Source organism: Bufo bufo, chromosome 3, assembly GCF_905171765.1.
Source record: "Bufo bufo chromosome 3, aBufBuf1.1, whole genome shotgun sequence".
Lineage (NCBI taxonomy): Eukaryota > Metazoa > Chordata > Amphibia > Anura > Bufonidae > Bufo > Bufo bufo.
In genome coordinates, this window is record NC_053391.1 from 694,280,873 (window position 1) to 694,352,961 (window position 72,089).

Genomic DNA, 72,089 nt, shown 5'->3' on the forward strand with positions numbered 1-72,089 from the left:
TATTTTAGCAGCTACTTTCATTAGTAATTTACTTACAGTTCCGCAGGATTTTTCAGATGTTGGTTTGTTGTGCGGTTCTTCTATCATTACCACTAGATAAGGGATCAGCAACCTCCGGCGCTCCAGCCGTTCTGAAACTACAACTCCCAGAATACTACTTTCACTTCCATGAGAGTTACAAGAACAGCCAAGAAAGTTTGCATGCTGGGAGTGGTAGTGTCACAGCAGCTGGAGTGCCGAAGGTTGCTGATCCCTGCACTAGAGGCTTAAGAACAAATTTCTAGTAGTCTGAAATAAAGGTCCACCTGGGTGTTACCAGATGGGGATGTGTCCCGGCCCAGTCCACCACTGATTGGACAGTGTCAGGCCGCGCAGGGACACCCAGATGGACCTTTATTGCAGACTAGATACAAGTAGTTACTACAGGATGCATGCAGGAGAGGCGATGGCTCCCCTTTAATTCTGAGGGCTTATGGGAGGGACAAAGGAAGAGTAACAGTAAAATGTGTGACTGGGAGGTTTGCAGCCCTGGGGATGGGATTATGTGGATTTCCCCTTTAAGGCTTTCCCTCAGCCCTTCTAATAATCATCTCCGGTCGCACTATTTGAAGACCACAGAAGACACAGTTTTATTATTTTTATTTTTTATTGTCAAAACACACGAGGATTAATGAGTAACGTCCGGTCGTTAGTGCGGCGCTGACAACATGGCAGCTGTTTAGTCATAACCGGGGACGAGCCTCACTTCCCTTTTTCTGAGGCTCGATACCAATGTCAAGCACCGGGGGGCGCTGTGGTGACACACAGGACTCCAGTCACTAGAAGCAGCACCACCAGCATACACTGCCCCCTGTTGTCCGTGAGGTCTCATTACATGACCCAGGCTGCCCATGTAGGGTAGGGCTGGCAGTGACGTGCCCGTCATTGGCAGCGGAGGTTACCATGGATAAGTGATGTCACTATTCACCTGCAGCATAAGCTCTATGACATAGAAGAACACGCCTCCATTGTATAAGCCCCTCCCACATCACACTTGCCCCTCCTACTATCATATAGTCAACCGCTCTGTGCAAGCTTTGCTTATTGGGTGCTGATCTTCAGTCACGTCTTCTACTCCTGTCGCATCCAAAGCTGCATTGACAACTCTGACAGCAGCTCCCCGACCGGTTTTGTACCGAACTCCGTAATTCACCCAACTATTCCACAATTCCTATAAGCAAATTCTGAACCTCCCAAAATGCAAGGCAGCAGAGTGCTCAGTCCAGACACCGTGCCAGCAGAGGGCAGTGTAGACGTGTGAGGCAGCTACAAGGATAGCGGCTGTAGACTGTGAACGCAGCTTTGGTGGTGACCAGAGTAGCAGATGTGATGAAATGGGAAAATGGTAAATGCAGCTCTGGAAGTGACTGGAGTAGAAGACACAGGATCTCTACATGGTTAAGTAAAAAGAAAATGACTTGGAAAGTGATTCCTAAGTTTACGGAGGCTGAACTCATTGCCCAGTGACCCTCATATGTCCGGAGAACTGCGGCGGTAGGTGCGTCAGATGTGGGGGTTAATTTCGACCCCCACGCCCCAGTCCAGGAGGGTGAATGCGCCCCTCCGTCCGCTCTACGGTCATTAGTTCCCATTTCTTCCTGAGTACACACAGTCCAGCAGGGGTCAGCGGTCCACAGTCCCTGCCGCGGGGGTAGATGCATCGATCCGCCATGACACCCGCAGAAGTACAGACCAATCGCTTCTTCATGTCCAGCAAACGGACACGTGATTGGCCCATAAACCCCGATTCCCTTTTGTATCAGCAGTCGTCACCTCCCCGGATAACACATGTTATAAGGCACCAATGCATAATAACAGCAGACAAGATGGCGGCCACGAGATACTGTCCGGGACCGGCGCGGCGGCCATTTTGGTCTAACATTGAAATGTGAAAACATATTAAATATATAGAAAAGGTAACAATATAAAAAGTCGGCCGCTGCGAGGAGCGCGCGCGATATTAGTAACTAGAAGAATACGGACACGTCAAATCTATAGAAATGTATGTGGGGGGGCGGGCGGCGCCGTTGTCCAGCAACACAGCATGAGCGCCGACAGGAATATCCTGCGTGAGGCCTCAGTGACGATGTGGCCCTGGGGACGGGGTCGGGGCCAGATAAGGTGCAGCATTGTAAACGCGCGGGGGGCGGGGACCCTACTTCCTGAGCTGCAGGTTGTCCAATATGATCTTCTTGTGTGCGGCGTCCAGCACGCCCGCCTCCTCCAGATCTTCCTCCACAATGTCGCTGCAAGACACAAGGTGAAGAGATGAGCACAACCCATACATATTCACACTGAACCATCCTGCAGCCTAAGCCACTAGGATGGCTCGTTCTTAACCTGAAATTCATTTCCTGTCTGCTCTCTTACTCCCATGCTTTACCCTGCAGCTTGGCTCCATTATCAAACAGCTACAATTAATTGTCTATTGGACACTTATTCATTAGGCTCTGTCCCCCTTTCTTTACGCTGCAGCTCTGCTTGCTCAGATTGACTCCTGTGTATAAAGCTGGAGCGGTGATTACATCAAAGTCAGAAGATTATTATAACCTGCAGGAAACTGAAGGGAGGAGCCTCGATAAGGGGGAGTATATACTGCTATATGCGCCCCCCATGTTGGGTCTTATAATTAGGCCATCCCAGGCAGCCATGATGGGGGGGTCTCATCTGGGGGCCCCCTCTTGTGAACACTGCATGAGTCATCCTTACCTGCTCCCACTGTGTTCTGTTGCCATCTAGTGGTGAGGACGCTAACTACCATCGAAGTACATATCAATAAGTGAGGAAAGTATGTGAACCCCTGAGCTTGCTGGACGTCCATGGCGGATAGTAGTAGATACACATGCTCCTACCTGAGGAATTCCAGGTCGTCCCAGCCATTGTGGAGGAGCCCCGCCTCATATCTCTCCAGCCCGATGGCCCGGAGCCACTCGCCGACACTGGAACCCTGCAGAGAGTGACGACCCCCCTGGTACACAGCCTGTAAGGGAGAAGATGGGAGTCACCCGGGGAGCGAGGATGACACACATAGGCCGATATGGTATTCAGGGGCCCAGGAAAGCTGGGTGACGGAGAGCTGTGACAGTGGCTCGGTTAGTTGTCACCCAGCTTTCCCAGGAGCTGATATAACCAAGGACGAGAGTGAACGGGCTCCTACCTCCTCGGCCAGGTCCTCCTGGATGCTCTCGCGGATGCAGTGCGGTGGGAAGACCAGCGGGCGGCTGAAGTCCATGCTGCGGGGAGGAAGCTCCATCTTGCCTTTCCCGGACAGGAGGTGGGCGGAGCGGCCCTGAGGCTCCGCCTTGCTCCCCGAATAGTCCACCTCGCTAAGAGTGCGCGCCATCTGCAGCACGGAGCAGGAGCGGTCATCCTGGTGCGCGGCGTGAGCGTCCGCCATATACGAGGGCTGAGGGGTGGGTATAGGAGGCCGGGACGTGGTTTTGGGGTGATACTTGGTTTCAGGGAAGTCGCTGAAGGTGACGCCCACCCGGACCTTGCGCTGATCGGCCTCCTCAGACGGTCTGGGGTGCAGCTCGCTGGACGTCATGTAAAAAGGATTATCCAGCATCTCAAACTCGGCTGATTTTGGGAGAGGGGGAGGTGGGAAATCGGGGGGCGGCAGATTCAGGGTGCCGACATCTTCGTCGGAGGAAGTCTCCTCGCTCCGGGAGCTCTGCTGAAATGGACGCTGCTGCTGCGCCGGAACCGTGATCTGGACTTTGTTTTTGGGGGCTGCAGAGGAAGCAGCTGCCTGCCCATCGGGGGTTAACATCTGATGGGGCACGCCCTCCAGGACGTAGTAGGCGGGGTTATTGAAGCTGTTCTTTGAGCCGAGTCCATCGCCTTCCGCCTGCGCCTCCATCTTACACCTGGGAAGGGAAAGCACACAGCGATCAAGGTCTGCGTCCTGCCCCGGAGACCCTGCCAGCGGCAGCTCCCCCAAATATGTGGGGTGCACTGTGTCCTGCAGCTGCTGATGGACGCAACTACCCCCCAAATCCTAAAGGGATCCAAGGAGGTTATAATTACTTTGTAAATCCATTGCTTTTCTTATACTCCAGTCACTTCCAAAGCTGCACTCACAACTGTACGTTGAGGTCTTATACTCTAGTCACATGAGAGCTGCAGCGAGACGTTTACTAGCGCTGTGCAGACAGAAGCAGCTGAGATCCCATAATGTTCAGAGTCTGCACTACAACTCCCATAATGCACCTCAGCAGAGGAGGACGCATGGGAACATAAAGCGGCGGTCTGTGAATGCAGCTCTGGAGATGACTGGAGCAGAAGATGTGAAGCGACAAGGTAAGTAAAGGATTTACAAGTCTGATGGTCGGGCTGCAGATGGCGTCACTACTACACCCACCGTGCCAGTGCCGGGTCCTCCTTGAGGGTGGTGGGCAGTGGAGCAGGCGGGCGGCCGGTCATGTGAGCTGGTCCTTTCTCGGGCCCCTCAAACAACTTTCCGGGGGCGGGGGCCTCGGCTGCTGGATGCTTCCTGCTGCTGGATCTACGACCAGAGAGAAACGTAAACGGATCAATGACATCATCAAAGCACGTGTGGGAGGAGGGGGGGGGGGAGGAGGGGGGGGGGGGAGGAGGAGGGGGGGAGGAGGAGGGGGGGGGGGAGGAGGGGGGGGGGGGGGGCGGGGAAGCGGTATTACTTGGTATACTCGTGGTTGGGGCGGGACATGGACGGCGGTTTCCCTTTCACCGCTCCGGTCTCGTCTTTGTCAATACTGATCCATTCTGGAGGAAGAGAAGAAGTCAGGTCATGTGACCGCGGTTTCCGAAGCTCCTCCCCCTCAGCCCGTGCCGTTTCTTTATCTTACCGTAAAGCCGCTCTCTGGTTCCCATGCGCTCGGCCGGCACCCGCACCTTCATGTTGCCCCGGATGTTCCCCGTCTCCTCTCCCCGGTGAGACAGGTAGGTGAGAAACTGCTGCGCCGTGCTGCCAATCATCGACTTCAGCGCAATGACGCACTCGCCTGCAGGGGGAGACACGTGACGTGCTTACGGTGCAGACATCGGATAATCCAGCATCGCTCCGGGGCTTGAGCAGTGGACGTGCCGGAGAATCAGCATCTGATACCCCGACAGCTTCACCATTGTCCTGCCACTTTCTGATGGACTTTATGCTTTAATTCTTTGCTATTTTCAAGATCTCTGCTTGCTGTCAGTCAACAGGCTAAAACCTGCATCAGACTGTCCCGTTAGGACAACTTCTCTATACATCTACACACACATGTATCTCATGTCCCCATCTTCTCTACCCGTCTGATACTCCAGGACCTACGTGACAGTACTCCTAGGTGCCCGCGGGCGCAGGAGCCACCCCACCGGGAGTGATCACTAGTGGCAGAGGGTGGGGGGTTCTCTATGGCACAACTGGCAGCTGGGACCCAACGCAACGGGAACAGAGCTGCGGACTGTGGACAGGTAAGGAGTAAAGTCAGCTCCAAGGCTGGACAACCCCTTTAAGGGGTTAAAGGATTTTCCCCGTGCTATAGTCCCTGGCAGAATCACGTCCTCGCTGTGTGATCTACATGGAGGCACCCGAGGCGTCACGTTACCACGTCCTCACCGTACGACTCGTATCCGTCCATGGACTTCACCGTCAGCAGTAAGTGCTGGTCCTGGAGGTACTCGATCTCGGAGAGGATGGGCCGCAACTGGAAGAGCAGGACAGAGACGGGATGTAGCACGAAATACACAGAGGGCAGCGCCACCTGGTGGTAGGGGTGCAATAATCTGCAGCCTGTATGAATGTGTGTGTCAGGACTGAGCAATGTTCTGCAGGTGTCTAGAGAGGTCAGTGGTGTAATAATCTGCAGAATATATCACTGTGTATCTGTCAGGAGGTAGAGAGGACAGAGCGATGTTCTGCAGATCTCTAGAGAGGTCAGTGGTGTAATAATCTGCAGAATATATCACTGTGTATCTGTCAGGAGGTAGAGAGGACAGAGCGATGTTCTGCAGATCTCTAGAGAGGTCAGTGGTGTAATAATCTGCAGGATAGATCACTGTGTATCTGTCAGGAGGTAGAGAGGACAGAGCGATGTTCTGCAGATCTCTAGAGAGGTCAGTGGTGTAATAATCTGCAGGATATATCACTATATATCTATCAGGAGGTAGAGAGGACAGAGCGATGTTCTGTAGATCTCTAGAGAGGTCAGAGGTGTAATAATCTGCAGGATATATCACTATATATCTATCAGGAGGTAGAGAGGACAGAGCGATGTTCTGTAGATCTCTAGAGAGTTCAGTGGTGTAATAATCTGCAGGATATATCACTATATATCAGGAGGTGGAGAGGACAGAACGATGTTCTGTAGATCTCTAGAGAGGTCAGAGGTGTAATAATCTGCAGGAGATATCACGAGGAGGTAGAGGGGCGATGCTCTGCAGCAGGTCACTCACAGTTGGCAGCTGTCTCGACGACCACTGGACCTTCAGGAAGTTGACGTTGTCGATGCTCTGACTGTCGTTCTCGCTGCTCTTCTTATATTCTGTTGGAAGACAAGATGCCCTCTTAAAGGGGTTGTTCGGGATTGGGGACTGTGGTTGAGGCGGACCCCAGACACCTGAACAGTCCATACCTGCCTGTCCTACCTGTATAGACACCTGAACAGTCCATACCCGCCTGTCCTACCTTCATAGACACCTGAACAGTCCATACCCGCCTGTCCTACCTGTATAGACACCTGAACAGTCCATACCCGCCTGTCCTACCTGTATAGACACCTGAACAGTCCATACCCGCCTGTCCTACCTTCATAGACACCTGAACAGTCCATACCTGCCTGTCCTACCTGTATAGACACCTGAACAGTCCATACCCGCCTGTCCTACCTGTATAGACACCTGAACAGTCCATACGTGCCTGTCCTACCTTCATAGACACCTGAACAGTCCATACCCGCCTGTCCTACCTTCATAGACACCTGAACAGTCCATACCTGCCTGTCCTACCTGTATAGACACCTGAACAGTCCATACCCGCCTGTCCTACCTGTATAGACACCTGAACAGTCCATAACAGCCTGTCCTACCTTCATAGACACCTGAACAGTCCATACCCGCCTGTCCTACCTGTATAGACACCTGAACAGTCCATACCCGCCTGTCCTACCTGTATAGACACCTGAACAGTCCATACCCGCCTGTCCTACCTGTATAGACACCTGAACAGTCCATACCCACCTGTCCTACCTGTACAGACACCTGAACAGTCCATACCCGCCTGTCCTACCTGTATAGACACCTGAACAGTCCATACCCGCCTGTCCTACCTGTATAGACACCTGAACAGTCCATACCCGCCTGTCCTACCTGTATAGACACCTGAACAGTCCATACCCGCCTGTCCTACCTGTATAGACACCTGAACAGTCCATACCTGCCTGTCCTACCTGTACAGACACCTGAACAGTCCATACCTGCCTGTCCTACCTTCATAGACACCTGAACAGTCCATACCTGCCTGTCCTACCTGTATAGACACCTGAACAGTCCATACCTGCCTGTCCTACCTGTATAGACACCTGAACAGTCCATACGTGCCTGTCCTACCTGTATAGACACCTGAACAGTCCATACCCGCCTGTCCTACCTGTATAGACACCTGAACAGTCCATACCTGCCTGTCCTACCTTCATAGACACCTGAACAGTCCATACCTGCCTGTCCTACCTGTATAGACACCTGAACAGACCATACGTGCCTGTCCTACCTGTATAGACACCTGAACAGTCCATACGTGCCTGTCCTACCTGTATAGACACCTGAACAGTCCATACACCGGCACAGAAGCTAATTATGCAGAGCACATTGAGTGCGTGTTAGAAGGGAGGGACTGAGCGCACAGGGGCAAGATCAGGCGGGTTTAGGTGGGGATATGTGCGGCGGGAGGCGGAATGTCAATGAGGGGGGCGGGTGCACAGAGGAGGTGTTAGTAATATGATGGACAGCTCAAACAACGCCACACACGTAACATACATGTAATCAATCATTGGGGGAACGTCGGAGCCCTGGAGAAGTGGTAAAAATACATAAAACCATCATGGGGGGCCTTGAATCAGCTATATATGGTGAGATAACATGTTTTAAAAAAAAAAAAAATTGATCACAGACAACCCCTTTAACCCCTTCAGGACTCAGCCTTATTTCACCTTCAGGACTCAGCCTTATTTGCAAATCTGACCAGTGTCACTTTATGTGGTGATAACTTTAAAACACTTTGACTTATCCAGGCCATTCTGAGATTGTTTTTTCGTCACATATTGTACTTTATGACACTGGTAAAATGAAGTTAAAAAAAATTCATTTTTATTTACAAAAAAAATACAAAATCTACCAAAAATTTGGAAAAATTAGCAAATTTCTAACTTTCAATTTGTCTACTTCAACGATACATAGTAATAACTCCCAAAAAAAATTAATTTACATTCCCCATATGTCTACTTCATGTTTGGATCATTTGGGCAATGCGATTTTATTTTTTGGGGACGTTACAAGGCTTAGAAGCAAATCTTCGAAATTTTCAAAAACACAATTTTTTAGGGACCAGTTCAGGTCTGAAGTCACTTTGCGAGGCTTACATAATAGAAGCCACCCAAAAATGACCCCATTCTATAGACTACACCCCTCAAGGTATTCAAAACTGATCTCACAAACTATGTTAACCCTTTGGGTGCTCCACAAGAGTTATTGGCAAATAGGGATGAAATTTGAGAATTTATTTATTTTTGCCAATTTTTCCATTTTAACCCATTTTTTCCACTAACAAATCAAGGGTTAACAGTCAAACAAGACTATCTTTATTGCCCTGACTCTGCCGTTTACAGAAACACCCCATATGTGGTCGTACACTACTGTACAGCCACACGGCGGGGCGTAGAGGGAAAGGAGCGCCGTGCGGGTTTTGGAAGGCAGATTTTTATGGACCGGTTTATTTACACCGTGTCCTGTTTCAACCCCCCTGATGCACCCCTGGAGTAGAAACTCCCTAAAAGTGACCCCATTATGGAAACTACGGGATAAGGTGGCATTTGTTTTTTGGGGACTATTTTTAGGGTACATATGATTTTTTGTTTGCTCTATATTACATTTTTGTGAGGTAAGGTTACCAAAAATTTAAATTCTGAAATTTCATCTCCATTTGCCATTAACTATTGTGGAACACATAAAAGGTTAATAAAGTTAGTAAAATCAGTTTTGAATACCTTGAGGGGTGTAGTTTCTTAGATGGGGTCACTTTTAGGGAGTTTTTACTCTAGGGGGGCATCAGGGGGGCTTCAAATGGGACATGGTGTAAATAAAAAAAAAAGGCCATCAAAATCGGCCTTCCAGAAACCATGTCGGTCCTTTCCTTTTGCGGCCTCCCTTTTACTGATACAGCAGTTTACGACCACAAATGTGGCGTTTCTGTAAACTGCAGTATCAGGGTAATAAATATAAAGTTTTGTTTGGCTGTTAACCCTTGGTTTTTACTGGAAACGACGGATTGAAATGGAAAAGTGCCAAAAATAGCTGTTTTGGCACCATAAAAAAATAAAATAAATTGGGACCGTGTTAATCTGGGCGGTTGGGTCATAGGGTATTTTTAGAGAGGAGATTCTTACGGATGCGGCGATACCTAATAAGTCAATTTTTTTACAATTATTTAGGTTTTAGACTATATTATCTTTTTCGCTACAAAAAAATTAATTTTTTGTATCTCTAGTCTAAGAGTCTGTGGAGAAACCAACCTCGCCACTGGGTTTTGGAGCGGCCTGTTTACCAGCCTCTTGCCCTACGACTATGGCCCCGGGACATATTACCCTTCAAGAACAGTGTAACAGAACTGTGCCGCATGTCTGGACTGTTGATAGGACCGTACGCGGTCAGCGGTGTATACTAAAGATTCTGTGGAACTAAAATCGGATGCGCAAATACACGAACACCGCTGACCCTTACCTTCTTCCATACGGAACTTTCAGCTCCAGAGACTAAGTCCCGTTCGAAGATGGGACTTGGTCGTTTTTCTGCATGAAATTGACCGACCGCACAGCCCAAATCTATGGAACTGTTTTGGGCAGGAGATTGTGCTTGCGGTCGGTGATAAAGGACTTCCACTGAACTTTTGATCCGCTGGAGGGATTTGTGTGATTTTTGGAAGTGTTTATGTTTGATGTATGCTGAGTTTAAATATGTAATTTTTATGGAGATGGAATGTATGGTTTTAAAGTTATAGAGTATGTTTAAAAACTGTATTTTTACTGTCTGTGATAGTTATATTAATCCATAATTATATCCCAGACAGAAGGGAGGATTTTGTGTGTTTGGGTGGTGATTCCTGTCCTGTTGTTCTCACATGTGTATTGGCGATTTCCCTTTGTCCTGAGAGATCATTGGATTACTCCCCGGTTGTCTCCAGGACAGAGAGGAGGAAACCATGATGCATTGTGGGGATGTGTTGTGTCTGTATCCTGAATTGCTACATATCTGTCCTGTGTCGCAGTCTCCCTTCTGGTCCCCTAGGGGCGTGAACGATTGGTTGCTGTACGTACATTGTATGTGTTGTAATATATTGATTGGTTGTATTTCAAAACCCTGTGGGCAGTACTATGTTTGTGGATAGTGAATAAAAGAGGCTGTACGTGAAGTACAGTCAGTTCCTGTTTTATACCTTCATGAAGTCTTGGCTCATGTTTGGGGGATGGAATAACTACACTCTTGTGGATTGCTATATCACAATACTCCCCTGAGTATAAGCTCTTGTAAGAGCTTGCTCCTGGTTCCTGTCTCTGGATTTAGGAGAGGTTCACCCACTGGAGCCTGGAGCCTTGTCGTAGGTCCAGGGTGGGTAGGAGACGGCGAGACCTCCACCAAGCTTCGGCGGTTCGTGGGGTCTGCAGCGCTGACGGTGTCAAGTGGAGTGCTTGGAGTCCTCTGGAAGCACTAGGAGCCACTATCGACGGAGGTACCCGGTCGGGGTGCTAGGCGTTCCGTTACAGAGTCATTTTTTAAAAGTTTTTTAGCCGATTGTATTAGGTAGGGGCTCATTTTTTGCGGGATGAGGGGACGGTTTTATTGGCACTATTTTGGGGGCTATATGACTTTTTGATCGCTTGCTATTACACTTTTTGCACCATTTATTTATTTTTATTTTTTTGTTTTACCGTGTTCATCTGGGGGGGTTAGGGGTATATTTACAGAGGAGATTACCACCGACGCTGCGCTACCTAGTAAGTCTACATTTTTTTTTTTTTAGTTCTACAAAAAAAATTATTTGGGTGTCTCAAGTCTGAGAACCATAGTTTTTTTGAATAGTCAGTGGCTAAGTTGGGGAAGGGGATTATAAATTTAGTACTCCATGGAAGTGTGGTACTCCCTGAAGCAATCGATAACGCAGAGGCCCGGATGATCAGGGCACGTGTCACATTGAGTTGTGGTGTCCTTCCGTATCCCCCTCCTGCGACACACTCTGCACCTTTTTTGGGGTTCGTCCCTTCTTTCCAGTATGGGGGACCACACCTGGAAAGTGTTGGCCAGGGATGATCCGGGCGCCTCCAATTCCCGAGGTACTCCGGCCTGCTCTTTCCCGGTTTGAAAAGATCATGTCTTTGAGGACTGCCTCATAGAACTGGAGGAATGTCCCTGTGCTGCCAGCGCTTCGGGACAGCACAAAAGAGTTGTACAAGGCAACCTGCACCAAGTAGACCGCAACTTTTATGTACCATGCCCGGGTTTTGCGCATGGCGTTATATGGCTTGAGGACTTGATCAGAGAGATCAACTCCTCCCATATACCGATTGTAGGCGACGATACAATCGGGCTTGAGGACCGTTGCCGCGGTACCTCGCACAGGGACAGGGGTGGTGCCGTTACCGTGGATTGTGGACAGTACAAGGACATCCCTCTTGTGCTTATATCTGACCAGCAACAGGTTTCCAGTGGTAAGGGCACGGGTCTCACCCCTGGGGATAGGTACCTGGAGGGGGTGGGTAGGGAGGCCGCGTTGATTTTTCCCGCACGGTCCCACAAGCGAACGTGGATCTGGCGGCGAGGGACTGGAACAAGGGGATACTAGTATAAAAGTTATCCACGTAAAGGTGGTAACCCTTATCTAGCAGTGGGTGCATAAGGTCCCACACAAGTTTCCCGCTAACACCCAGAGTGGGGGGACATTCTGGGGGTGGAATCCGGGAATCTCGCCCCTCGTACACACAAAACTTGTAAGTGTACCCTGAGGTACTCTCACAAATTTTGTACAGCTTCACGCCATACCTCGCCCGCTTAGAGGGAACATACTGGTGGAAAATGAGTCTCCCCTTGAACGCAATGAGAGACTCCTCAACCGCGACCTCCCTTCCAGGTACATAGGCCTGTACAAATTTGGCCCCAAAGTGATCAATGACAGGCCTGATTTTGTACTGGCGGTCATAGGCAGGATCACCTCGGGGGGCAAGCTGCATTATCTGCATAATGCAGGCATTTCCGGATGGCCTCAAACCGGGAGCGTGTCATGGCCGTACTGTAAAGTGGGGTCTGGTAGAGGACGTCCCCACTCCAGTAATGCCTGGCACTGGGTTTCTTGACCAGGCCCATATGCAGCACGAGGCCCCAAAATGTCCTCATTGCGGCTGCACTGACCGGGGTCCAGCCACTGGGCCAGGCCAAAAAGGAGCCCGGGTGTTGAGCAACGAACTGTTGGGCGTACAGATTCGTCTGCTCCACCATCAGATTTACCAGTGGGTCACTGAAAAAAAGACTAAAAAAGTCGTATTCAGTGAAGCCCAGTGTGGGAATCTGGATTCCTGTTTGGCCTTCAAAATCAGGAATCACGGGCTCGTATCGCTCTGGGCTACACCAGACAAGTTCACCGGTAGGGGGCTCCGATGGATTTAACTGGTGGGCCGGGAAACCAGTACGAGCCCCAGAGCTGCTCGTACTAGGCTGGGCCACAGGGTCCCTAACATGGTGGTCCCCTTACTCCGCCTTGGGGGCTCATCATCATCGCTAGATGATGAGGAGGACGCGGATGACAACAGGAAAGTGGGGTCATTCTCGTCCTCACTGGGACTCTCGGACTCGGAGGCAAGATGGGCGTATGCCTCCTCGGCCGAGAACATCTGGCGGGCCATAGGGGAGTGTGTGTCTGCGTGTGTATGTGCGTGCGTGTAAATCTTTATTAGGTGTGCGTGTGTGTGGTGCTTGGGTGTTCACGCACTTACCCTATAACTATATTAAAAAAAAAAAAAAAAAAAAGATCCCTAACTAAAAAAATAATAAAAAAAAAATAAATAAATAAATAAATAAAAATAAAATACAAATGCGCTGTGGGGCGGGGTGGGCGATGCGCTAACAGTGGCCGGACGCAAAGAGTGCCGGCCACAGATAGCGCATGCAAAGAAAAAAAGAAAAACTTGCACCCCCAAAAAGAGTGTGTGTGTGTGTGTGTGTGTGTAGGGGGGGGGGGGGTCCAGGGTCACACAGCTAAGATTTATTTATATATTTTTACCTAATCTAACCCTAAACTTGCCCTAACTACCCCTGCCTACACCACTACCTGCCTGCCTGCCCGCCCCTGCCTCCTAAGGTGCCTGTTGGCACCAAACACTCACAAGATGGTGGGCAGCACGATCTCCTGCTGCTCTCCCCGCTCCACGGACCGGAATGAGGGAGGAGAGCAGCGGCGGAGATTCAAACTTGCCGCGCTCCGCCCACATGCCGCATGGGGACCAATCGCAGGCGATCCTGAGAGGTGACGAGATCGCCACCTCACAGGATCGCAGGACGGTGATTGGTGGTGTATAATCACACCACCGATCACCGTCCTTTCCGGGTTACCGGGTCATCAAAGACCTGAATAACCCGGAAACGCAGAAAACCGCAGGTCTGAATTGACCTGCGGTTTTCTGCGATCGCCGACATCGGGGGGTGACAAGACCCCCTTGGGAATTGGTACAGAGTGCCTGCCGAATGATTTCGGCAGGCATTTGGTTCCGTGATAGAAAATTCTCAGGACGTACCGGTACGCCCTATGTCCTGAAGAGGTTAAAGACACACTCACCTAACACACCCTGTTCTAGGTATGGCAGGGCCCCTGGAATGAGCACGTGGCCCCTGTTGGTGGGGTGGTACGTCTTATGTTCTGTGCTCTCATGATCCACTCACCCTCTAAACATCCAGAATAAAACTCGATGAAGAACTTAGTCCTGCTCGCCGTCTTCACTATGGCCTCGATGTTCTCGAACTCTATGTAGGCCTGCTCCGATGGCTTCAGCAAACCTGGACATAAGACGGATTGTCAGCTCAAGGGACAAGAGCTGAGCAGTCAAAAAAACTTTATGTATAAAACACAGACCTTTCTTCGAGACAAACTGTGATGTCACTCCGACCTCGAAAGATGCGAAGACTGGAGAGTGATCACTAGTCATGATGTCATCAGAGCAGCCTGAGGAAGACAAGCAGGAGATGACATCACAGGTGCACACAGGACCCACAACCCCCGACTGCCCAAGTGTCATAACCGGAGCTCACCGTAAGAGTTACATATGATGTGGGTTTCCGGGTAGGATTTCCACAAGATCCTGTCACACCAGGAGGGGACATTAGTCCGTACCTGGAAAAAGCCAAGAAGAAGAAGCTCAATTACTACATCAGAGGCACGAGGCATGGCACACCTCACTCATGTGACTACTCACCCCCGTGGGTTTGTGCTTGTGCCACACATATGTGTCCCGGGAGCCCCTCTCATAGCGATATGTGGGGGGGAACGTGATCTCCTCCTCACCTGTAACAAAGTGATGGGCGAGGAATACAGAGGTGATGATGAGGAGAGTAGTGCGATAGGATGATGGGGGGATAATCTGAGGGGGAAGTAGAGCGATGGGGGTTATGTTGGGGATCGGGACTTACTGAATCGTAGGAAGATCTTGTTCTTCTCCTTTTCCAGGTTGAGTTGGTCGACTTTCAGAAGAGGCTCAAACTCCTTGCGGCTGATGAAATTCAGGATCTCCTGTAATCCGGGAATATCACATGAGAACAGCGCGGAGGAGCACCCAGGAGACTGGCACCAGGAGGCGCCCACAATGTGCCGAGCCACACGGCTGCCATGTTATGTGGATCTATAGGTGACTCACCTGCACATCCATGTCCAGGCGGTAGTTCAGGTCTCCGAACCAGAAGAGGTGAGTGAAGCGGAGGGAAATGTCAAAGGAGTTCAGCTGCTTATCCCCCAGAGAGAGGAGCCGCAGGATGTCCAGGTAATTCTGATTGCGCCTGAGAGCAAGAGACGAGAAAGACGGTGAGATGTGAGACCGGCACCTGAAAGGTGTCACATGGAAGGCAGCGACCCCCCTCCTGGCAGGACAACAAAACCCCACATCCGGCAGGACAGCGACCCCCCCACCTCTCGGCAGGACAGCGACCCCCCCCACCTCTCGGCAGGACAGCGACCCCCTTCCCCCCCCCCCACCTCTCGGCAGGACAGCGACCCCCCCCCCCCCACCTCTCGGCAGGACAGCGACCCCCCCCCCCAGCAGGACAGCGACCCCCCCCCACCTCTCAGCAGGACAGCGACTCCCCCCCCCCCCACCTCTTCAGCAGGACAGCGACCCACCACCTCTCGGCAGGACAGCGACCCACCACCTCTCGGCAGGACAGCGACCCACCACCTCTCGGCAGGACAGCGACCCACCACCTCTCGGCAGGACAGCGACCCACCACCTCTCGGCAGGACAGCGACCCCCCCACCTCTCGGCAGGACAGCGACCCCCCCACCTCTCGGCAGGACAGCGACCCCCCCACCTCTCGGCAGGACAGCGACCCCCCCCACCTCTCGGCAGGACAGCGACCCCCCCACCTCTCGGCAGGACAGCGACCCCCCCACCTCTCGGCAGGACAGCGACCCCCCCACCTCTCGGCAGGACAGTGCCACTGCCAAATGCTGTGACTGTATAGCATTTTCATATGCATAGCACAGGCAGTGGCGGGACACTCAGGACTGCAATCTAAAGACCATGAATTACCTGGCGGTTTTCTCGTTCCCTGACGTCAGATGACAGTTCACAAACCCGAACGAGGTGCCATTAAACATGAAGGATATTCCCACCGCGCCTTTATTCCCTGCATGAAGATGAGACAGCGTTACAGTTGCCATCTTGTCTTCCGCCACTGTTATACGCCATGCTGTAACCTGCGCTCTTCCTCACCCAGGGTGTTGGCGATTCCGGTCTTGACGCTGGACGTGCTTATATGCGTGATCCGGTTCTCGTGCTCCAGACGAACCAAGACGACAATCTTAATATTCCACAAGGACTGCATGGCGACCTGCAGGGGGCAACACCAGAATCACAGTAAAGCTCAACTAGATCAGACAATGGCTTGCCTGGCAATTCCCTAACAGAATGTCACGATGGGGACGTACCGGCCGATAGTCCAGCTCTGTGCACTCCTTCAGCATAACCCTCAGAAAATCCACCCACTCTTTATCACCCACAGAATTCTCTTGCGTTCCGAACACATAGATATCGTGAGGTATGGTGACCGCCATCTCATCTAGCGTCTTCCCTAATCCTTTGGAGCCCATCCAGGAGGTGATGTTTTTCTGCGGTGGAACACTTCCTGTGTAGGAGATGACAACACAAAAGTTTTGCAGCAGGCAGTAATACGAGATCTGCTTTTACCACATGCTTTGCTGACATCTGGTGGCCGATATCAGAACTACCATATTTCATTTACAACTTCTCACCCATGTTCCAGGTCCCTATGAAGACGGAGATCATGTCAGGCTCATCTTGGTTGGAGTGCTTGTTCTTCATTAACTGAAGCAGTTGGCAGAAGGCTTCACGTTTCTAGAAAAAGTAGGGGGCATCACGGTAACAGACAGATCCGCACAGTCCAAAAAGCAAAACGACTACTCCCATTAGACAGACTTCAAATATAAATCCAGGATAAACCCCTCTGGACTTACTGCATGGACAATCCTGGCCAACCCCTTTGAGGGTCGTTGTCAGCCAGGTCACGACTCAAAGTGTAGGGCATGTGGTCGCTCTTACCCTGGCGCTGACAAAGATGAAGTCTTTCCGTTGGGTTTTATCCTTCTCCTTCTCAAACACGATTCCAAGCTTAGATGGCACCCGCTGGGACTTGATCAGCTGCCGGACTGGAGGGACACAGGCAGGAGCGGCTTTACTGCGACATTTACAGACAGTGGAAGGAACAACAGCCCCCAACATCCCAGCTCTAGAATGCGTCACGGCCTCTACACCTCTCACAATGCAACACTCAGAGGTATGTTTTGCGAAGACAATGAACCAGCAGGGGGCGCAATTTAGTTTTGATAACTGCTGACACTGCCTATGTCATACCTACTGACGCCCCTGGCACAATACTCACTTTTATCATGGGCGAAGGTGTTCCAGTCCTCCTGAGCCTCTTTCACCTTCTTCATGACCACGAGTTTTCCTCCGTCCACATCCACGGTCAGCGTGTACTTCTGAGATTTCACTATCTTGGTGAGATCCAGCATGTCCAGTTTCACCTGTAGGACATAACAGGGACTTCAGGGTTGGATGCAGACAGAGGAAATCGGCAGAAGCAGCACTTGTGCCCCCGACATCTCCAGCGGTGGAGATGGACCCGGCTGGACGCTGACCACGTGTGCCATATCTAATCCCCTACAGGCAGGGGAGGGTACTGCAGGGTCTGCTCACCTCAAAGGTCTGCACAGGGATGCTCTTCGCCTTCCTGGAGGATTGCGGCACGGGAGCCGACTGCGCCGAGCTGCTCATGTCCTGTAATGCCTTCAGGGCCTAAGGGTGAGAAATACAAATCAAGATAGAGAGATATTGCAATCATATACACAAACACACACAGGACATGCTTGGCCTCCCTGCAGATATAATGCTAGAAGCATCATTAAGACGTAGGAGTTTAATTATTCAGATGCCACCTGCCCCCTCCTTCCTCTGCTGTGACCCCCTCCCCTCTGCTGTTACCCCTTCTTCTCCTCTGCTGTGCCCCCCATTGCTGGGACTCCCCCGTCCCTCCTCCTCCGCTGTGATCACCCCCCATCCCATCTCCGCTCCCCTATCCTTCCTCTGCTGTGACTCCCCCGTCCCTCCTCCTCTGTTGTGTCCCCCTCGCCCCCCCTCCTCCTCCGCTGTGATCACCCCCCATCCCATCTCCGCTCCCCCATCTCTCCTCTGCTGTGACTCCCCCATCCCTCCCTCCTCCGCTGTGATCACCCCCCATCCCATCTCCGCTCCCCTGTCCTTCCTCTGCTGTGACTCCCCCGTCCCTCCTCCGCTGTTGTGTCCCCCTCGCCCCCCCTCCTCCTCCGCTGTGATCACCCCCGATCCCTCCTCCGCTGTGATCACCACCGATCCCTCCTCCGCTTCCCTGTCCCTCCCTCCTCTGTTGTGTCCCCCTCTCTCCTCTGCTGTGATCACCCCCGATCCCTCCTCCGCTCCCCTGTCCCTCCCTCCTCCGCTGTGTCCCCCCCTCCTCCGCTGTGTCCCCCCCTCCATCCCCCCTCTGTGACCCCCACACCCACCTTCTTCTCGATGCTGGACAGGAAGTCCTTCAGCACGGACAGCTTGCACACCAGGCTCTCCAGCTCCTGCTCACCGCTCTGGTTTGCAGCCTGAGAATGAGAGGAGGGGGAGATAACGTCCTGAGGACCCCAGGGAAAAAGAAGCTTTTAAGAGGCGGCTCCGCCTGCACATGGAGTAACACGTCTCCATTACAGGCCGGGTGTGGTGGTCCGGAGCCCTCCTCACTACCGTGCGGCTGTGATCTTATACCTCCCTGTCATAACTTTCTGTGTGAGCTATAACGGCACCATCGCAGTGGGCAGAGTCTCCAGACGTCAGCTGATGGGGCATGTTCACACAGTGGAGTTATCACGCAGACTTAGGCTACATTCACACGACCGTATGTGTTTTGCGGTCCGCAAATTGCGGATCCGCAAAACACGGATACCGGCCGTGTGAATGTAGCCGGCCCTATGATATAGCCGGCGATTGCGGACAAGTATAGGACGTGCTCCATCTTTTTTGCGGGGCCGCGGAACGGATCTACGGATGCGGACAGCACATTGTGTGCTGTCCGCATCTTTTGCACTACCCCCCCCCCCTCCGCTCCAGGCACACTACCCCCCCCCCTCCACTCCAGGCACACTACCCCCCCCCTCCGCACCAGGCACACTACCCCCCCCCTCCGCACCAGGCACACTACCCCCCCCCTCCGCACCAGGCACACTACCCCCCCCCTCCGCACCAGGCACACTACCCCCCCCCCTCCGCACCAGGCACACTACCCCCCCCCCCCTCCGCACCAGGCACACTACCCCCCCCCCTCCGCACCAGGCACACTACCCCCCCCCTCCGCACCAGGCACACTACCCCCCCCCCTCCGCACCAGGCACACTACCCCCCCTCCGCACCAGGCACACTACCCCCCCTCCGCACCAGGCACACTACCCCCCCTCCGCACCAGGCACACTACCCCCCCTCCGCACCAGGCACACTACCCCCCCTCCGCACCAGGCACACTACCCCCCCTCCGCACCAGGCACACTACCCCCCCTCCGCACCAGGCACACTACCCCCTCCGCACCCGGCACACTACCCCCTCCGCACCCGGCACACGACCCCCTCCGCACCCGGCACACGACCCCCTCCGCACCCGGCACACGACCCCCTCCGCACCCGGCACACGACCCCCTCCGCACCCGGCACACGACCCCTCACCTGCTGCAGAATCTTGGTCACCATGGGCGAGCTCTGCTGGTCAAAGATCTTTGAGAGAATTTCCAGCCCCGATAAAACTTTATCAACTTCCCTGAAAGTGAAAAAACAAAAACATAATAACGAGGTTACACTAAGGGTAAAACAAGGAAAGGGGGGCAGGGGCGGGGCACAGAAAATTTGGGGTGTCCTAAGATAAGGGAGGTATTTGGCTGTGACACCACAGTGAGGACTGCCGTGTCCTGAAACCCTTGTAACAAACGTAACAATCCTTTAAAACAGGAGAAACTTCATTTTCAAGATCTCTGTTTGCTGTCAGTAAATGCAAACATCCTTTCTGACCTAATACTTCTCACATCTGAGGGTTTGATACAATTGTATCCAGTCCAGATAATTCCCCATCCACATGTCTCTCTCCTGTCCTGCTACAATCTATTAGTGCAGGGAAAATCTAACAGTCTGGAGTCCAGGATCCAACTGTAACAAATGCTCAGCTGTGAGCAGTATGAGGCCTGTGCAGGTTTACAGCTTCTTCTGAATGCGGACAAGGTGTATACCCATTCACTCACAGCAAGCAGAGATCAGTTAACTTTGGCGCCACCAGTGGGAAGTCTCCACGGGGATTCATTTATTAATAATTTGCATATTTAGAGAATTGCGCCTAATTTATTTTCTAGCACACGTCTCTTAACAAAAGTGGCGCACTGGGGAGTCTGCGGGAACATATTGCACCTTAATTCACAAGAGAGCAAGAAAGCTGTAAAATGAGGGGGTGGAGCATGACAAAATCTGAATCCCTGCCAAGCTCCACCCCTCGTATCCTGCACCAGATATGACACAAGCTTTGCCTGGAGAGCTCCTATGTATTTGAATTCCTGTGGTAGCTGCTGACGGATCCTCGGCCGTGTCTTACCCGTGCAGCCGCTTGCAGGAGAGGACCAGGGTTTTGTTGAGGTGCGGCAGACTGGTGGCCCCGGATTTCACGGCTTCTAGGTCCAGGGCGTAGCTGCCCTTCAGGTACTCGTGAGACACGGTGCTCAGCCCGTTGGCGGAACTGCGACAAAAACGTGGAGACGTAAAGAGCGCGGCGGTAACATCACTGCGCAAACTACAGCGCAGAACGGCGACTCCCTGAGTGACAACCAATATGTTTCTAGCTCTCGCGGCGGTTGTCACCCAGCTGTCCCAGAACCCTGAACTGCTCTACTGGGCAAATGAACTAGATCACCCAGCTTTCCCAGGCTCCTGAAAGGCAATATTGATGTATATCCTGGGAAAGCCATCCAATATGGCTGCCACTGCGCCTCTTAAAGGGGTTGTCACTCTGCTTTCCCAGGCTCCTGAAAGCATCGCCATCCTGCATCACTACACAGGTAATATGGTGGTATCTCCAAAGAGATCTTGGGAAAGCTGGGTTACATCCAATATGGCTGCCACTGCGCCTCTTAAAGGGGCTGTCACCCAGCTTTCCTAGGCAAGGCCAACTTTCAGAAATACATCCCTCCTCCAGTATCACTACACAGGTAATACTGTTTTCTGATATCATTTTCTGGAAAAGCTGGGTGATTGCCCTTGGCGACTTCTAATGGCGGCCACATTGGTAGTCACCCAGCAATACTGACGCTATCTGTGATCACCCGGCTCCTTCTCGCCATCTTTACCTCTCGGACGGGCAGATGTCTCCACTGCTTGGCACCAAGGACCCTCCAGAAAAACTGGCAGAAGCCGACCGTGGCGGCAGAGGGGGCTTCTCATCCTCCCCATCTGAAACACACGACAGGGGGGGCTGATAGGAAAAACTACTACTGAGCCAGAGTAACATCACCTTTTATACTCCAGTCACACCGAGTGCTGCATTTACATTCTGCCGACTGACTCTGTACATGTCAGGTGTGAAGAATACATCTCCCACAATGCATCACAGCAGGACGCGCGCGCACACCCTGAAGCAGCAGGGGCAACAGGGAAATGTGAGCTCTGCAGCCGCGGCAAATGCAGCTCTGGAGGGAACTGGAGTATGAGACATTAGGAAAGAGCTGAATTGGGAATGCAGCTTTGGATGTGACTGGAGTATACTATGCGATTTTAACAGCAGAATCGTGAATGCAGCTCTGGAAGTAACTAGAGTATATGGCACATTTAAACTCAGGATCAGCACAAGATAAGTAAGGTTCCCAACCATTAAAGAGAGACAGCAAGAATATGCAGCACCACAAGTCCCAGCGGTCCCAAGTAAAGGTAAACCCTGGATTTTTGGACTGACCGGAGTAGTCTCTGTCCTCCAGGACGTCCTTCTCCTTCTCCCGCTCCACAGGGTACAGCAGGGTGCACACCATCCCCTGATTTGGCTGCAGGTAGAGGGCGATCAGGTCAGCAAGCGTCTTGAAGCGCCGCACCTGGACTCCCAGAGACGTCTGTAGAAGGGGAGACACCAGTCATCCATACAGGAAGGAAACCACAGCATCCAGGCTGCTAACAGACCAGTGAATGCAGCTTTGGATGTGATTAGAGTATAACACATGAGACGGGATAGGATTTACAATTCGCAGCCGATCACACAGTCAGATAAAGTTGTGGCTGGGGCTGTAGGGGGCGCTCTGACATCACTTACATGACGGCACAGCAGCAACCAATCAGATTCCTGCTTTATCTCGAGACACCATTCACATTATGGAATAAACTGCAGCTTTCCAACGTCTGGACACTGTGTATGAGGCACACGGCGGAATGGAAACCGTCACCAAGTAGGTGAACAGCTGCTGATGGATCCTATGACGGTTCTACATCTACTCTAATTGTGGTTGATGCTCAATCACATATGTACGAGAGTTACCTGGAAACTGTCATCCAGCTGCTGTTGACGGATCTGCCGTTCCTATTAGTATATAATAGTGTAACTGATGATTACTAGACCCTGCACTGGTGGCAGCCTGGTGTTACTGAGGCTCCCGGCCGTCCGTCCGCTGGGATCTGATCTGTAAGGGGGACGGCAGGGCGAGGCGTGAGCGGGGGACGGCAGGGCGAGGCGTGAGCGGGGGACGGCAGGGCGAGGCGTGAGCGGGGGACGGCAGGGCGAGGCGTGAGCGGGGGACGGCAGGGCGAGGCGTGAGCGGGGGACGGCAGGGCGAGGCGTGAGCGGGGGACGGCAGGGCGAGGCGTGAGCGGGGGACGGCAGGGCGAGGCGTGAGCGGGGGACGGCAGGGCGAGGCGTGAGCGGGGGACGGCAGGGCGAGGCGTGAGCGGGGGACGGCAGGGCGAGGCGTGAGCGGGGGACGGCAGGGCGAGGCGTGAGCGGGGGACGGCGGGGCGAGCCGTGAGCGGGGGACAGCGGGGCGAGGCGTGAGCGGGGGACGGCGGGGCGAGGCGTGAGCGGGGGACGGCGGGGCGAGGCGTGAGCGGGTACGGTGGTGCGAGCGGATAATTTTAAGCTAATAAAAAACACAGGCACATTTATAAAGCTCGCCTGTTTTTGGCCGCACGTTAGACCGGAGTATTTATTCACTTTCTTTTGCAGAGGATTTATTAAAAGTCGCACAGTAATTTATAATTAGACTCGGCGTATCGCTATTAGTCTGCCCTCTGGTGGGTGTTTTTCAGTACAACAAGTTCATATTCACTTCGGCCTCTTTCACCTGAGTGTGACGGATTAGGTCCGGATGCGTTCAGTGAAACTCGCACCATTTTGCAAGCAAGTTCAGTCAGTTTTGTCTGCGATTGCGTTCAGTTTTTTCCTCGCGGGTGCAATCCGTTTTGATGCGTTTTTCACGCGCGTGATAAAAAAACTGAAGGTTTACAAACAACATCTCCTAGCAACCATCAGCATCACTTGCTTGCGGATGCAATGCGTTTTTCACTGAAGCCCCATTCACTTCTATGGGGCCAGGGCTGCGTGAAAAACGCAGAATATAGAACGTGCTGCGTTTTTCATGCAAAGCAGAACTGATGCGTGAAAAAAACCGCTCACGTACACAGACCCATTTGAAATGAATGGGTCCGGATTCAGTGCGGGTGCTGTTCGTTTAAGTCACGCATCGTACCCACGTGGAAAACTCGCTCGTGTGAAAGGGGCCTTAGGCCGGTCTCATCTCTTTATGCATGAGATAAGTCGCACGCATGTCTTCAGGAAAATGAGACTTTTAATGCAGAAAAAAAGTCGCTCTTCACCACTGAAAAAACACGAAGAAAAGTACGCCAGCCCCGTTTTTGCAACAAATTTAGGCGCACCTAAATAAATAGGTAGGAAAAAAGTTGCAAAAGTTAGAAAACTTCTGGATTAGTCTAAAAAAATCAAAATGGTCAAACGAGGTGCAAAAGCCTCAACAAGAGGCGCAATTTTAGTAGTAAATGCAACTAGAAAATACGATTAAAACAGCCGCAAAGACTTTAGTAAAAGTCCCCCGCGGTGCGGCTGATAGCGGAGAATGACAGATTGTGTATTTAATAACAGCAGAGAGTATCTGGCGCCATCATGGCAGGTGCTGAAAGAGACGCCGCCCCCCACCCCCCCATAGCTCTTATATTCGTGCTGTGCCCCCCTTTACAGGTGTCCCTGCCATATTCATGCACCCCCCACCGTACAAATGTTCCCCCGAGCTCTTATATTCATGCTGCCCCCCCCCAAAGCTCTTATATTCATGCTGCCCCCCCTGTACAGAAGCCCCCATAGCTCTTATATTCGTGCTGTGCCCCCCTTACAAGTGTCCCTGCCATATTCGTGCACCCCCCACCGTACAAATGTTCCCCCCAGCTCTTATATTCGTGCTTTGCCCCCCCCCATACCTGTTATATTCATGCTGTGCCCCCGTAAAAGATCTCTCCCCCTGCTCTTATTTTTATGCTGTGCCCACCGTACAGATGTCCCCCCAGCTGTTATATTCGTGTGTAATCCCCCCCCCACTCTTATATTCAGGCTGTGCCCCCCCCCCCCATACAGATGTCCCCGGGCTCTCATATTCGTGCTGTGCCCCTCCCCCGCTGTCGGAGGCTCCTGGGTACAGACACCTGTTTGTGCAGCAGTCCGTCCGTCTAGACCGATGCTGGGGACAGAACATTGCGGCGCTCACACAGCGCAGCTGTCACGGATCCTCCAGGCGTCCGGCCTCTGGACAATCAGAGTTAACCTGCAATGACCTGAGTGGCCCCTGGAGGACGCCGCGTCTCATTCACATATTACAGGCACAAGCCCCGGCCTGACTGCAGATCTAATAGCTGCACAACACGCGGAGCACCCTGTGATCTACGCAGACTAAGCCCCGCCCACTGCAACCACTGGGGCCCGCTCTGTTACCGGAGGGGTCCCCGCGCCGCGCTCTGTTACCGGAGGGGTCCCCGCGCCGCGCTCTGTTACCGGAGGGGTCCCCGCGCCGCGCTCTGTTACCGGAGGGGTCCCCGCGCCGCGCTCTGTTACCGGAGGGGTCCCCGCGCCGCGCTCTGTTACCGGAGGGGTCCCCGCGCCGCGCTCTGTTACAGGAGGGGTCCCCGCGCCGCGCTCTGTTACAGGAGGGGTCACCGCGCCGCGCTCTGTTACAGGAGGGGGCTCCCCGCCGCGCTCTGTTACAGGAGGGGTCCCCGCGCCGCGCTCTGTTACAGGAGGGGTCCCCGCGCCGCGCTCTGTTACAGGAGGGGTCCCCGCGCCGCGCTCTGTTACAGGAGGGGTCCCCGCGCCGCGCTCTGTTACAGGAGGGGTCCCCGTGCCGCGCTCTGTTACAGGAGGGGTCCCCGCGCCGCTCTATGAACTCCTAACCCCCACAATCCTGATGGCAAAGGTGTTGGTGGTGGGGAAATCACCCCGTATCACGGATACTTCCGGTTGTACCTACATGGTCAAAGTCCCGACATGACGTCACGGATTAGAACCCGCAGTGCGAAGAGGCAATATAGTGAACGGATCAGAACCTCCAGTTTGGCGGGCCGATCAGTCATTTACTATGAGCATTTCCTTCCCTGAGAGAAGTCACATGAGCCGCAACACGTGTGTGACGACCGCGGCCTGCACACCGCCTGCCAAGCACGAAGGGAACGTTATAAGGGGCGGTGGCAGTCGGACACTAAGTGCAGCAGCTGATATCTGTCACATAAGAGGTCTCTCATGATGGGGGTCGTCCAGTGATAGAAGAGGGGAGCAGAGAGGAGGTCTCCGGGGGACAGGCCCCGGCAGTAGACACAAGGTCCTGCGGTACCTGCACAGCCAGGTAGTCCTCCTCATCGGGCAGGATCCGGTAGGTGTGCACGTGCTTCTGGAACCTGCAGGGAGAGGAAACACATCGTTATTACAGGTCATAACCCGACAGACAGAAGTAACCTCCACGTAGAGATGACTGAGGGGAGCGCTGACCATGGAGGCAAGAGATCGCTGGGGGTCTTCGGAGGGTAGGTGCAGGAACTGTAGGGATCATTCTGGGGATTACCTGTTTTGGTGCAGTGTCTGAACAGATACCACTAGAATCTGCCGCGGGGGATAAACCGCGGGGGCAGCATCGAAAATTGAAAACCGCCACATGTACGTGAGGAATGACTATTATTGGGGTTCTCTGCAGGGATTATTATTATTATTGGGGTTCTCCGCAGGGATTCTTATCATTGGGGTTCTCTGCAGGGATTATTATTATTATTGGGGTTCTCCGCAGGGATTATTATTATTATTGGGGTTCTCCGCAGGGATTATTATTATTATTATTGGGGTTCTCCGCAGGGATTCTTATCATTGGGGTTCTCCGCAGGGATTCTTATCATTGGGGTTCTCCGCAGGGATTATTTTGAGAGGCCCCCTACTGGATCACTGCGGGGACTCCTGGCCAGACCCTGATGACACCTCACACGTTGGCTGCCACCCAGCTTTCCCAGAATGACAAATCTTTCCAGTCATGTATCAGTATGGGAGCGAGGGATGTGGTAGTGCCAAAGCGCTAACGGCGGCCATACTGGTTGTCACCCAGAGCTTCCAGTATAAGGTCATGGCTTACAGAATGCTTTCCCAGTACGACCATCTCCTTCCTTAGCGTGTGGTAGAACTGGGCAGATCTGCTGCTCAGGACTGTGGGAAAGCTGGGTGCCGCCTGGGTGTTCTGGTGAGGAGTGCGCTTCACCAGGAGAACAAAGGAGCAGCTGATGGAGGGTCACCTGGACGGGCGTGGCCCTGCAGCTGGTCTCCGATGAGGCTAGGACTTTCCAGTCCGCCCTGGTAGGCACCATGTCACCGCTCTGCCCTTGTGAGGACGCCCGTCTGCCAACAAACATGTTTTGGGTTCATTGTGCCAAACTGTACACAAACGACTGAGGCTGCAATACATGCCGCTCCACCTGCTGAGCGGAGGCATGAGGCACAGAGTCTCAAGAGCACATGACGATATGCTGCTCAAACGCAACCCTCGAGGCACGGAGCACCTCATGCCTCACTGAGGCGGAGGATTATTTAATGTCATAAAAAAATGGGGGTAAAAAGGCACCATTTCTGCCACTTTAAGAAGTGAAATGGCGCCAAAACCTTACACAGAAATCACACATAATCCAGAAAATCTGGAAGGAAGGGGGTGTGGAATGTGATCATCGTCGCCCTAAGGACGCAGAAAGTTCAAGAAAATTCTAAAAACTCCCCCGGAGAAGGGCGTCGCGCACACCTGTCCCTCGGGTCACATGACCAACGCTCCCCAGGGTATTTGCATATGGAAATGGGCCCCGGCCGTCAGTCCTCCAGTCTGCACAGACGGCGCGGATAAACCGTCAGGTCAGTGAAGCCCCAGCAAGGGTTGTCAGATATCGGTAACCACGCACTTGCCATTATGGAGTACAGAAAAGCAAGAAGACATCCAATATGGCGGCGATCACGGCTAGCACAGGTGCCGTCACCCAGCTTTAAAGGGGCGCTACAGGAAACCCTGGCTGCCCTCTTCCAGAAACTGGGCTGTAATACCACACATGATCTGGTCACAGGGGGGCGCTGCTCTCGCAATCTTGGTCAATCTCCCTGCTCGGGGCTATGGTCAGGCGCAGCATTTGAGGGATGATGTCTGGGGTATAATTAGGAGGCGACGAGCCTCGGGGATCAGCATACGGCTCCCAGGGGCCCCATGATAATCCTCCATTGTTATATAAGGGTGACCGTCGCACACAGTATTATTAAAACTGATGTCACCGCAACCGGCGGCGGCCAGAGAGTGTTTGTCATCAAGCAGCGCTGTGGGAGGATAAAGACGTGTACACACTAAACAAACCGCAAAGACAGGGGGTAGGGGGGGGAGGAATGGCGCAAACTGGAGCTGCGGCCTAAACAACCAATCACATGGTGGCAATGGTGGTTGCTATGCTATTGTATCAAAGCAACCAATCAGAGCTCAGCTTTCGCTTTCTTCCAGCAGGTTAGGCAATGAAAGCTGAGCTTTGTTTGGTTGCTATGTTTGGAAAATGAAAGCATCGTTCTGATTGGCTGCTGCAGGAGATGTCTTACAAAATGAAAGCTGAATGCCGAGTGGTTGCTATAGGAACCAATATAAAAGCTGACATCTGATTGGTTGCTATGGGCAGCACAGGCCTTTCTTCTACACGGACGTAATATGGCTGCATTTCATGTTATACCATATGAGTCTGCAGCGCCCCCATCATTTATAAGGAGCGTCACAACTTATGTCACAGACATGGCCGCCATTATATCATATACCATTATACCGTGACACGTCAGCTAATCTGAACCCCCCCGTAATGTAATAACCTTAGCTATAAATCATCAATCACTGCAAACATGGCAGACAGAACGTATCCCAGGCTGAGATACATAGTCTAAGCAGACAGTATCACACAGGATAGGATTAGATACACAGCTCAGCAGTCAGTATCACACAGGAGAGGATTAGATACACAGCTCAGCAGACAGTATCACACAGGATAGGATTAGATACACGGCTCAGCAGACAGTATCACACAGGATAGGATTAGATACACGGCTCAGCAGACAGTATCACACAGGATAGGATTAGATACACGGCTCAGCAGTCAGTATCACACAGGATAGGATTAGATACACGGCTCAGCAGACAGTATCACACAGGATAGGATTAGATACACGGCTCAGCAGACAGTATCACACAGGAGAGGATTAGATACACAGCTCAGCAGACAGTATCACACAGGAGAGGATTAGATACACGGCTCAGCAGACAGTATCACACAGGAGAGGATTAGATACACGGCTCAGCAGACAGTATCACACAGGATAGGATTAGATACACGGCTCAGCAGACAGTATCACACAGGATAGGATTAGATACACGGCTCAGCAGACAGTATCACACAGGATAGGATTAGATACACAGCTCAGCAGACAGTATCACACAGGATAGGATTAGATACACAGCTCAGCAGACAGTATCACACAGGATAGGATTAGATACACAGCTCAGAAGACAGTATCACACAGGATAGGATTAGATACACAGCTCAGCAGTCAGTATCACACAGGATAGGATTAGATACACAGCTCAGAAGACAGTATCACACAGGATAGGATTAGATACACCGCTCAGCAGACAGTATCACACAGGACAGGATTAGATACACAGCTCAGCAGATAGTATCACACAGGAGAGGATTAGATACACCGCTCAGCAGACAGTATCACACAGGACAGGATTAGATACACAGCTCAGCAGATAGTATCACACAGGAGAGGATTAGATACACAGCTCAGCAGTCAGTATCACACAGGATAGGATTAGATACACAGCTCAGCAGACAGTATCACACAGGAGAGGATTAGATACACGGCTCAGCAGATAGTATCACACAGGATAGGATTAGATACACGGCTAAGCAGACAGTATCACACAGGATAGGATTAGATACACGGCTCAGCAGACAGTATCACACAGGATAGGATTAGATACACAGCTCAGCAGACAGTATCACACAGGATAGGATTAGATACACAGCTCAGCAGACAGTATCACACAGGATAGGATTAGATACAAGGGCTCCCCAGATTGATTGGTTTGGGCCGAGTTCGGCGCTCTTGGCCGCAGGCTATATATATGTATCCGGGTGGCGGGTGTTTTGGGCGCAGCTGTTTTCTTGGCAGCAGCTGTTTCCTGGGCTCCTTACTGGTACGATGAGGCGTGACGCGGTGGAGGAGCCCCCCGCACAGGACAGGAATCCCCCGCAGTCATGGGGAGAAATGTGACCTGCACACACAGCAGCACGTATGACGGCGCCATTCATGTGTACGATCCGCTCCGGCTCTTGCAGTTTTTTGGTTTTTTCAGATTACTGTACAAACACTGCGCCTCACACAGGACAGCCGGAGTGCTCTGCGAGAGGCGCTTGAGCACACAAACCGTTACAGGGTGCCCTGAGGAGGCGCCGCCGCTCACTTGCCATAAGAACACCAGAGCGTTTAAAGATGGACATGGGCTGTAACCGCAGCGAGAGCGCAGCCCGCCACCGCCCCGCCAGGTACTGTACAGCCGACACTCCACGCCCTGAGGGCAAGCTTTTCTGGTTAATCAGCAGGGGATAGCGGACGAGGTGGCGGCGCCTCCGCCTCACCACATCCTCTTTCATGTGTTCACTGCCTAGAAGAAGGAAAACCGCGCTTCCCCGACTCCTCTGCAGTCGCTGAATGAAACTTACAGAAACGGCAGGAAGTAAATATGATGACATCACCGGAGCAATGAGGTCACTGTGACTGGAGGACGCTCAGAGAACATGGAGTGAGGTCACGAATCTCGGCTGCGGAAAGGACACTCATGGAGAATGTGCCCCTCCTCCACCGGCTGCTGCTACAGAGGGAAGGAGTTAGCTACTTCCTGCCTCACTGACAGTGAGGGGATGAGAGGAATCCTCCTGCCAGGGAGAGCTATGGGAGGGACGGCAAAGCTCAAAACGTTACCCACTGATAGACAAAGGGAGGCTAGAAGAGCAAATATGGCTGAAGATTGTGACCGCTCCTTCCAGCGACCGCCCGGGGGCAAGAGACTGCCCGCAGCGACCGCCCGGGGGCAAGAGACTGCCCGCAGCGACCGCCCGGGGGCAAGAGACTGCCCGCAGCGACCGCCCGGGGGCAAGAGACTGCCCGCAGCGACCGCCCGGGGGCAAGAGACTGCCCGCAGCGACCGCCCGGGGGCAAGAGACTGCCCGCAGCGACCGCCCGGGGGCAAGAGACTGCCCGCAGCGACCGCCCGGGGGCAAGAGACTGCCCGCAGCGACCGCCCTGGAGCAAGAGACTGCCCGCAGCGACCGCCCTGGAGCAAGAGACTGCCCACAGCGACCGCCCAGGAGCAAGAGACTGCCCACAGCGACCGCCCAGGAGCAAGAGACTGCCCACAGCGACCGCCCAGGAGCAAGAGACTGCCCACAGCGACCGCCCAGGAGCAAGAGACTGCCCACAGCGACCGCCCAGGAGCAAGAGACTGCCCACAGCGACCGCCCAGGAGCAAGAGACTGCCCACAGCGACCGCCAAAGAGCAAAAGACTGCACACAGCGCCTTACAATACACGGCCCAGCTGCTGCAGAACCTCACTGACCAACAACTGGGGGGAGGGGGGGAATCACTGCAGTCATCGAGGTCGGAATGAAAGAGAAAAGTGGTGTCTCGATAGTATTTACAGACCTCTCTGGGGGCGCCCCCTGAAGCGTCTGATCCCATGACTATAGTATATACCACGCGGCGCCGGTATATGCAGGAACTGCCGCACTCACCATCCGCCACCATCCTCGTACGACCGCGTTTATTACGGATTGTTTACCCTCTATATAAACACCAGCACTGTATAAACTTCTGTGACGTCACCTCCATTGTTCTGTGAGCGCCGTCACCTCCAACAACAAGAAATCCGACCGTTTCCGGGCAGCGAGGATCCTGCAGGGGAAGTGGGAACGACCCCCGGAGGACAGCAGGGCGTCCCTTACACCACAGGAGGGGAGGTTACGGCCCCCTCAACGATTAGAAGAGTGCGACAGCCCCCGACCCCAGGACACCCGAGGAATACAGCCCCCAAAACACTCAAAAAATAAGGCCCCCAAACCCCAGGGAAATACAGCCTCGTGACTCCAGGACACACGAGAAATACAGTCCCTATCGGCCTACCGGGGTCCTCGGGGGCAGGGATCGCCTACCGGGGTCTTCGGGGGCAGGGAGGGGCTATCAAATATGGCTGAGGAGCCGATGCCCACAGGAACACCCCACACCCAAGGTGATGTCCACCTGGTGCCTCTCCCCGACCTGAAACGACTGACGGCAGTAGCCTGTACTCAAGCACACAGACTGTGGCGTACTGTCCCTTTAAATGCCACTAGTGAATGCCCAGGTGGTTCCAGGAAGCGTCGGGCTGTAGGAGCGGTGCCCCGCTGGCGCCAGCCTCGGCTGTAATAAGCATCTCTTCCCGGACAGGATGACTCCGGGGTCACCGATGACACAGGACTCGTCCCCACACTGGGTCATGTGATCTCTGACAACTGCTGCTCAGCACATGCGGGGCTCATTTTAAAGGGCCAGAACCCTCCGGTCATTCCTCCCCATGTGCAGAGCGCCATCTACTGCTCTCTGTTATCAGCCGGGACAGGACGTCCTTCGCTTACAGGGAAATTATCTCCCGCTCTTAAAGGGGAACTGCACCAAAAAGTGAGATCCCAACTCCAGACGGAGCATCCATGGATCCATCACCGCCGCCTCCTTCTGAGCTCTCGACAACAGGATCTGACGGGCGAAGAGTTGTCAGGCTAAATCACTGAGCGCATACCGCAGGGACCGGCCATGTCTGTAGGACTCTCTAGGACCCAGGGTCGTCACCTGGGGCAGCGCTAAGGTCTGACAACTCTGCTCCCAGCCACTTCCTGCTGCCTCTTAAAGGTACAGTAACAAGTTTATCGCCAGATTCGTCGCTAATGGTTCAGGGAAAGGACCTCACTGGCCTGTGCATAAGTATTCACACCCCCCGAGCAGCATCTTTGTGAATGGCGCACACACAGGACGGATTGTCGCACGTATCATCTAGTGTTGAAAATATTTTAGCAATAAAACTGCAAGACCCCAACACCCGAACTAACGATCATGTGACTACAACAGTCATAGCGCCCTGCGGCGTACGTTATACGGATACGGGCCGCTCATCTCCAAGGTGACTTCTAACGGACTTATTGTTTACGGCACGAGAGGACTTACGCCGTATAGTACACCCTGAGGTGGCCGCCATGTTGGCATCTGTCATGCTTGTCCGTAGCGGTTACGATTCTCCAATGGCGTCACACTAGATTCACGCGATTTCGCATTTTTTTTAAAATACATTTTGCCTACAATTTTACCCTGGACCCAACATGGCGGCTGGAATAGCAGATAACAGAAAACGCGCAGTTTAAGACGCCATCTTTACGCCATTTCTCATACTCACAGGACGCAGAGGGCATAGGCCCCGGTGACGCTCTCGCTGTCTCGTACCAGGAAGCTGCCGTCTCTCCCGGCCTTGGCCAATGATTCCTCCGCAGCCGCCCGGCTCAGATCCCGGTGGTACCAGGGCAGCGCCATGTTCCCGTTGCCTGCTGCTGGCGCTCCGCTGCAGCTCGACGCCATGGCCAGAAGGTTTTTTAAAAAAATAAGTAATCCAGAAGTAAAATATAAAAATCCAAAAATATTTTTAAAAAAATAGTAATAAATCAGAAAAACAAAGTGAAAACAAATCACAGAGAAAACCGCAGAGTAGAGCAGCGGCGCCGCGCGGAGAGAAGCGGCAACAAGTTCCACAAAAAGTTACAAAGTATCAGGAAGAAACCAAACCGGGCGCGGGGGGAGTACGAGAAGGGGGGCCCCGGGATATCCTGCCCGCCGCGCGCCCCCCGTACCCGCATCACCCCCCGAGGTGACGGGAAGCGGCTGGTGCCCGGCAGGGAGGAGGGGGCGCTGTCCGGAGGCTGCGGTCACTGGGTGCCCGGGCACAGGGCGCGGGGCGGGCAGAGCGCGGAGACGGACGGAGCCCCCATCATGCGGCCACAAACCTCCTGCCTGAAAGAGGAAGCGACACAGCGGCCGCCTCCTCCCCGGACATCTGCGGAGCAGCACAGCGCCGCCAGGCGGCCACACTGCGCTACTGCACCCCGAGCTCTGCCCCGGCAATGTACTGACTGCTATATATACTGCTATATACTGACCTATATACTACTGACTGCTATATATACTGCTATATACTGACCTATATACTACTGACTGCTATATATACTGACCTATATACTGACCTATATACTACTGACTGCTATATACACCGCTGTCTACTGACCTATATACTACTGACGCTATATATACCACTATATACTGACTGCTATATATACCGCTATATACTGACCTATATACTACTGACTGCTATATACTGACCTATATACTACTATATACTGACCTATATACTACTGACTGCTATATATACCGCTATATACTGACCTATATACTACTGACTGCTATATACTGACCTATATACTACTGACTGCTATATACTGACCTATATACTACTGACTGCTATATATACCGCTATATACTGACCTATATACTACTGACTGCTATATACTGACCTATATACTACTGACTGCTATATACTGACCTATATACTGACTGCTATATACACCACTGTCTACTGACCTATATACTGACTGCTATATACACTGCTATCTACTGACTGCTATATACAGTTGCAATAAAAAGTATGTGAACCCTTTGGAATGATATGGATTTCTGCACAAATGGGTCATAAAATGTGATCTGATCTTCATCTAAGTCACAACAATAGACAATCACAGTCGGCTTAAACTAATAACACACAAAGAGTTAAATGTCACCATGTTTTTATTGAACACACCATGTAAACATTCACAGTGCAGGTGGAAAAAGTATGTGAACCCCTAGACTAATGACATCTCCAAGAGCTAATTGGAGTGAGGTGTCAGCCAACTGGAGTCCAATCAATGAGATGAGATTGGAGGTGTTGGTTACAGCTGCCCTGCCCTATAGAAAACACACACCAGTTCTGGGTTTGCTTTTCACAAGAAGCATTGCCTGATGTGAATGATGCCTCGCACAAAAGAGCTCTCAGAGGACCTACGATTAAGAATTGTTGACTTGTATAAAGCTGGAAAGGGTTATAAAAGTATCTCCAAAAGCCTTGCTGTTCATCAGTCCACGGTAAGACAAATTGTCTATAAATGGAGGACGTTCAGCACTGCTGCTACTCTCCCTAGGAGCGGCCGTCCTGTAAAGATGACTGCAAGAGCACAGCGCAGACTGCTCAATGAGGTGGAGAAGAATCCTAGAGTGTCAGCTAAAGACTTACAAAAGTCTCTGGCATATGCTAACATCCCTGTTAGCGAATCTACGATACGTAAAACACTAAACAAGAATGGATTTCATGGGAGGATACCACAGAGGAAGCCACTGCTGTCCAAAAAAAACATTGCTGCACATTTACAGTTTGCACAAGAGCACCTGGATGTTCCACAGCAGTACTGGCAAAATATTCTGTGGACAGATGAAACCAAAGTGGAGTTGTTTGGAAGAAACACACAACACTATGTGTGGAGAAAAAGAGGCACAGCACACCAACATCAAAACCTCATCCCAACTGTGAAGTATGGTGGTGGGGGCATCATGGTTTGGGGCTGCTTTGCTGTGTCAGGGCCTGGACGGATTGCTATCATCGATGAAGGGAAAAAGGAATTCCCAAGTTTATCAAGACATTTTGCAGGAGAACTTAAGGCCATCTGTCCACCAGCTGAAGCTCAACAGAAGATGGGTGTTGCAACAGGACAACAACCCAAAGCATGGAAGTAAATCAACAACAGAATGGCTTAAACAGAAGAAAATCCGCCTTCTGGAGTGGCCCAGTCAGAGTCCTGACCTCAACCCGATTGAGATGCTGTGGCATGACCTCAAGAAAGCGATTCACACCAGACATCCCAAGAATATTGCTGAACTGAAGCCGTTCTGTAAAGAGGAATGGTGAAGAATTACTCCTGACCGTTGTGCACGTCTGATCTGCAACTACAGGAAACGTTTGGTTGAAGTTATTGCTGCCAAAGGAGGTTCAACCAGTTATTAAATCCAGGGGTTCACATACTTTTTCCACCTGCACTGTGAATGTTTACATGGAGTGTTCAATAAAAACATGGTGACATTTAACTCTTTGTGTGTTATTAGTTTAAGCAGACTGTGATTGTCTATTGTTGGGACTTAGATGAAGATCAGATCACATTTTATGACCAATTTGTGCAGAAATCCATATAATTCCAAAGGGTTTACATACTTTTTCTTGCAACTGTATACCGCTATATACTGACTGCTATATATACCGCTATATACTGACTGCTATATACTGACCTATATACACAGCTATATACTGACTGCTATATACACCGCTATATACTGACTGTTATATACTGACCTATATACTGACTGCTATATACACCGCTATATACTGACTGCTATATACTGACTGCTATATACACCGCTATATACTGACTGATATATATACCGCTATATACTGACTGCTATATATACCGCTATATACTGACTGCTATATACACCGCTATCTACTGACTGCTATATACTGACCTATATACTGACTGCTATCTACTGACTGCTATATACACCACTATCTACTGACTGCTATCTACTGACTGCTATATACTGACCTATATACTGACTGCTATATACTGACCTATATACTGACTGCTATCTACTGACTGCTATATACACCACTATATACTGACTGCTATCTACTGACTGCTATATACTGACCTATATACTGACTGCTATATACACCACTATCTACTGACTGCTATATACTGACTGCTATATACACCACTATATACTGACTGCTATATACTGACCTATATACTGACTGCTATATACTGACCTATATACTGACTGCTATATACACCGCTATATACTGACTGCTATATACTGACTGCTATATACACCGCTTTCCCTCTTCGTCCTCCGGCAGCACACCATGGGTTAACCCGACCTCATTAGCTCCTTGGACCGCCCACCTAGTTAAACAATCAGAGATTAGTTCGTCGGTACCTATATAGCAGGTCATCTAGCTGCACCTCCTGGTGTTTTTTCTTTGTCCTCAGCATATCGGCCGGCATTCTTGCGGCCAGTCGGACTTTGCCCACCCGGTTGAAGTTTTTTCTGTGCGCCATGTATGTTCCCTGGCGCTTTTTCTCTCCATTTCAGCGGCGCCCCGGCAGTAACGAGGGACCGGAAGTCTTGTCCCTAACTTCCGGTGCGGTGGAACGCACCATGTGGAACGCAGGCGCTGGGCGTCTGACGTCACAGGAAGTTCCGGTTTTAGGCGCCAAATTTGAATTATTTAAACTAGGTAAGCCTCTAGCTCACTGCCCTTGTGCCTGGCAGCCGAGCTTTTTGCGTTCTAAGGTAAATTGCCTGTCCTGTGTCAGGCAGCCTTCTCCCCCATGCAAAATTTAAGACTGTGTTTTATTTCTTTTTTTGCAGATGTCCAGCTCCAGCAGTAAGAGGTCCAGGAAGACCAGACACAGGCTCTGCCGTGCTTGTGAACAACCCCTTCCTGATAAATGCTTGGAGGATGTGTGTGTTGACTGCTTGGAGAGCTCCCCTTTAAGGTCCGCAAAAAAACCTAAGAAGCAGGTTTTATGCATTTCTTGTGTCCAGCCGCTCCCTGAGGATGCGGTGTCTAACATTTGCAAGAACTGTTCTCATTCTGATGAAGTATCGGATTCGGATACCAAGAAACTGATGTCCTTACTGAAGGCCTTTTTAGAAAAGTCCAGTAAGAAGACGCAGAAGACAAAGCGTTATGTCTCTCCTGCTTCATCTGATCAATCTTCCCGGTCTGAAGGAGAATTATCTTCAGAATCGGATACAGAGTTGCCGGTTTTGGAAGACAACTTCTTATTTAATAAAAATGACGCTAACCTCCTAATTAAAGAGGTCAAAAACATTATGGAGTCCAAGAAAGAGAAACCCTCTGAGCAGAGTGAAGAGAACCTGTTCTACTTCCCTAAAAAGAAGGCTACGGTTTTTCCCAGCCATCCTGTGCTGAACTCTATCATGCACAAGGAATGGGAACATCCTATCGGGAAGATCAATCTGGGATCCAGATTCAGGGCTGCATATAAGACTGATCCGGCTGAATCCACAAGCTGGGAGGCCCCTGCTAGAGTAGATCCTTCCGTTACAAGGCTTGCGAAGAAGTCCTTCTTTCCCAGCGATGACTCGTCTTTACTAAAAGACCCTATGGATAAGAAGGCGGATGCCCTCCTGAAGAGGCTTCATACATATATGGCCTCCCTGAACAAAGCAGCTATGGCCACTGTCCCTGTGGCACGTGCGCTGCGTGTTTGGCTGAGTCATCTAGGACGGGACATTGAGGATGGAGTTTCCAGAGACGAATTGCTCCAACAATTACCGACTCTAAAGTTGGCGGCGGAATTCTTATGTGATTTCCCTGTTGACTCCTTGAGATTGACGGCAGAGAATATGGCCCTGGCCAACTCTGTAAGAAGAGCCACATTGCTGAAGTTGTGGTCGGGTGATCCTGCATCTAAGAGCAACTTGTGTTCCTTGCCTTTCGAGCCCGGCAAGCTATTTGGCTCCCATTTAGACAAACTATTGGAGTCCAATACTGAAGATAAGGTCCTCAACTTCCCTCAAGTTAAAAGGAGAGAAAAAACGAAGTTTTTTCGTCCCTACAAGGGCCAGGATTATAGAAGATCCAGCTTCAGAGGACGTCCCCACAGGGGAAGATCAAGTAATAGGCCTAGTACAGAGGGTTATAAGAAAAAATCTGAAGACTCCAAACAGTCCAAAACCGAATTCTGACGCCAAATGTCAAGTAGGAGGCCGATTGTCCCATTTCTATTCAGAATGGAAACAAATAACGTCAGACATCTGGTCTCTCCAGATAGTAAAGGAGGGATACGATTTAGAATTCTGCCGGTCTCCTCGAGATCGATTCGACTTAAACAAAAGGAATCAGCTTCTCTTCCATCTTCTGCAAGAGTTCCTGGAAAAGGGTGCTCTGGAACCAGTACCTTACTCTCAAAAAGGGAAAGGTGTATACTCCAGAATTTTCGCTGTCCCCAAATCAGACGGAGGAAACAGGTTGATTATAGACCTAAGATACCTGAACCACCACATGAAAAAGATCCACTTCAAGATGGAAACAATAAGGTCCATCACAGCAGTACTCAAACAGAATCAGTTCCTGGGGTCCCTGGATCTCAAGGACGCATACCTCCATATACCTATAAAGAGAACGGCAGATTTCAAAGGAGGTACAAGGAATACTGCACTCCTGAATCTATGCAAGGAGATATTCTTTTGGGCAGAAGGGCATCTCTCAGAATTAAGAGCGACGCATATAAAAGGTTGCTTGAATACTCGAGCGGATCTCCTGAGTCGGAAGAAGATCAGTCAGTCAGAATGGGAATTGAATCCTGTTATTTTCCAGCAAGTTGTAAACAGATGGGGTTGTCCGGATTGGGATCTCATGGCATCCAAGGAAAACAGGAAACTGACCAACTACTGCTCCCTAAACAGGATGGATCGGCCCACAGTAGTAGATGCGTTCTTCATCAGTTGGAAGCACCTATTTGTCTATCTCTTCCCACCTGTTCCTCTCATCCTGAGGGTTCTAAGGAAGATCATGCTGGAGAGACCCCAAGCCATCCTAATAGCCCCATTCTGGCCCAGAAGGTCCTGGTTCCCTCTCCTGCTTCAAATGTCGAAGAGAGAATACTGGAAGCTACCGTTAGTTCCCAACTTACTACTTCAGAACGGCCTGTACCATCAACATCTGGACAGGCTACACCTTACGGCCTGGAGACTGAGAGAACCAGACTAGAACAGCAAGGTCTTACAGAATCAGTAATTTCTATCCTACTATGCTCACGCAAGGATTCCACTAATAAGAAATATGCAAGGATCTGGAAAAAATTTGTGACCTGGTCAACAGAGTCTAACTATCCAGAGGTTACAGTCAAGTCCGTTTTACAATTCCTCCAAGAGGGTTTCCAGAAGGGATTCAAGCCCAACACTTTGAAGGCTCACATGACGGCGATCAATGTGATGACAGAGAATAAATTTCTTAATCACCCTCTCATATCCAGGTTTTTCAAAGCCATAAAGAAACTGAAGCCAACCTTAAGAGAACCTGTTCCCGTCTGGGATCTCTCCCTGGTCCTTAGGAAGTTGTTGACTCCGCCTTTTGAACCCCTTCAAGATACTGATCTTAAATGGTTGTCATACAAGGTACTGTTTCTGGTGGCTATCACCTCAGCAAAGCGCCTAGGAGAGCTACAAGCCTTATCCTCAAAACATCCCTATCTAAGATTCCTGCCTGATGGTGTATTGTTGCGTACCATGCCCTCCTTTATACCGAAAATTGCTTCCTCGGACAATGTGAATAGAGAAGCTTTCCTACCTGCGTTTATTCCTGACCCTGCTAACGAACAGGAAGAGCTCTTGCATACTCTAGACGTAAAAAGAGCAATTGAAATCTATTTGGAAAGAACGGCAGATTTCAGAAATGCAGAAAGCCTATTTGTGTCATTTTCAGGATTAAGGAAGGGTCATCAACCATCTAAAGACACCCTGGCTAGGTGGATAAAGTCAATCGCACTTCTGTGAAATCAAACTGTCCACTTAGGAAGCAACACTGAGTGACAATCAGTTTCACATGCTGTTGTGCAAATGGGATAGACAACAGGTGGAAATTATAGGCAATTAGCAAGACACCCCCAATAAAGGAGTGGTTCTGCAGGTGGTGACCACAGACCACTTCTCAGTTCCTATGCTTCCTGGCTGATGTTTGGGTCACTTTTGAATGCTGGCGGTGCTTTCACTCTAGTGGTAGCATGAGACGGAGTCTACAACCCACACAAGTGGCTCAGGTAGTGCAGCTTATCCAGGATGGCACATCAATGCGAGCTGTGGCAAGAAGGTTTACTGTGTCTGTCAGCGTAGTGTCCAGAGCATGGAGGCGCTACCAGGAGACAGGCCAGTACATCAGGAGACGTGGAGGAGGCCGTAGGAGGGCAGCAACCTAGCAGCAGGACCGCTACCTCCGCCTTTGTGCAAGGAGGAACAGGAGGAGCACTGCCAGAGCCCTGCAAAATGACCTCCAGCAGGCCACAAATGTGCATGTGTCTGCTCAAACGGTCAGAAACAGACTCCATGAGGGTGATATGAGGGCCCGACGTCCACAGGTGGGGGTTGTGCTTACAGCCCAACACCGTGCAGGACGTTTGGCATTTGTCAGAGAACACCAAGATTGGCAAATTCGCCACTGGCGCCCTGTGCTCTTCACAGATGAAAGCAGGTTCACACTGAGCACATGTGACAGACGTGACAGAGTCTGGAGACGCCGTGGAGAACGTTCTGCTACCTGCAACATCCTCCAGCATGACCGATTTGGCATTGGGTCAGTAATGGTGTGGGGTGGCATTTCTTTGGAGGGCCGCACAGCCCTCCATGTGCTCGCCAGAGGTAGCCTGACTGCCATTAGGTACCGAGATGAGATCCTCAGACCCCTTGTGAGACCATATGCTGGTGCGGTTGGCCCTGGGTTCCTCCTAATGCAAGACAATGCTAGACCTCATGTGGCTGGAGTGTGTCAGCAGTTCCTGCAAAACGAAGGCATTGATGCTATGGACTGGCCCGCCCGTTCCCCAGACCTGAATCCAATTGAACACATCTGGGACATCATGTCTCGCTCTATCCACCAACGTCACGTTGCACCACAGACTGTCCAGGAGTTGGCAGATGCTTTAGTCCAGGTCTGGGAGGAGATCCCTCAGGAGACCGTCCGCCACCTCATCAGGAGCATGCACAGGCGTTTTAGGGAGGTCCTACAGGCACGTGGAGGCCACACACACTACTGAGCCTCATTTTGACTTGTTTTAAGGACATTACATCAAAGTTGGATCAGCCTGTAGTGTGTTTTTCCACTTTAATTTTGAGTGTGACTCCAAATCCAGACCTCCATGGGTTGAAAAATTTGATTTCCATTTTTCAATTTTTGTGTGATTTTGTTGTCAGCACATTCAACTATGTAAAGAACAAAGTATTTCAGAAGAATATTTAATTAATTCAGATCTAGGATGTGTTATTTTTGTGTTCCCTTTATTTTTCTTAAGAGCAGTGTACAATGAGCAGATAAAAGGTCCAGAGGTCATTTCCAGTCTGCTATTTGCATTTGGAATCTGTTGCTGTCAACTCTCAAGATGAGATCCAAAGAGCTGTCACTATCAGTGAAGCCATCATTAGGCTGAAAAAACACAACAAACCCATCAGAGAGATAGCAAAAACATTAGGCGCGGCCAAAACAACTGTTTGGAACATTCTTAAAAAGAAGGAACGCACCGGTGAGCCCAGCAACACCAAAAGACCCGGAAGACCACGGAAAACAACTGTGGTGGATGACCGAAGAATTATATCCCTGGTGAAGAAAACGCCCTTCACAATAGTTGGCCAGATCAAGAACACTCTCCAGGAGGTAGGTGTATGTGTGTCAAAGTCAACAATCAGGAGAAGACTTCACCAGAGTGAATACAGTCTGCAGGTAAAGTTAAAAAAGAACAGTCTCCAATTTTTGCTGTACTTTTCGGCGCTGCAGATCCACCAAGCGACGCGAGTATAAATCGCTTCACAGTAAAAAATGTCCAGAATTTGTTGATCGCGCTGCCTTCTGAGTGCAAAGTTCCAGTCCCAGACCCTTCTTTCCAATGCCTCGGTTGTTCCACCTTGTAGCCACACAATCGGTTACCAGAGGCGGGTGCACTCACCTACACCTGCACCCTAGAGGGAAGTATTAGTACAAATAGTGAAGTTCCACCAGGTAATGTCGCATTCAGCAGGTTTTATTCTACTTGCAACAGGTCTAAAATTTCATTCATAAAAACAAGTCTTTTTCATCACAGATCCACCCGTGCATTTCATCAAACTTATACTTTAGACTGGGCCGGTTCTAGGTGAAATGGGGCCCTGGGGCGAAAAACAATACCCCCCCCCCCCCCCCATGATACTTGATGACTTTTACAGAAGAAAATGTATATTGTGGGGCACAGTGTAGAGGTATACCGTATATTGTGGGGCACAGTGTAGAGGTATACCGTACATTGTGGGGCACAGTGTAGAGGTATACCGTATATTGTGTGGCACAGTGTAGAGGTATACCGTATATTGTGGGGCACAGTGTAGAGGTATACCGTATATTGTGGGGCACAGTGTAGAGGTATACCGTACATTGTGTGGCACAGTGTAGAGGTATACCGTACATTGTGGGGCACAGTGTAGCGGTATACCGTATATTGTGTGGCTCAGTGTAGAGGTATACCGTATATTGTGGGGCACAGTGTAGAGGTATACCGTATATTGTGGGGCACAGTGTAGAGGTATACCGTACATTGTATGGCACAGTGTAGAGGTATACCGTACATTGTGGGGCACAGTGTAGAGGTATACCGTATATTGTGTGGCACAGTGTAGAGGTATACTGTATATTGTGTGGCACAGTGTAGAGGTATACTGTATATTGTGGGGCACAGTGTAGAGGTATACCGTATATTGTGTGGCTCAGTGTAGAGGTATACCGTATATTGTGGGGCACAGTGTAGAGGTATACCGTATATTGTGGGGCACAGTGTAGAGGTATACCGTACATTGTGTGGCACAGTGTAGAGGTATACCGTATATTGTGTGGCACAGTGTAGAGGTATACCGTATATTGTGTGGCACAGTGTAGAGGTATACTGTATATTGTGGGGCACAGTGTAGAGGTATACCGTATATTGTGGGGCACAGTGTAGAGGTATACCGTATATTGTGTGGCACAGTGTAGAGGTATACCGTATATTGTGTGGCACAGTGTAGAGGTATACCGTATATTGTGTGGCACAGTGTAGAGGTATACTGTATATTGTGTGGCACAGTGTAGCGGTATACTGTATATTGTGGTGCACAGTGTAGAGGTATACTGTATATTGTGGGGCACAGTGGATGCTATATGTGTATAACAAATATATTTCACATGAACACTTACAATTACTTGGCCCTTGGGGATCTCGGACGCCACTTCACCACTTTGGCCGGGGGCTCGGCGGAGCTGATGTTGTTCTTTATCCTAATGAGAAAGATTTCATAATAAGGATTTGGAGAATGGGCAGAGGGAGAGCAGAGCAGGGAGAGGCTGGTGCTGCTACTAGGGGCTCATACCATGGGGGAGTAATAAAGCCCACCATAATGCCCCCCCCCCACAAGTAGAAATAATTCTCCTTATAATGTGACAGTGCAAAAAAAACAACAACCTTGTAATGCCCCCAGTTGAGCTAATGTCCCCATAGCGCCCCCATAATGTGCCAGTATAAAATACCCCTATATAATGCCCCCATAATGTACCAGTATAAAATGCCCCATATATCGTGCCCCAGTAGATGCCCTCAGTGTCCCCCATAATTTGTAAGTATAAAATACCCCTTCTCAGTGCCCCCGTAGATGACCCCATAGTACTCCTCTCCCACCACAATGTGTCCCAGTATAAAATGCCCCTATACAGAGCCCCCATATAAAATAACCATTTTTTGTGGCCTCAGTAGATGCCCCTATAGTGCTCACCAATAATGTGCCAGTAAGAAGTGCCCCCAATGTGCCAGTAATAATGTGCCAGTAGCCAGAGCCCCCCCTATATCATGTGCCAGTAGCCAGAGCCCCCCCTATATCATGTGCCAGTAGCCAGAGCCCCCCCTATATCATGTGCCAGTAGCCAGAGCCCCCCCTATATCATGTGCCAGTAGCCAGAGCCCTCCCTATATCATGTGCCAGTAGCCAGAGCCCCCCTATAATGTGCCAGTAGCCAGAGCCCCCCTTATGTGCCAGTAGCCATAGGCCCCCCTATAATGTGCCAGTAGCCATAGGCCCCCCCCCCCATCATGTGCCAGTAGCCACCAGTATTGACAAAAAAACCACTTATACTTACCTCCTTTGCGGCGATGCAGGCCTCTTCCGGCCTGTGTCCTGCGCTGTGCGGCTCAGGTGGCGCGATGACGTCATTGCGCCGCCTGCGCTGGCCTCTGATAGGCTGCAGGTACTAGGTCGGCAGCCTATCAGAGGAAGGGGAAGGGACACACCTCTCCCTCCCCTGCACTGCTGCACAGCCATCTGTATCGCTGTCCTGAGAACGGCCATCTGTATCGCAGCGGTCGGCGGCTCAGGTCATTCCGGGACACTGCATTGTCCCGGAATGAGGGTGACCAGTACAGACTCTCCAAATGCGGGACTGTCCCAGGCGATCCGGGACACGTGGTCACCCTAGTCTCAAAGCGGACAATCCCACGGACACTGCACACTGCTGGACGCCACTTCTCCAGATAAGGCACACAAAAGCTCGCTTGGCCTTTGCAGAAGCTCATCTGGACAAAGAAGAAGACTTCTGGTCTTCTGTGTTATGGTCAGATGGAACAAAAATTGAATTGTTTGGTCACAATGATGTTTCCTTCATTTGGCGTAAAAAAGGAGAAGCCGTCAACCCAAAGAACACCATCCCCACTGTCAGACATGGTGGTGGGAACCTAATGCTTTGGGGGTGTTTTTCAGCCAATGGACCGGGGAACCTAATCACAGTGAACGGCACCATGAAAAATACGGTAGATAGGAGATAGACAGATTTACATGTTTGCACTGTACATATCACTTTATTTTGTGTGAACGGTAATAATCTTTATTCATTACTGGTAATGGGAGATCCTCATCATTATGCTGACTTGTCTGTGATGAAATAATGAAATGACACCTGAGGTGCTGTTGTTACTATGGTATCACAGTTGGCCAGGGATGTCATGTGACCACTCCTCTGAAGATGCTTGCTGTGATGCATGCTGGGATTTTTACTTTCACTTTGCAGCTGCTCCGCCCACACAGTCTCTCATCTATAAGAGCATGCTATGCTGAACACATTAGAAAAATTATACATACACAGTATATCTCTCATCATACTAATACCTCTTGGCTTTAGTTATTATCTGGGGCCATTGTTTTTTTTTATGCGTATGGTGGCCAAGCCCTTTAACTTCTGTAGAGAAGGACGAACAGGAACACCAGAGACTACCTCACACCAGCTCAGCCAAACCCAAATGAAGCTATCAACCGCATAGTCAGAAGGGTGGGGTCAGACTATAAAGTGTAGGAGTGATGACCACTGAGCAACAGCTGAGAAAAAGGGAAGTGGTCATTAACCCTATCAACACTGCATCAAGAGAAATCAAGGAGGCTGTTAGATTCCTCCACGCTCAGCCAATCTCCTTGATTTCCTGACCTCAGTCACCTGAGGGACCATGACAGTACCCCCTCTCCCCCCCTTCTACGGGTGAACTCCGGGCACCCAGGACCGACCTTATCAGGATGGGCTCTCTGAAAGGCCTTCACCAGACGATTCGCATTAACATTGGCCGCAGGAACCCACATCCTCTCCTCTGGTCCGTAACCCTTCCAGTGGACGAGATACTGTAGGGATCTACAAAGAACTCGGGAGTCCACAATCCTGCTGAAGGTACCTTAAGCTTAATCTTAATGTTTCTTGTGGACAGCCACCCCCAGGTCTGGACCATTCATACGTCTCCCGTCAGCCGCACGCTTATACCTGTTGCCCATCTTTTTCTGGTTATTTTGAATTTTCCGCCAAATCGAAGACAAATAAGAGGAAAATCGTTCCTCCTCAGGAATACCGGAAGTTTGAGAACCAGAAAATGTGCCAAACTGCGAATGGAATCCATATGCCCCAAAAAACGGCGACTTATCAGTGGACTCCTGTCTACGGTTATTAATGGCAAACTCAGCTAAGGACAAGAATGAAGACCACTCCTCCTGGTTCTCCTAAATAAAACATCTCAAGTAGGTCTCCAGATTCTGATTGATGCGGTCCGTCTGTCCATTCGACTGAGGATGAAAAGCCGAAGAAAAGGACAATTGTACCCCCAGTCGAGTACAGAACGCATTCCAGAATCTGGAAACAAACAGTCCCCCGATCAGTCACCACATCAGAGAGAATGCCATGTAGTTTCACAATGTTATCGACAAACACCTGTGCAAGAGTTTTGGCATTAGGTAGAGACAGCAATGTTATAAAATGCGCCATTTTGCTAAACCGATCAACTACTACCAGGATCACGTTTTTTCCTTTAGAATTCGGTAAATCTGTGATAAAGTCCATGGACAAATGCGTCCAAGGTCTGGACGGGATGGGTAACGGAAGAAGAGATCCAGAAGGCCGAGTATGTGTCACCTTAGCACGAACACAGGTACAACAGGCTGACACATAGTCCTCAACACACTTGCGCAGCCCCGGCCACCAAAATCTGCGCGAGATGAGATCGAAGGTGGATCTACTCCCAGGGTGTCGAGCCAAGACAGCACAGTGATGTTCCTCAAATACCTTATGACGTAAGTCTGAAGGAACAAACAATTTCCCTGGAGGACAAGATTCCGGTGCATCCTCTTGGGCCTCCAACACCTTGGCCTCAAGATCAGGATATAGGGCAGATATGACTACCCCTTCAGGCAAAATAGGATTAGGATCTTTAGAATCACCCCCTTCCCAAGGAAAGCTGCGCGACAAAGCATCCGCCTTGACGTTCTAAACCCCAGGGCGGTAGGTGACAATGAAATTAAATCTCGTGAAAAACAGCGACCATCTGGCCTGCCTTGGGTTCAGTCGTTTAGCCGATTCAAGGTAAGCCAGATTTTTGTGATCAGTAATCACCGTAATAGGATGAATTGCTCCTTCCAACCAATGGCGCCATTCTTCAAAAGCCAACTTAATGGCCAGCAATTCCCTATTACCCACGTCATAATTTCCTTCAGCAGTCAAGAGTTTTTTTTAGAGGTGAAGGGCCCTGCGACAAAACTGCTCCCACCCCTACCTCAGACGCGTCAACCTCTACAATAAATGGCTGAGACACGTCCGGTTGCACCAGAATAGGGGCTGAAGCAAAACATTCCTTCACTGCTGAAAAGGCTTGTAATGCCGCCTCCGACCAAACAGAGAAATCAACCCCCTTCCTAGTCATGTCAGTTAAAGGTTTAACCAAAAACCGCATAAGCGCTTTCAGATTTTCGGGTCGATCCCAGTCCAACACCACACGGACTTTCTCGGGATCCATACAAAAACCTGAGGGCGAGAGCAGGTAACCCAGGAATTGTACTTCCTGAACAACAAAAACACATTTTTCCATCTTCGCATACAACTAATTCTCTCTTAGGATCTGTAACACCTGTCTCACATGATCCTGATGAGTCTCCATGTCTGGAGAATAAATTAGTATGTCATCAAGGTATACAATGACAAACCTCCCGACCTGATGATGAAAGATGTCATTGATAAAGTGTTGAAAAACCGCTGGAGCATTGGTTAACCCAAAGGGCATGACCAGATTCTCAAAATGACCCTTAGGGGTATTAAATGCGGTCTTCCACTCATCCCCCCTCTTTGATCCTTACCAGATTATATGCCCCCCTCAGATCCAATTTAGAGAACACCTTGGCACCGACAATCTGACTAAGCAAATCTGGAATCAAAGGAAGGGGGTAAGGATCATGGATGGTAATACGGTTGAGCTCAAGGAAATCCAGACATGGTCTCAGGGTACCATCCTTTTTTTTTAACAAAGAACAACCCAGCAGCCACTGGGGATTTGGATGGTCTGATATGACCCTTCGCCGAGCTCTCGGTGATATACTCTCACATGGCTAAGCTTTCGGGCTCCGAAAGACTATACAACCGAGATTTGGGCAGTTTAGCTCCAGGAATAAGATTGACAGGACAATCATACTCCCGATGCGGGGGTAACTCCTGGTTACCACTCTCAGCAAACATATCAGAAAATTAAGTTAACCCCAGCCCCAGTGTCGATAAATACTTAGATTTCCACAGTTTTAGACTCTAGCACCACCTCGGCAGACAGGATAAATCGGATACTACCAGTAAATGACAAAAGTTTTCTTGCTCCCCATCCACACCACAAAAAGTAATTTGGGGATTAAGCGTTTTTCATTTTTCTTTTTACACCTTGACACTGAATGTACGGACAAATATTGACGAAATGTCCCTTTTTTCCACAACAAAAACAGACTCCCTTCATATGACCAGAGCTCTTACCAGCAGTCCCAGGAGTAGCTCCCCCCAACTGCATAGGCTGCTCACAAGGCGTAACCACAGGTGTCTCTTTACCATAAGTGTCAAAGGAAGCTGTCACCTTATTTGACAGTGCGTCTTGAGGATGAGGACCCTCAGGCGTCTATCCAGACGTACAGCAAGAGACATGGCTGCTTCCAATGACTCCGGTTTTTCATGAAAGGCCAACGCGTCCTGCAGCCTCTCAGATAGACCCCGACAGAACTGGCTACGGAGAGCAGGACCATTCCACTCCGTATCCGTAGCCCATCTCCTCAATTCAGAGCAATAGATTTCCGCGGAGCGTTCTCCCTGCCGTAAACCACGTAACTTGATCTCAGCCGGAGAGATCCGATCCTGGTCATCATAGATAAGACCCAAGGCTCTAAAAAAATTCATCTACCGACTGCAGAGGATCTCACACCAGCTCAGCCAAACCCAAATGAAACTATCAACCGCATAGTCAGAAGGGTGGGGTCAGACTATAAAGGGTAGAAGTGATGACCACTGAGCAACAGCTGAGAAAAGGGAAGTGGTCATTAACCCCATCAACACTGAATCAAGAGAAATCAAGGAGGCTGTTAGATTCCTCCACGCTCAGCCAGTCTCCTTGATTTCCTGACATCAGTCACCTGAGGGACCGTGACACCTATATACTGACCTATACACACACTGATATATACTACTATATACCGATCTATAGACACTGCTATATACACCTCTATATACACTGACCTATATACGCTGCTATACACCGCTATATACTGACTTCTATACAGTTAGGTCCATATATATTTGGACACAGACATCTCTGTTCTGTCCATCACCACAATGGATTCAGATACAATTGAAGTTCAGACTTTCAGCTTTAATTCAGTCGGTTGAACAAAATGATTGCATAAAAATGTGAGGAACTAAAGCGTTTTTTAAACTCAATCCCTTCATTTCTGGGGCTCAAAAGTAATTGGACAAATTAAATAATTGTAAATAAAATGTTTATTTCTAATACTTGGTAGAAACCCCTTTGTTGGCAGTGACAGCCTGAAGTCTTGACCTCATGGACATCGCCGGACGCTGTTTACTCCTCTTTAATGCTCGGTCTTTACTGCCGCGGTTTTCAGTTGCTGTTTGTTTCTGGGCCTTTCTGTCTGAAGTTTAGTCTTTAAAGGGAATCGGTCGCCCGGTTTGAGCATATTAACCACCTCCGGACCGCTGTACGCACAGACGCGTCCTGGAGGTGGTTGATTTATTCCTCCTGGACGCGCCGGCGCGTCCTCTCGCGAGACGCGAGATTTCCTGTGAACGCGCGCACACAGGCGCACGCGCTCACAGGAACGGAAGGTAAGAGAGTTGATCTCCAGCCTGCCAGCGGCGATCGTTCGCTGGCAGGCTGGAGATGTGTTTTTTTTAACCCCTAACAGGTATATTAGACGCTGTTTTGATAACAGCGTCTAATATACCTGCTACCTGGTCCTCTGGTGGTCCCCTTTGTTTGGATCGACCACCAGAGGACACAGGTAGCTCAGTAAAGTAGCACCAAGCACCACTACACTACACTACACCCCCCCCCCGTCACTTATTAACCCCTTATTAGCCCCTGATCACCCCATATAGACTCCCTGATCACCCCCCTGTCATTGATTACCCCCCTGTCATTGATCAACCCCCTGTAAAGCTCCATTCAGACGTCCGCATGATTTTTACGGATCCACTGATAGATGGATCGGATCAGCAAAACGCATCCGGACGTCTGAATGAAGCCTTACAGGGGCATGATCAATGACTGTGGTGATCACCCCATATAGACTCCCTGATCCCACCCAGTCATTGATTACCCCCCTGTCATTGATTACCCCCCTGTAAAGCTCCATTCAGATGTCCGCATGATTTTTACGGATGCACTGATAGATGGATCGGATCCGCAAAACGCATCCGGACGTCTGAATGAAGCCTTACAGGGGCATGATCAATGACTGTGGTGATCACCCCATATAGACTCCCTGATCACCCCCCTGTCATTGATCACCCCCCTGTAAAGCTCCATTCAGATGTCCGCATGATTTTTACGGATGCACTGATAGATGGATCCGATCCGCAAAACGCATCCGGACGTCTGAATGAAGCCTTACAGGGGCGTGATCACTGACTGTGGTGATCACCCCATATAGACTCCCTGATCACCCCCCTGTCATTGATTACACCCCTGTCATTGATCACACCCCTGTAAAGCTCCATTCAGATGTCCGCATGATTTTTACGGATGCACTGATAGATGGATCGGATCCGCAAAACGCATCCGGACGTCTGAATGAAGCCTTACAGGGGCGTGATCAATGACTGTGGTGATCACCCCATATAGACTCCCTGATCACCCCCCTGTCATTGATTACCCCCCTGTCATTGATTACCCCCCTGTAAAGCTCCATTCAGATGTCCGCATGATTTTTACGGATGCACTGATAGATGGATCGGATCCGCAAAACGCATCCGGACGTCTGAATGAAGCCTTACAGGGGCGTGATCAATGACTGTGGTGATCACCCCATATAGACTCCCTGATCACCCCCCTGTCATTGATTACCCCCCTGTCATTGATTACCCCCCTGTAAAGCTCCATTCAGATGTCCGCATGATTTTTACGGATGCACTGATAGATGGATCGGATCCGCAAAACGCATCCGGACGTCTGAATGAAGCCTTACAGGGGCGTGATCAATGACTGTGGTGATCACCCCATATAGACTCCCTGATCACCCCCCTGTCATTGATTACCCCCCTGTCATTGATTACCCCCCTGTAAAGCTCCATTCAGATGTCTGCATGATTTTTACGGATGCACTGATAGATGGATCGGATCCGCAAAACGCATCCGGACGTCTGAATGAAGCCTTACAGGGGCATGATCAATGACTGTGGTTATCACCCCATATAGACTCCCTGATCACCCCCCTGTCATTGATTACCCCCCTGTCATTGATCAACCCCCTGTAAAGCTCCATTCAGATGTCCGCATGATTTTTACGGATGCACTGATAGATGGATCGGATCCGCAAAACGCATCCGGACGTCTGAATGAAGCCTTACAGGGGCATGATCAATGACTGTGGTTATCACCCCATATAGACTCCCTGATCACCCCCCCGTCATTGATCACCCCCCTGTCATTGATCACCCCCCCTGTCATTGATCACCCCCCCTGTCATTGATCACCCCCCTGTCATTGATCAACCCCCCTGTCATTGATCACCCCCCTGTCATTGATCCCCCCCCCCTCTGTAAGGCTCCATTCAGACATTTTTTTGGCCCAAGTTAGCGGAATTATTATTTATTTTTTTCTTACAAAGTCTCATATTCCACTAACTTGTGTCAAAAAATAAAATCTCACATGAACTCACCATACCCCTCACGGAATCCAAATGCGTAAATTTTTTTAGACATTTATATTCCAGACTTCTTCTCACGCTTTAGGGCCCCTAGAATGCCAGGGCAGTATAAATACCCCACATGTGACCCCATTTCGGAAAGAAGACACCCCCAGGTATTCCGTGAGGGGCATATTGAGTCCATGAAAGATTGAAATTTTTGTCCCAAGTTAGCGGAACGGGAGACTTTGTGAGAAAAAAATTAAAAATATAAATTTCCGCTAACTTGTGCCAAAAAAAAAAAATTTCTATGAACTCGCCATGCCCCTCATTGAATACCTTGGGGTGTCTTCTTTCCAAAATGGGGTCACATGTGGGGTATTTATACTGCCCTGGCATTCTAGGGGCCCCAAAGCGTGAGAAGAAGTCTGGTATCCAAATGTCTAAAAATGCCCTCCTAAATGGAATTTGGGCACCTTTGCGCATCTAGGCTGCAAAAAAGTGTCACACATCTGGTATCGCCGTACTCAGGAGAAGTTGGGGAATGTGTTTTGGGGTGTCATTTTACATATACCCATGCTGGGTGAGAGAAATATCTTGGTCAAATGCCAACTTTGTATAAAAAAATGGGAAAAGTTGTCTTTTGCCAAGATATTTCTCTCACCCAGCAAGGGTATATGTAAAATGACACCCCAAAACACATTCCCCAACTTCTCCTGAATACGGCGATGCCACATGTGTGACACTTTTTTGCAGCCTAGGTGGGCAAAGGGGCCCACATTCCAAAGAGCACCTTTAGGATTTCACAGGTCATTTACCTACTTACCACACATTAGGGCCCCTGGAAAATGCCAGGGCAGTATAACTACCCCACAAGTGACCCCATTTTGGAAAGAAGAGACCCCAAGGTATTCGCTGATGGGCATAGTGAGTTCATGGAAGTTTTTATTTTTTGTCACAAGTTAGTGGAATATGAGACTTTGTATGAAAAAAAAAAAAAAAAAAAAAAAAAAAAATCATCATTTTCCACTAACTTGTGACAAAAAATAAAAAATTCTAGGAACTTGCCATGCCCCTCACGGAATACCTTGGGGTGTCTTCTTTCCAAAATGGGGTCACTTGTGGGGTAGTTATACTGCCCTGGCATTCTAGGGGCCCAAATGTGTGGTAAGGAGTTTGAAATCAAATTCTGTAAAAAATGACCTGTGAAATCCGAAAGGTGCTCTTTGGAATATGGGCCCCTTTGCCCACCTAGGCTGCAAAAAAGTGTCACACATCTGGTATTGCCGTACTCAGGAGAAGTTGGGGAATGTGTTTTGGGGTGTCATTTTACATATACCCATGCTGGGTGAGAGAAATATCTTGGCAAACGACAACTTTTCCCATTTTTTTTATACAAAGTTGGCATTTGACCAAGATATTTATCTCACCCAGCATGGGTATATGTAAAAAGACACCCCAAAACACATTCCCCAACTTCTCCTGAGTACGGGGATACCAGATGTGTGACACTTTTTTGCAGCCTAGGTGGGCAAAGGGGCCCATATTCCAAAGAGCACCTTTCGGATTTCACAGGTCATTTTTTACTGAATTTGATTTCAAACTCCTTACCACACATTTGGGCCCCTAGAATGCCAGGGCAGTATAACTACCCCACAAGTGACCCCATTTTGGAAAGAAGAGACCCCAAGGTATTCGCTGATGGGCATAGTGAGTTCATAGAACTTTTTATTTTTTGTCACAAGTTAGTGGAATATGAGACTTTGTAAGAAAAAAAAAAAAAAAAATCATCATTTTCCGCTAACTTGTGACAAAAAATAAAAAGTTCTATGAACTCACTATGCCCATCAGCGAAAACCTTAGGGTGTCTACTTTCAGAAATGGGGTCATTTGTGGGGTGTTTGTACTGTCTGGCCATTGTAGAACCTCAGGAAACATGACAGGTGCTCAGAAAGTCAGAGCTGCTTCAAAAAGCGGAAATTCACATTTTTGTACCATAGTTTGTAAACGCTATAACTTTTACCCAAACCATTTTTTTTCTACCCAAACATTTTTTTTTATCAAAGACATGTAGAACTATAAATTTAGAGCAAAATTTCTATATGGATGTCGTTTTTTTTTGCAAAATTTTACAACTGAAAGTGAAAAATGTCATTTTTTTGCAAAAAAATCGTTAAATTTCGATTAATAACAAAAAAAGTAAAAATGTCAGCAGCAATGAAATACCACCAAATGAAAGCTCTATTAGTGAGAAGAAAAGGAGGTAAAATTCATTTGGGTGGTAAGTTGCATGACCGAGCAATAAACGGTGAAAGTAGTGTAGGTCAGAAGTGTAAAAAGTGGCCTGGTCTTTCAGGGTGTTTAAGCTATAGGGGCTGAGGTGGTTAAGGTGTTACCACTGCCACGTACAATAAAATACCTTATTTTTTGTTTCATGGTTTCATTAGCAATAAAATCGCTGTTATGCAAATCAGTGTCCAAGGCGCCCAGAGGGGCGTCATTATCCTAAAGCCCAGTGACTCCCCGTACAGCGCCCAGCCCGCCTTCCTTTAGAGCCCAGCCCGCCTTCCTTTAGAGCCCAGCACGCCTCTTCCAGCATAAGTAGCTGCCCACACCCGAAATCTTGGCCTCCGCTATGTGAAATCTCACGCAGGTGCAGTACCGCGGACTGCCTGCACCATGTAGAAGCTCCTGAGGGCAACAGCTTCAAATGTGTCACTGGGTGCACGCCCACGCCATCACCCTGCCTCCGCCATGTTCTACAGATGATGCGGTATGCTTTGGATCATGAGCTGTACCGCGCCTTCACCATACTTTTTTCTTTCCATCATTCTGGTAGAGGTTGGTCTTGGTTTCATCTGTCCAAAGAATGTTCTTCCAGAAATGTGCAGGTTTTAAGATGTTTTTCAGCAAAGTCCAATCTAGCCTTCTTATTCTGGAGGCTGATGAGCGGCTGCACCGCGCAGTGAACCCTCTGTATTACTTTCACGCAGTCTTCTCTTTATGGTAGATTTGGATATTGATCCGCCTGTATCCTGCAGAGTGTCGGTCACTTGGTCGGCTGTTGTGAGGGGGCTTCTCTTCACCGTGGTAATTATTCTGCCATCATCTTCCGTTGGCGTCCAGGTCATTTCGCATTGTTGAGGTCACCAGCGCTTTCTTTCTCAGGATGAACCAAACTGTAGATTTTGCTGCTCCTGATAGTGCAGCAATTTCTCGGATGGATTTTTCCTGTTTTCGCAGATGAAGGACGGCTTGTTTCACCTGCATGGAGAGCTCCTGTGCCCTCATGTCTACTTCTTATACTGACTGATATACACCGCTATATACACCGCCTCCCCTATATACCGCCCACATTACACTATATACACCGCCTCCCCTATATACCGCCCACATTACACTATATACACCGCCTCCCCTATATACCGCCCACATTACACTATATACACCGCCTCCCCTATATACCGCCCACATTACACTATATACACCGCCTCCCCTATATACCGCCCACATTACACTATATACACCGCCTCCCCTATATACCGCCCACATTACACTATATACACCGCCTCCCCTATATACCGCCCACATTACACTATATACACCGCCTCCCCTATATACCGCCCACATTACACTATATACACCGCCTCCCCTATATACCGCCCACATTACACTATATACACCGCCTCCCCTATATACCGCCCACATTGCACTATATACACCGCCTCCCCTATATACCGCCCACATTACACTATATACACCGCCTCCCCTATATACCGCCCACATTACACTATATACACCGCCTCCCCTATATACCGCCCACATTACACTATATACACCGCCTCCCCTATATACTGACCATATTACACTATATACACCGCCTCCCCTCTATGCCGCCCACATTACACTATATACGCCGCCTCCCCTATATACTGACCACGTTACACTATATACACCGCCTCCCCTCTATACTGACCACGTTACACTATATACACCGCCTCCCCTATATACTGACCACATTACACTATATACACCGCCTCCCCTCTATACTGACCATGTTACACTATATACACTGCGTGCAGAATTATTAGGCAAATGAGTATTTTGACCACATCATCCTCTTTATGCATGTTGTCTTACTCCAAGCTGTATAGGCTCGAAAGCCTACTACCAATTAAGCATATTAGGTGATGTGCATCTCTGTAATGAGAAGGGGTGTGGTCTAATGACATCAACACCCTATATCAGGTGTGCATAATTATTAGGCAACTTCCTTTCCTTTGGCAAAATGGGTCAAAAGAAGGACTTGACAGGCTCAGAAAAGTCAAAAATAGTGAGATATCTTGCAGAGGGATGCAGCACTCTTAAAATTGCAAAGCTTCTGAAGCGTGATCATCGAACAATCAAGCGTTTCATTCAAAATAGTCAACAGGGTCGCAAGAAGCGTGTGGAAAAACCAAGGCGCAAAATAACTGCCCATGAACTGAGAAAAGTCAAGCGTGCAGCTGCCAAGATGCCACTTGCCACCAGTTTGGCCATATTTCAGAGCTGCAACATCACTGGAGTGCCCAAAAGCACAAGGTGTGCAATACTCAGAGACATGGCCAAGGTAAGAAAGGCTGAAAGACGACCACCACTGAACAAGACACACAAGCTTAAACGTCAAGACTGGGCCAAGAAATATCTCAAGACTGATTTTTCTAAGGTTTTATGGACTGATGAAATGAGAGTGAGTCTTGATGGGCCAGATGGATGGGCCCGTGGCTGGATTGGTAAAGGGCAGAGAGCTCCAGTCCGACTCAGACGCCAGCAAGGTGGAGGTGGAGTACTGGTTTGGGCTGGTATCATCAAAGATGAGCTTGTGGGGCCTTTTCGGGTTGAGGATGGAGTCAAGCTCAACTCCCAGTCCTACTGCCAGTTTCTGGAAGACACCTTCTTCAAGCAGTGGTACAGGAAGAAGTCTGCATCCTTCAAGAAAAACATGATTTTCATGCAGGACAATGTTCCATCACACGCGTCCAAGTACTCCACAGCGTGGCTGGCAAGAAAGGGTATAAAAGAAGAAAATCTAATGACATGGCCTCCTTGTTCACCTGATCTGAACCCCATTGAGAACCTGTGGTCCATCATCAAATGTGAGATTTACAAGGAGGGAAAACAGTACACCTCTCTGAACAGTGTCTGGGAGGCTGTGGTTGCTGCTGCACGCAATGTTGATGGTGAACAGATCAAAACACTGACAGAATCCATGGATGGCAGGCTTTTGAGTGTCCTTGCAAAGAAAGGTGGCTATATTGGTCACTGATTTGTTTTTGTTTTGTTTTTGAATGTCAGAAATGTATATTTGTGAATGTTGAGATGTTATATTGGTTTCACTGGTAAAAATAAATAATTGAAATGGGTATATATTAGTTTTTTGTTAAGTTGCCTAATAATTATGCACAGTAATAGTCACCTGCACACACAGATATCCCCCTAAAATAGCTAAAACTAAAAACAAACTAAAAACTACTTCCAAAAATATTCAGCTTTGATATTAATGAGTTTTTTGGGTTCATTGAGAACATGGTTGTTGTTCAATAATAAAATTAATCCTCAAAAATACAACTTGCCTAATAATTCTGCACTCCCTGTACACCGCCTCCCCTATATACTGCCCACGTTACACTATATACACCGCCTCCCCTATATACCGCCCACATTACACTATATACACTGCCTCCCCTATATACCGCCCACATTACACTATATACACCGCCTCCCCTATATACCGCCCACATTACACTATATACACCGCCTCCCCTCTATACCGACCACGTTACACTATATACACCGCCTCCCCTATATACCGCCCACATTACACTATATACACCGCCTCCCCTATATACCGCCCACATTACACTATATACACCGCCTCCCCTATATACCGCCCACATTACACTATATACACCGCCTCCCCTATATACACCGCCTCCCCTATATACCGCCCACATTACACTATATACACCGCCTCCCCTATATACACCGCCTCCCCTATATACCGCCCACATTACACTATATACACCGCCTCCCCTATATACCGCCCACATTACACTATATACACCGCCTCCCCTATATACCGCCCACATTACACTATATACACCGCCTCCCCTGTATACACCCCTAACCTCTATACTGACCACATTACACTATATACACCGCCTCCCCTATATACTGACCATATTACACTATATACACCGCCTCCCCTCTATGCCGCCCACATTACACTATATACACCGCCTCCCCTATATACCGCCCACATTACACTATATACACCGCCTCCCCTATATACCGCCCACATTACACTATATACACCGCCTCCCCTATATACCGCCCACATTACACTATATACACCGCCTCCCCTATATACCGCCCACATTGCACTATATACACCGCCTCCCCTATATACTGACCACGTTACACTATATACACCGCCTCCCCTATATACTGACCACGTTACACTATATACACCGCCTCCCCTCTATACTGACCACGTTACACTATATACACCGCCTCCCCTATATACTGACCACGTTACACTATATACACCGCCTCCCCTATATACTGACCACGTTACACTATATACACCGCCTCCCCTATATACTGACCACGTTACACTATATACACCGCCTCCCCTATATACTGACCACGTTACACTATATACACCGCCTCCCCTATATACCGCCCACATTACACTATATACACCGCCTCCCCTATATACCGCCCACATTACACTATATACACCGCCTCCCCTGTATACACCCCTAACCTCTATACTGACCACATTACACTATATACACCGCCTCCCCTATATACTGACCATATTACACTATATACACCGCCTCCCCTCTATGCCGCCCACATTACACTATATACACCGCCTCCCCTATATACCGCCCACATTACACTATATACACCGCCTCCCCTATATACCGCCCACATTACACTATATACACCGCTTCCCCTATATACCGCCCACAGTACACTATATACACCGCCTCCCCTGTATACACCCCTAACCTCTATACTGACCACATTACACTATATACACCGCCTCCCCTATATACTGACCATATTACACTATATACACCGCCTCCCCTATATACACCGCCTCCCCTATATACCGCCCACATTACACTATATACACCGCCTCCCCTATATACCGCCCACATTACACTATATACACCGCCTCCCCTATATACCGCCCACATTACACTATATACACCGCCTCCCCTATATACCGCCCACATTACACTATATACACCGCCTCCCCTATATACCGCCCACATTACACTATATACACCGCCTCCCCTATATACCGCCCACATTACACTATATACACCGCCTCCCCTGTATACACCCCTAACCTCTATACTGACCACATTACACTATATACACCGCCTCCCCTATATACTGACCATATTACACTATATACACCGCCTCCCCTCTATGCCGCCCACATTACACTATATACACCGCCTCCCCTATATACCGCCCACATTACACTATATACACCGCCTCCCCTATATACCGCCCACATTACACTATATACACCGCCTCCCCTATATACCGCCCACATTACACTATATACACCGCCTCCCCTGTATACACCCCTAACCTCTATACTGACCACATTACACTATATACACCGCCTCCCCTATATACTGACCATATTACACTATATACACCGCCTCCCCTCTGTGCCGCCCACATTACACTATATACACCGCCTCCCCTCTATACTGACCATGTTACACTATATACACCGCCTCCCCTATATACTGACCACGTTACACTATATACACCGCCTCCCCTCTATACTGACCACGTTACACTATATACACCGCCTCCCCTATATACTGACCACATTACACTATATACACCGCCTCCCCTATATACCGCCCACATTACACTATATACACCGCTTCCCCTATATACCGCCCACAGTACACTATATACACCGCCTCCCCTGTATACACCCCTAACCTCTATACTGACCACATTACACTATATACACCGCCTCCCCTATATACTGACCATATTACACTATATACACCGCCTCCCCTATATACACCGCCTCCCCTATATACCGCCCACATTACACTATATACACCGCCTCCCCTATATACCGCCCACATTACACTATATACACCGCCTCCCCTATATACCGCCCACATTACACTATATACACCGCCTCCCCTATATACCGCCCACATTACACTATATACACCGCCTCCCCTATATACCGCCCACATTACACTATATACACCGCCTCCCCTATATACCGCCCACATTACACTATATACACCGCCTCCCCTGTATACACCCCTAACCTCTATACTGACCACATTACACTATATACACCGCCTCCCCTATATACTGACCATATTACACTATATACACCGCCTCCCCTCTATGCCGCCCACATTACACTATATACACCGCCTCCCCTATATACCGCCCACATTACACTATATACACCGCCTCCCCTATATACCGCCCACATTACACTATATACACCGCCTCCCCTATATACCGCCCACATTACACTATATACACCGCCTCCCCTGTATACACCCCTAACCTCTATACTGACCACATTACACTATATACACCGCCTCCCCTATATACTGACCATATTACACTATATACACCGCCTCCCCTCTGTGCCGCCCACATTACACTATATACACCGCCTCCCCTCTATACTGACCATGTTACACTATATACACCGCCTCCCCTATATACTGACCACGTTACACTATATACACCGCCTCCCCTCTATACTGACCACGTTACACTATATACACCGCCTCCCCTATATACTGACCACGTTACACTATATACACCGCCTCCCCTATATACTGACCACGTTACACTATATACACCGCGTTACACTATATACACCGCCTCCCCTATATACTGACGACATTACACTATATACACCGCCTCCCCTATATACTGACGACATTACACTATATACACCGCCTCCCCTGTATACACCCCTAACCTCTATACTGACCACATTACACTATATACACCGCCTCCCCTATATACTGACCATATTACACTATATACACCGCCTCCCCTCTATACTGACCATGTTACACTATATACACCGCCTCCCCTCTATACTGACCACGTTACACTATATACACCCCTCACCTCCAAGCTGATCACATTACACTATATACACCGCCTCCCCTATATACTGACCACGTTACACTATATACACCGCCTCCCCTATATACTGACCACGTTACACTATATACAGCGCCTCCCCTATATACTGACCATATTACACTATATACACCGCCTCCCCTCTATACTGACCATGTTACACTATATACACCGCCTCCCCTCTATACTGACCACGTTACACTATATACACCCCTCACCTCCAAGCTGATCACATTACACTATATACACCGCCTCCCCTATATACTGACCACGTTACACTATATACACCGCCTCCCCTATATACTGACCACGTTACACTATATACACCGCCTCCCCTATATACTGACCATGTTACACTATATACACCGCCTCCCCTATATACTGACCACGTTACACTATATACACCGCCTCCCCTATATACTGGCCATGTTACACTATATACACCGCCTCCCCTATATACTGACCACGTTACACTATATACACCGCCTCCCCTATATACTGACCATGTTACACTATATACACCGCCTCCCCTATATACTGACCACTTTACACTATATACACCCCTCACCTCCAAGCTGATCACATTACACTATATACACCCCTCACCTCTACGCTGACCATATTACACTATATACACCGCCTCCCCTCTATACTGACCACATTACACTATACACACCCCTCACCTCTATGCTGACCACATTACACTATATACACCCCTCACCTCTATGCTGACCACATTACACTATACACACCCCTCACCTCCACGCTGACCACATTACCCTATACACACCCCTCACCTCTATACTGACCACATTACACTATACACACCCCTCACCTCTATACTGACCACATTACACTATATACACCCCTCACCTCCACGCTGACCACATTACACTATATACACCCCTCACCTCCACGCTGACCACATTACACTATACACACCCCTCACCTCTATACTGACCACATTACACTATACACACCCCTCACCTCTATACTGACCACATTACACTATACACACCCCTCACCTCTATACTGACCACATTACACTATATACACTCCACGCTGACCACATTACACTATAAACACCCCTCATCTCCATGCAGTATTTCTTATAGTCTATAGATATTGTCTATATGTCTAATTATGTGTCCATGTTGCCCCCTAGTGTTCAGACTGTGATATAATGTTATTGTATGCAATGAATTGATCACACAATAGTAGAGGTCGTCAATCATCCTCATTCTGGAGTTTTACACTGGTCTTGATGGGGGAATGTCTCGGTGGGCCGATGCATGGGGGGGGGGTTGTCCGAGGGCTCCCCTGTCCAGGTGTATAATAGTCTGATGCTCTCCACAGTAATTTGCTCTATTATATGGCTATCCTCCAGCCAGAGACACAGTTCTATCCTCCAGCACGGAGGGCCATAGGCCACTATATGAGGCAGATGGAGCAGAGACGCAGGAGACTTAGGGTGGTCTGCGCTGGAGACGGCGACTTGGAACGGCGCTCTTTTATGGACCACTCTGGAGCATACTAATGGCGGCACTATAGGGGGCATTGGTAGGGCAGACCGGGCAGCATGGTGTCCTGCGTCTCGCCCCCTGCACCATATCTGGAGGAGGACAGAACGTCGCAGCTGCTGACGGCCCCCACAGAGGGGCAGCTTCTGGGGCAGTTTATCGTGCTGCACTGTGGGATTTTGTGCTGCAGTATTGTACTGATGATTGGTATCTGGTGGGGTCCGAACTCCGGGACCCCCGCTGATCGACTGTTTGAGAAGGTTCCAGCGCCGCGGCCTTCTCTCTGCTTCTCCTAGGCCAGTGACGAGACGTACATCGGTCACGTGACCTAGGCGCAGCGTATACAATGGAGCGCCAGGGCCTTCTCAAACAGCTGATCGGTGGGGGCCCAGGGTGTCGGACCCCCACGGATCAGATACTGATGACCCATCAAATCTAAAATCTTGAAAAACCCTTTTAACTCCTTCACTTCTAGACCACCAGGGATGTTTCCATTAACCCCTTCCCCACCCAATCCACAGGAGATGGCGGCTGATTTTACCATTTTGTCACTAAACATACAATAAAAAGCTGCGCCGAGCATCTTCTCCGCAAGTCTCCACATGACCACCTGGTGGCAGCACCAGCTAGGAGATTCCTCCCTGTAATCACTGCAGGTTAATCATTACCTGGGGAACACCATCTAATTAACCCATTCTGCTCCCTATTCATGCTGGAGCTGCGCCGGAGATCCGCCCCCGTTATAGTCAATGGGGACGGAGTGGCGGTCCGGCGGCACGGCGAAATAGCGGAAGGACGGATCCGACAGGGTGAACAGCCTGTCGGATCCGTCCTGCCGCAAGTGTGAATGAACTTAGGCCTCATGCACACGAACGTTGTGTGCCCGTGGCTGTATTGCAGCCCACACAAGGCAGGGAGCGGCCCGTGGTCACTTGAATGGGTCCGCAATCACGAAGATGCGGAACGGAAGCACTACGGATTGCTTCCGTGGCGTTTCGGTCCGTGCCTCCGCACCGCAAAAAAATAGAACTTGTTCTATTTTTTTGCGGCGCGGACAGATCACGGACCCATTCAAGTCGAATGGGTCTCGATCCGTCCCGGCCGCCGCAAATTGCGGTCCCCAATGCACGGAACGGATGCACAACATTCGCGTGCAAGAGGCCTTACAGTATATTCCCTGGAAAATATAGACATGCAGTCCTACGTAAATATGGCGTACTCTTGTATTACAATTGCTCAATGTTTTCAACATCTGTGCTTGCTGTCAATGAATGGAGATTTTTTGTTAATAGGCTTAAATCTCACCCTGATGAAGACAATCATTTGAGCGGAATAGATCAGCAGCCGTCGCGGACTCTGACCTGCAAAGATAGGTTACCAGTCACCTACTGACGAGAGAGATCTCAGCTGTGTGAACAGGACTAGGCCCAGGAAAAAAAAGGTTCCCATTCACCGACAGCAAGCAGAGATCTTGAAAAAGGGAAAAGAGAAATTAAACCGCTTTCCCTCACAAGCCCCTTGGTGGAGGGGATGAAGACAGAATGTATATTTACAGGTTTCAGCCTTCTCCAGATTCTGTTTTATTAGCGAGTATGGCCCTTTAATAAGCAGAACCCCCGAAACAAACAAACTGATACATTGAAATGTATCACAGCCCCTCACAATCAGTGGATACAATTACTGGAGGAATTAAAGGAACCTTAGCAGCGCCACCTGTGGGCAGACAACTACTCCCAGCAGGGCGGCAGCAGTGAGATGCAGAGTTATAGCAGCGCCACCTGTTGGCAGATAGGACTCCATCCAGCAGGGCGGCAGCAGTGAGATGCAGAGAGTTATATCAGCGCCACCTGTTGGCAGATAGGACTCCATCCAGCAGGGCGGCAGCAGTGAGATGCAGAGTTATATCAGCGCCACCTGTTGGCAGATAGGACTCCATCCAGCAGGGCGGCAGCAGTGAGATGCAGAGAGTTATATCAGCGCCACCTGTTGGCAGATAGGACTCCATCCAGCAGGGCGGCAGCAGTAAGATGCAGAGAGTTATAGCAGCGCCACCTGTTGGCAGATAGGACTCCATCCAGCAGGGCGGCAGCAGTGAGATGCAGAGAGTTATAGCAGCGCCATCTGTGGGCAGATAGGACTCCATCCAGCAGGGCGGCAGCAGTGAGATGCAGAGTTATAGCAGCGCCACCTGTGGGCAGATAGGACTCCATCCAGCAGGGCGGCAGCAGTGAGATGCAGAGAGTTATAGCAGCGCCACCTGTGGGCAGATAGGACTCCATCCAGCAGGGCGGCAGCAGTGAGATGCAGAGAGTTATAGCAGCGCCACCTGTGGGCAGATAGGACTCCATCCAGCAGGGCGGCAGCAGTGAGATGCAGAGAGTTATAGCAGCGCCACCTGTTGGCAGATAGGACTCCATCCAGCAGGGCGGCAGCAGTGAGATGCAGAGTTATAGCAGCGCCACCTGTTGGCAGATAGGACTCCATCCAGCAGGGCGGCAGCAGTGAGATGCAGAGTTATAGCAGCGCCACCTGTGGGCAGATAGGACTCCACACACTTTGCCTTCTCCATTTTATAGCGCCCACAGCGTGAAGAACGGCGCCAGGAATATGAACAACCCCAGGCGAGTTTTGGGGGCAGAGCCCTTGAGATCGGCGTAGTATTGAGCCACTTTGACATTGGGTTCGACGTTGTCGTTCTCAAAAGTGATCTGCATACAGCGGCCGCTGCCTCGCACGTACTCCGTGAACGCGTAGGATTTGGACCAGACCTTCTCGCAGAAATCCTTGGCGGACGTGAAGACGTCTCGCAGTTTCTGACACGACTTCCCCACCGGACATCTATTGACTCCTGTTAGGGTTTAAAAAAAAAAAAAAAGGAAATGCACCTTTAAGACGGCCGTGGACATTGGGGTGTCAGCCCTGACGACCAACAGCAGGTGGCAGAATCCAGAAAGGGGGTGAAGCGCTCACTCACCAGTCGACCAGTCCCAGCCTACGTGCCAGTTGTCCATGCAGGTGTAGTCATTGGCGCAGGCGTTGTACCAGCCCTCGCAGTCCTCCTTACACAGGGGAACGTCCTGGATACGCTCGTTCCTCCAGCTCTGGTCCACCTGTGCAGGTAACAGAGATCAGCCTTCCCTTATACTCCAGTCACATCCAAAGCTGCATTCATAATTCTGCTGCCCCATCATTCATTACTCTCCAGTCACATACAAAGCTGCATTCACCATTCTGCTTCCCCATCATTACACTCCAGTCACATCCAGAGCTGCATTTAAATTTCTGCTGCTCGGGTATAACATCATAACAATTCAACCTGAGGGTCTGCAGGGGCCGCCTTCTGTTGTGGTGCATTCTGGGTGATATCAACCTGTCCACAAGCAAGTTCTCAAAATGTAGCCTGAAAAATTATGAATGCAGCTCTGGATGCGACTGGAGTATAATCAATGATACGCAGCTTTGGCAGAAAAAAGTAGAAAAATTATGGAGCTGAACACTCGAGGTCCAACATAAATCATGGGCTGACCACAGCTGGGGAGTGGACCCCAAATTAATCCCCCCCCTCCCCCACTCACCTGCACTATCCAGGGCCCCAGGTTGGGGGAGCACTCATAGAAGCAGGTGTCGTGGATGAAGTGCTGCTTACAGTCCTCAGACATGACGCCGCAGTGGTCCCAGTTGAAGTTGTAGAGATAGGACAGGTCCTGGTGCGCAGCCTCGGAGGTGTTCACAGAACAGCAGGCCTTCTGCTTCCATGGAGTGCACTGCACAGAAGAGAACAGCGAGCGTCTCCAGTCACTACCAAAGCAGCACCAAAGAACTCCAGGAACAAAATAAGCAGTAAATACAATACATCAAATATGGCCGCCCAGAGAATAGATAGAACCAAAGGTGAAACCAGAGTCAAATACTTACATACTGCAGCCAGATATTTCAGTTATATCCTTGTACATAGGAGGCAGTATTATAGTAGTTATATTCTTGTACATAGGAGCAGTATTATAGTAGTTATATTCTTGTACATAGGAGCAGTATTATAGTAGTTATATTCTTGTACATAGGAGCAGTATTATAGTACTTATATTCTTGTATATAGGAGCAGTATTATAGTAGTTATATTCTTGTACATAGGAGCAGTATTATAGTAGTTATATTCTTGTACATAGGAGGCAGTATTATAGTAGTTATATTCTTGTATATAGGAGGCAGTATTATAGTAGTTATATTCTTGTACATAGGAGCAGTATTATAGTAGTTATATTCTTGTACATAGGAGCAGTATTATAGTAGTTATATTCTTGTACATAGGAGGCAGTATTATAGTAGTTATATTCTTGTACATAGGAGGCAGTATTATAGTAGTTATATTCTTGTACATAGGAGCAGTATTATAGTAGTTATATTCTTGTACATAGGAGGCAGTATTATAGTAGTTATATTCTTGTACATAGGAGCAGTATTATAGTAGTTATATTCTTGTACACAGGAGCAGTATTATAGTAGTTATATTCTTGTACATAGGAGGCAGTATTATAGTAGTTATATTCTTGTACATAGGAGCAGTATTATAGTAGTTATATTCTTGTACATAGGAGACAGTATTATAGTAGTTATATTCTTGTACATAGGAGGCAGTATTATAGTAGTTATATTCTTGTACATAGGAGCAGTATTATAGTAGTTATATTCTTGTACATAGGAGCAGTATTATAGTAGTTATATTCTTGTACATAGGAGGCAGTATTATAGTAGTTATATTCTTGTACATAGGAGCAGTATTATAGTAGTTATATTCTTGTACATAGGAGGCAGTATTATAGTAGTTATATTCTTGTACATAGGAGCAGTATTATAGTAGTTATATTCCTGTACATAGGAGCAGTATTATAGTAGTTATATTCTTGTACATAGGAGCAGTATTATAGTAGTTATAATTTTGTACATAGGAGGCAGTATTATAGTAGTTATATTCTTGTACATAGGGGGCAGTATTATAGTAGTTATATTCTTGTACATAGGAGCAGTATTATAGTAGTTATATTCTTGTACATAGGAGCAGTATTATAGTAGTTATATTCCTGTACATAGGAGCAGTATTATAGTAGTTATATTCTTGTACATAGGAGGCAGTATTATAGTAGTTATATTCTTGTACACAGGAGCAGTATTATAGTAGTTATATTCCTGTACATAGGAGCAGTATTATAGTAGTTATATTCTTGTACATAGGAGCAGTATTATAGCAGTTATATTCTTGTACATAGGAGCAGTATTATAGCAGTTATATTCTTGTACATAGGAGCAGTATTATAGCAGTTATATTCTTGTACATAGGAGCAGTATTATAGCAGTTATATTCTTGTACATAGGAGCAGTATTATAGTAGTTATATTCTTGTACATAGGAGCAGTATTATAGCAGTTATATTCTTGTACATAGGAGCAGTATTATAGCAGTTATATTCTTGTACATAGGAGCAGTATTATAGCAGTTATATTCTTGTACATAGGAGCAGTATTATAGTAGTTATATTCCTGTACATAGGAGCAGTATTATAGTAGTTATATTCTTGTACATAGGAGGCAGTATTATAGTAGTTATATTTTTGTACATAGGAGGCAGTATTATAGTAGTTATATTCTTGTATATAGGAGCCGTATTAGGCTGGGTTCACACGAGCGTGTCCGGATTAGTTCCGGATGCGTCCCGGTGTGTTGCGGCAAACCCGCGCGAGTAGGAATGCAATTGCAGTCAGTTTTGACTGCGATTGCGTTCCGATGTTCAGTTTTTATCGCGCGGGTGCAATGTGTTTTGCACGCGCGTGATAAAAAACCGACTGTGGTACCCAGACCCGAACTTCTTCACAGAAGTTCAGGTTTGGGTTCGGTGTTGTGTAGATGTAATTATTTTCCCTTATAACATGGTTATAAGGGAAAATAATAGCATTCTGATGACAGAATGCATAGTAGGTGATCAGTTGAGGGTTAAAAAAAATAAAAAAATTAACTCACCTTCTCCGTTTGTTCGCGTAGTTCTCCCGGTCTTCAGTTCTTTAAAAAGATGAACTATGGGCTAAAGGACCTTTGATGACGTCAGATCACATGCTCCAATCACATGGTCCATCACCGTGGTGATGGACCCTGTGATTGGAGCATGTGATCTGACGTCACCAAAGGTCCTTTAGCCCATAGTTCATCTTTTTAAAGAACTGAAGACCGGGAGAACTACGCGAACAAACGGAGAAGGTGAGTTAATTTTTTTATTTTTTTTAACCCTCAACTGATCACCTACTATGCATTCTGTCATCAGAATGCTATTATTTTCCCTTATAACCATGTTATAAGGGAAAATAATACAGTGTATAGACAGTCACCTAGCAACCGTGCGTGAAAATCGCACCGCATCCGCACTTGCTTGCGGATGCATGCGATTTTCACGCAACCCCATTCACTTCTATGGGGCCTGCGTTGCGTGAAAAACGCAGAATATAGAGCATGCTGCGATTTTCACGCAACGCATAAGTGATGCGTGAAAATCATCGCTCATCTGAACAGCCCCATTGAAATGAATGGGTCCAGATTCAGTGCCGGTGCAATGCGTTCACCTACCGCATTGCACCCGCGCGGAAATCTCGCCCGTGTGAACGCAGCCTTACAGTAGTTATATTCTTGTACATAGGAGCAGTATTATAGTAGTTATAATTTTGTACATAGGAGGCAGTATTATAGTAGTTATATTCTTGTACATAGGGGGCAGTATTATAGTAGTTATATTCTTGTACATAGGAGCAGTATTATAGTAGTTATATTCTTGTACATAGGAGCAGTATTATAGTAGTTATATTCTTGTACATAGGAGCAGTATTATAGTAGTTATATTCTTGTACATAGGAGACAGTATTATAGTAGTTATATTCTTGTACATAGGAGGCAGTATTATAGTAGTTATATTCTTGTACATAGGAGGCAGTATTATAGTAGTTATATTCTTGTACATAGGAGCAGTATTATAGTAGTTTTATTCTTGTACATAGGAGCAGTATTATAGTAGTTATATTCTTGTACATAGGAGCAGTATTATAGTAGTTATATTCTTGTACATAGGAGGCAGTATTATAGTAGTTATATTCTTGTACATAGGAGCAGTATTATAGTAGTTATATTCCTGTACATAGGAGCAGTATTATAGTAGTTATATTCCTGTACATAGGAGGCAGTATTATAGTAGTTATATTCTTGTACATAGGAGGTAGTATTATAGTAGTTATATTCCTGTACATAGGAGCAGTATTATAGTAGTTATATTCCTGTACATAGGGGGCAGTATTATAGTAGTTATATTCTTGTACATAGGAGGCAGTATTATAGTAGTTATATTCTTGTACATAGGAGGCAGTATTATAGTAGTTATATTCCTGTACATAGGAGGCAGTATTATAGTAGTTATATTCTTGTACATAGGAGGTAGTATTATAGTAATTATATTCTTGTACATAGGAGCAGTATTATAGTAGTTATATTCCTGTACATAGGGGGCAGTATTATAGTAGTTACATTCTTGTACATAGGGGGCAGTATTATAGGCTCTTGTATTCACCTTTCCATGCAAGTTGTCCTCCGGCCCTGGTTCCGTCTTGTGGTGTTTTCCGTCTATGCAGATATCCATAAGGCTTTCTTTGGCAGCAGATAATAAGGACGCCGTGATCAGGAGGATGACGCAGCGCAGCATGGCTCTAGAATGATGAACGTATAGCGGTATAATAACCACACGGGGAGCGCTATATCCTGGGTTATATAATGTGCCGCTCGGTAGTTTTGGAATCTCATTATTTTCTGGATTGCTCATTAAGATCCCACAAAGAATGTTGTTGTTTTTTTACCTCAGCCTTTTTCAAGATCTCTGCTTGCCGTTAGTGAATAAGAAATTAGATAAATCCATTCTGACCTGTTGTATCTTGAATCTTTAGGGGCCCCAATGCAAAATCTGCACCGGGGCCCTCACCTACCATAATCCATTTATAACCCTGGTTCTTGGGCCCTTTAGGATCCAGATGCATCTTCTACCGCTGTGGCCCCTATAGGGACAGCCCACGTTACACATTCCTCTGTATAACCCTCCACAGAGCCGGCACTTAGGGGTGAATTCACACACACAGCAGATTTGCTGCAGAAGTTTCTCCGCGGTCTATGGTTCCCCGAATGGGTCTTGCCGACGTCCTCACACCTGCGTCATGTCAATTCACCCCCACCAGCATCGTACTACAAGTCTCAGCATGCCTTCTGGAAGAAATACCAGGATGTGCTGAGGCTTGCAGCGGCACAGATACAGGATACGGCGCATTGCTGGAGTCTTACATACGGTCCGTACTTACCACAGCGGGTGTCGGGGGAGCAGGACGGCAGGATCAGGTAGGGGGGTTAGGGTGCAGTTGTCGGGGGATCAGGCAGCAGTTGTCAGAGGGTCATGCGGCAGATATCAGGGGATCAGATGTAGTTGTCAGAGGGTCATGCGGCAGGTGTCAGGGGATCAGATGTAGTTGTCAGAGGGTCATGCGGCAGGTGTCAGGGATCGGGCAGAGCTCGCTCCTTCTGTTATGGCCGCTGGAATCTGCCGAGTAGGGAGAAGACGCAGAGGTGTCACCCTGACGTCTCCTCCTGTGGGGGCAAAGTGCATTAATCTTCAGCCAGCAGGCTCCATGATGTGCACTCAGCGGCCTCATCCCCTGCACCTGACCCCGGCCAATTACCTGCATTAACCAGCGATAGACCAATGTCCATCCGCAAACCGACCTGCAGTGCAGATTATAAACCTCCCCACGTGGCTTCGCCCTGCGAATCTCTACCGCACGTTGGAGCACATTTATCAGGCTCGTCTGTCTTTAGGAAAAAAATTAGGCCGTCGTATTGGCTTCATGTGTAGGTCTTTTCCCACAGCACTCGGCGTATCGCTATTATCGCCCTCTGGTGGTGGTTTTTCAGTATGACAGGTTCATATTCACTTAGACTGATCTAATTTATTTGCACATTAAAAAAGTCGCACTTCTC

At 49.1% G+C, this 72,089-nt stretch overlaps 2 protein-coding genes across 3 annotated transcripts; both read right to left on the reverse strand.

Annotated features, from left to right (window-relative positions):
* Window positions 1–1,769: 1,769 nt before the first annotated feature.
* On the reverse strand, window positions 1,770–33,796 carry INPPL1 (inositol polyphosphate phosphatase like 1). The gene is made up of 28 exons (XM_040426574.1): window positions 33,150–33,796; window positions 25,955–26,018; window positions 22,039–22,189; window positions 21,437–21,539; window positions 20,689–20,829; window positions 19,779–19,869; window positions 18,581–18,670; window positions 17,739–17,837; window positions 17,422–17,566; window positions 17,082–17,188; window positions 16,775–16,877; window positions 16,451–16,647; window positions 16,236–16,353; window positions 16,053–16,149; window positions 15,165–15,303; window positions 14,941–15,040; window positions 14,727–14,815; window positions 14,563–14,644; window positions 14,387–14,476; window positions 14,197–14,310; window positions 6,457–6,545; window positions 5,621–5,708; window positions 4,869–5,024; window positions 4,701–4,785; window positions 4,403–4,546; window positions 3,197–3,908; window positions 2,892–3,019; window positions 1,770–2,285 (listed from the first exon to the last, which is right to left on the reverse strand). The coding sequence occupies exons 1-28, from the start codon at window positions 33,326–33,328 to the stop codon at window positions 2,195–2,197; spliced, it is 3,792 nt and encodes a 1,263-aa protein (XP_040282508.1). The 5' UTR covers window positions 33,329–33,796; the 3' UTR covers window positions 1,770–2,194.
* A 31,346-nt stretch (window positions 33,797–65,142) lies between these two features.
* Window positions 65,143–71,449, reverse strand: FOLR2 (folate receptor beta). Of its 2 annotated transcripts, XM_040422664.1 has the most exons (6): window positions 71,417–71,449; window positions 70,642–70,777; window positions 66,621–66,809; window positions 66,020–66,155; window positions 65,575–65,893; window positions 65,143–65,440 (listed from the first exon to the last, which is right to left on the reverse strand). In XM_040422664.1, the coding sequence occupies exons 2-5, from the start codon at window positions 70,771–70,773 to the stop codon at window positions 65,616–65,618; spliced, it is 735 nt and encodes a 244-aa protein (XP_040278598.1). In that variant the 5' UTR covers window positions 70,774–70,777; window positions 71,417–71,449; the 3' UTR covers window positions 65,143–65,440; window positions 65,575–65,615. The 2 variants fall into 2 exon arrangements, with proteins under 2 accessions (XP_040278598.1, XP_040278597.1); XM_040422663.1 differs by having other exon boundaries at window positions 65,143–65,893.
* Between the last annotated feature and the right edge of the window lie 640 nt (window positions 71,450–72,089).

What these genes read in the sequence shown, in the direction of transcription:
- INPPL1 (XM_040426574.1), bottom strand. Translation starts at nt 33,328, where the DNA reads ATGGCGTCGAGCTGCAGCGGAGCGCCAGCAGCAGGCAACGGGAACATG. An exon ending in AGGACTACCTGGCTGTGCAG is followed by an intron (nt 22,190 to 25,954) that starts GTACCGCAGGAC and finishes CCCCTTCTACAG; the next exon opens with ACGTCTCTGGGAGTCCAGGT. An exon ending in CATAGGGACCTGGAACATGG is followed by an intron (nt 16,648 to 16,774) that starts GTGAGAAGTTGT and finishes TCTCCTACACAG; the next exon opens with GAAGTGTTCCACCGCAGAAA.
- FOLR2 (XM_040422664.1), bottom strand. Translation starts at nt 70,773, where the DNA reads ATGCTGCGCTGCGTCATCCTCCTGATCACGGCGTCCTTATTATCTGCT. An exon ending in AGGACAACTTGCATGGAAAG is followed by an intron (nt 66,810 to 70,641) that starts GTGAATACAAGA and finishes TCTTCTGTGCAG; the next exon opens with TGCACTCCATGGAAGCAGAA. An exon ending in AGGCTGGGACTGGTCGACTG is followed by an intron (nt 65,894 to 66,019) that starts GTGAGTGAGCGC and finishes AAACCCTAACAG; the next exon opens with GAGTCAATAGATGTCCGGTG.